Genomic DNA, 72,089 nt, shown 5'->3' on the forward strand with positions numbered 1-72,089 from the left:
CTCATAAGGACTTCTAGCGATGCCATCTGTTACTTGGACAGTTACGAAACCGTCTTCGAATTTCAAATCTTCCCGCCTGAGTCTATCTTCGACGCGTGGCAGTGTATTAAACAAACACTACGAAAAAACACGCTAAGTAGTAATACTTGAATATATTTACAAATTCGTCTAAGTCCCCGAAGACACATACTTTTCACTAGCTTTCAGTATTCATCATCTTCATAGTGAACTTAGAAATATTTACTCTCGAAGCATGACCATCAGTAGTCATTCTTTTATTTTTAAGGGATGGCCATCAGTAACCATCTTTCCTTCGATTTTCTACCTCTTCGAAGGATAAATACTTCAAAACGAAATCTTCAGCTAACACCTTCATATGCTTTCAAGTGCATTTCTATATCGAATAAACAAGATAGTACAATTGGTAAGGGGGTAAAAGCTTGCAAGTATGAGTTCTCATGTTCAAATCCTACGTTTTAACTTTTTTTCTCGTTACTAACGCTATAATGGGGTCATGACTTTGAATCCATGCCCCCTCATATTTATTTATTATTATTATTACTATCTTTTTATATTATTATTATTATTATAATTATTATTATTATTATTATTATTAATATTACCATTAGATTTTATATTTTTAGATTATGTTTAGTTTTAAACTTTATTTCTCAATTTTAATCTTAACAGTTATTTTAGATTTTATTTTTAGTTATATCAAATTTTATATTATTAAGTTATTATTATTATCGATGTAATCCGTTGTGTTAAGTTCAAAACATCAACCTTTTACCAAATCCCTATTTTCTATCTTCTAGGTCGTGATAGATATAAGGAAATATGCGATATGATTCAGTGTATCAGTCTCGAAGCAACAATGAATTATCTAAGCTTTTATTATTTATCCTTTAGGTTGTGATAGGTATACAATTCGTTGATGTAGCTTACTATGTTAGTTCCGAAGCTGGTTTAAAAATAACTTAAAACATAACTTAATGAGATGAATAAAATAAAATAAAAGGAATTTCCTTTTTAATATGATATTTTAAAGAAACGAATTACTCAAATATTTCTTAATAAGTAAAGTTGAATTATATAAGTTGCGGAATATGTTAATTTTATGCATCATCTTTCATAAATATTTTGTTTTACATTAAAGCATACAACAGAAATATGAAGCATCGTCTTATTACTATTTTCATGATCCTCTTATGGATACTTCCATACCCAAGTTCATGTGCTCGAAAGTTTTTTGAATCCTCTGTTATTGAAACACATCGAGAATGAATGATCAAGTATGGAATCAATTATGCAAATAGCTCAGAGATAGAGAATTAGTTACAAATATTCAAAGAGGGATTATAAGACACTGAATAGTTCAACAAGGCAGGTAACAAAAGTTATACAATTGGTTTAAATCAATCTTCCGATTTAACTATCGAAGAGTTTATTGCTTCATATACCGGATTCAAAGCTTCAAACAAAGATTCTTACTCCAACGCTAGATCAAATGCACTAGTATTCAACATCAGTGATGATGATCTTCCAACAAATTTAGATTGGAGAGAGAAAGGAGTTGTTAAAGAGGTTAAGCAGCAAAGAGGATGCGGTAATACAAGTATTAACCCTATTGCTTAAGATTTTTTTTTAGAAATTATTGTTTTAATTTAAACAATGTTTGTGTTGTAGGAGGTTAATGGGCATTTGTAACTGTGGCAGCTGTTGGTGGTTTTTGGAGTGTAACAAATGGCAGATTGCTGGACTTGTCAGAGCAATAAGTAATTGATTGTGATAGAGGTAGCAATGGATGTATAAGTGGTGATATTGTTAGTGGCTTGAATTCTCTAGTATTAAGCGATGGTATTCGTGAAGAATTTGAGTATCCATACAAAGAAGAAAGTGGGACATGCAAAAAAGATTATATGTTTGAAACTTAAGCTTTCATAACTTGTTACAAAATTATACAACCAAATTATGAACAAAATTTACTAAGAGGTGTGATAGAATAACCTGTGGGAGTTAATGTTGCTGCTGGGGATGAATTAAAGAAATACACAGGAGGGCTTTATTCAGGAACATGTGGAACCGAGATAAACCATTCAATTGTTATAGTTAGTTATGGTATTAGTCAGGAAGGGGTGAAATATTGGAGAATAAAAAATTCTTGGAGTAAAGCTTGGGGTGAGATTGGATACATGAAGATAAAAAGAGAAGGTGATGGACCTGAAGGTCATTGCAGCATTGCTACTAGGCCTTTTATTCCTTGTATTGATGGGTAACTTTAGTTTCTTTTTATGGCTTCTACTTGTTTTTTTGGTATTGAAATCCAAATATTGGTATTGGTTATTTGTTAAGTGATGACTGAATTAAATTCCAAATATTTGTATTGGTTGTTTGTTAAGTCATGAATCCAAGGTTATCAATTTCTAGTTTTTACCTTGACTCCTTTTGCCTAGGTAAAATCGAAACATAAAATTGAAGCATAAAATCATAGAATTTATCTCATGTTATAATAATATTAAATTTATATACACAATACACATACAAAATACACGCAAGCGCGTATGTAGGCAAACGCACTGCGCACACGCGCGCGCGCGCTCACACACACATATGTGTGTGTGTGTAATATTGTAAATGCATCAATAATTTAAAATTGTAATTTAATTATAAAGCAAAAATATAGTATATATGCATATAAGAAAGTTGTCATACCCTAAATATTTGTTTGACCTTCATATGCTTTCAAGTGCATTTCTATATCGAATAAACAAGATAGTACAATTGGTAAGGGGGTAAATGCTTGCAAGTATGAGTTCTCATGTTCAAATCCTACGTTTTAAAGTTTTTTCTCGTTACTAACGCTATATTGGGGGCATGACTTTGAATCCATGCCCCCTCATATTTATTTATTATTCTTATTACTATCTTTTTATATTATTATTATTATAATTATTATTATTAATTTTTAGTTTATTATTATTATTGTTAATATTACCATTAGATTTTCTATTTTTAAATTATGTTTAGTTTTAAACTTTATTTTTCAATTTTAATCTTAATAGTTATTTTAGATTTTATTTTTAGTTATATCAAGTTTTATATTATTAACTTATTATTATTATCGATGTAATCCGTTGTGTTAAGTTCAAAACATCAACCTTTTACCAAATCCCTATTATCTATCTTCTAGGTCGTTATAGATATAAGGAAATATGCGATATGATTCAGTGTATCAGTCTCGAAGCAACAATGAATTATCTAAGATTTTATTATTTATCCTTTAGGTTGTGATAGGTATACAATTCGATAATGTAGCTTACTATGTTAGTTCCGAAGCTTGTTTAAAAATAACTTAAAACATAACTTAATGAGATGAATAAAATAAAATAAAAGGAATTTCCTTTTTAATATGATATTTTAAAGAAACGAATTACTCAAATATTTCTTAATAAGTAAAGTTGAATTCTATAAGTTGCGGAATATGTTAATTTTATGCATCATCTTTCATAAATATTTTGTTTTACATTTAAGCATACAACAGAAATATGAAGCATCGTCTTATTACTATTTTCATGATCCTCTTATGGATACTTCCATACCCAAGTTCATGTGCTCGATAGTTTTTTGAATCCTCTGTTATTGAAGCACATCGAGAATGAATGATCAAGTATGGAATCAATTATGCAAATAGCTCAGAGATGGAGAATTAGTTACAAATATTCAAAGAGGGATTATAATACATTGATTAGTTCAACAAGGCGGGTAACAAGAGTTATACACTTGGTTTAAATCAATCTTCCGATTTAACTATCGAAGAGTTTATAGCTTCATATACCGGATTCAAAGCTTCAAACAAAGATTCTTACTCCAACGCCAGATGAAATGCACTAGTATTCAACATCAGTGATGATGATCTTCCAACAAATTTAGATTGGAGAGAGAAAGGAGTTATTAAGGAGGTTAACCAGCAAGGAGGATGCGGTAATACAAGTATTAACCATATTGCCTAAGATTTTTCTTAGAAATTATTATTTTAATTTAAACAATGTTTGTGTTGTAGGAGGTTACTGGGCATTTGTAACTGTGGCAGCTGTTGATGGTTTTTGGAGTTAAACAAATGGCAGATTGCTGGACTTGCCAGAGCAACAAGTAATTGATTGTGATAGAGGTAGCAATGAATGTATAAGTGGTGATATTGTTAGTGGCTTGAGTTCTCTAATATTAAGCGATGGTATTCGTGAAGAATTTGAGTATCCATACAAAGAAGAATGTGGGACATGTAAAAATGATTATATGTTTGAAACTGAAGCTTTCATAACTTGTTACAAAATTATACAACCAAATTATGAACAAAATTTACTAAGAGGTGTGATAGAATAACCTGTGGGAGTTAATGTTGCTGCTGGGGATGAATTAAAGAAATACACAGGAGGGCTTTATTCAGGAACATGTGGAACCGAGATAAACCGTTCAATTGTTATAGTTAGTTATGGTATTAGTCAGGAAGGGGTGAAATATTGGAGAATAAAAAGTTCTTAGAGTAAAGCTTGGGGTGAGATTGGATACATGAGGGTAAAAAGAGAAGGTGATGCACCTGAAGGTCATTGAAGCATTGCTACTAGGCCTTTTATTCCTTGTATTGATGGGTAACTTTAGTTTCTTTTTATGGCTTCTACTTGTTTTTTTTGGTATTGAAATCCAAATATTTGTATTGGTTGTTTGTTAAGTCATGAATCCAAGGTTATCAATTTCTAGTTTTTACCTTGACTCCTTTTGCCTAGGTAAAATCGAAACGTAAAATTGAAGCATAAAATCATATAATTTATCTCATGTTATAATAATATTAAATTTATATACACGATACACATACAAAATACACGCAAGCGCGTATGAAGGCAAACGCACGTGCGCGCACGCGCACGCGCGGGCGCACACACACACATATGTGTTTGTGTGTGTGTGTAATATTGTAAATGCATCAATAATTTAAAATTGTAATTTATTTATAAAGCAAAAATATAGTATATATGCATATAAGAAAGTTGTCATACCCTAAATATTTGTTTGACCTTCATATGCTTTCAAGTGCATTTCTATATCGAATAAACAAGATAGTACAATTGGTAAGGGGGTAAAAGCTTGCAAGTATGAGTTCTCATGTTCAAATCCTAATCCATGCCCCCTCATATTTATTTATTATTATTATTACTATCTCTTTATATTATTATTATTATTATAATTATTATTATTATTATTAATATTACCATTAGATTTTATATTTTTAAATTATGTTTAGTTTTAAACTTTATTTCTCAATTTTAATCTTAATAGTTATTTTAGATTTTATTTTTAGTTATATCAAGTTTTATATTATTAAGTTATTATTATTATCGATCTAATCCGTTGTGTTAAGTTCAAAACATCAACCTTTTACCAAATTCCTATTTCTATCTTCTAGGTCGTGATAGATATAAGGAAATATGCGATATGATTCAGTGTATCAGTCTCGAAGCAACAATGAATTATCTAAGCTTTTATTATTTATCCTTTAGGTTGTGATAGGTATACAATTCGATGATGTAGCTTACTATGTTAGTTCCGAAGCTTGTTTTAAAATAACTCAAAACATAACTTAATGAGATGAATAAAATAAAATAAAAGGAATTTTCTTTTTAATATGATATTTTAAAGAAACGAATTACTCAAATATTTCTTAATAAGTAAAGTTGAATTCTATAAGTTGCGGAATATGTTAATTTTATGCATCATCTTTCATAAATATTTTGTTTTACATTTAAGCATACAACAAAAATATGAAGCATCGTCTTATTACTATTTTCATGATCCTCTTATGGATACTTCCATACCCAAGTTCATGTGCTCGAAAGTTTTTTGAATCCTCTGTTATTGAAGCACATCGAGAATGAATGATCAAGTATGGAATCAATTATGCAAATAGCTCAGAGATGGAGAATTAGTTACAAATATTCAAAGAGGGATTATAATACATTGAATAGTTCAACAAGGCGGGTAACAAAAGTTATACAATTGGTTTAAATCAATCTTCCGATTTAACTATCGAAGAGTTTATAGCTTCACATACCGGATTCAAAGCTTCAAACAATGATTCTTACTCCAACGCCAGATCAAATGCACTAGTATTCAACATCAGTGTTGATGATCTTCCAACAAATTTAGATTGGAGAGAGAAAGGAGTTGTTAAGTAGGTTAGGCAGCAAGGAGGATGCGGTAATACAAGTATTAACCCTATTGCTTAAGATTTTTTTTAGAAATTATTATTTTAATTTAAACAATGTTTGTGTTGTAGGAGGTTACTAGGCATTTGTAACTGTGGCAGCTGTTGATGGTTTTTGGAGTTGAACAAATGGCAGATTGCTGGACTTGCCAGAGCAACAAGTAATTGATTGTGATAGAGGTAGCAATGAATGTATAAGTGGTGATATTGTTAGTGGCTTGAGTTCTCTAATATTAAGCGATGGTATTCGTGAAGAATTTGAGTATCCATACAAAGAAGAAAGTGGGACATGTAAAAATGATTATATGTTTGAAACTGAAGCTTTCATAACTTGTTACAAAATTATACAACCAAATTATGAACAAAATTTACTAAGAGGTGTGATAGAATAACCTGTGGGAGTTAATGTTGCTGTTGGGGATGAATTAAAGAAATACACAGGAGGCTTTATTCAGGAACATGTGGAACCAAGATAAACCATTCAATTGTTATAGTTAGTTATGGTATTAGTCAAGAAGGGGTGAAATATTGGAGAATAAAAAATTCTTGGAGTAAAGCTTGGGGTGAGATTGGATACATGAGGATAAAAAGAGAAGGTGATGGACCTGAAGGTCATTGCAGCATTGCTACTAGGCCTTTTATTCCTTGTATTGATGGGTAACTTTAGTTTCTTTTTATGGCTTCTACTTGTTTTTTTGGTATTGAAATCCAAATATTGGTATTGGTTATTTGTTAAGTGATGACTGAATTAAATTGCAAATATTTGTATTGGTTGTTTGTTAAGTCATGAATCCAAGGTTATCAATTTCTAGTTTTTACCTTGACTCCTTTTGCCTAGGTAAAATCGAAACGTAAAATTGAAGCATAAAATCATAGAATTTATCTCATGTTATAATAATATTAAATTTATATACACGATACACATACAAAATACACGCAAGCGCGTATGAAGGCAAACACACTGCGCACACGCGCGCGCGCGCTCACACACACACATATGTGTGTGTGTAATATTGTAAATGCATCAATAATTTAAAATTGTAATTTAATTATAAAGCAAAAATATAGTATATATGCATATAAGAAAGTTGTCATACCCTAAATATTTGTTTGACCTTCATATGCTTTCAAGTGCATTTCTATATCAAATAAACAAGATAGTACAATTGGTAAGGGGGTAAAAGCTTGCAAGTATGAGTTCTCATGTTCAAATCTTACATTTTAACTTTTTTTCTCGTTACTAACGCTATAATGGGGGAATGACTTTAAATCCATGCCCCCTCATATTTATTTATTATTATTATTACTATCTTTTTATATTATTATTATTATTATTATAATCATTATTATTATTATTAATTTTTAGTTTATTATTATTATTATTAATATTACCATTAGATTTTATATTTTTAAATAATGTTTAGTTTTAAACTTTATTTCTCAATTTTAATCTTAACAGTTATTTTAGATTTTATTTTTAGTTATATCGAGTTTTATATTATTAAGTTATTATTATTATCGATGTAATCCGTTGTGTTAAGTTCAAAACATCAACCTTTTACCAAATCCCTATTATCTATCTTCTAGGTCGTGATAGATATAAGGAAATATGCGATATGATTCAGTGTATCAGTCTCGAAGCAACAATGAATTATCTAAGGTTTTATTATTTATCCTTTAGGTTGTGATAGGTATACAATTCGATGATGTAGCTTATTATGTTAGTTCCGAAGCTTGTTAAAAAATAACTTAAAACATAACTTAATGAGATGAATAAAATAAAATAAAAGGAATTTCCTTTTTAATATGATATTTTAAAGAAACGAATTACTCAAACATTTCTTAATAAGTAAAGTTGAATTCTATAAGTTGCGGAATATGTTAATTTTATGCATCATCTATCATAAATATTTTGTTTTACATTAAAGCATACAACAGAAATATGAAGCATCGTCTTATTACTATTTTCATGATCCTCTTATGGATACTTCCATACCCAAGTTAATGTGCTCGAAAGTTTTTTGAATCCTCTGTTATTGAAGCACATCGAGAATGAATGATCAAGTATGGAATCAATTATGCAAATAGCTCAGAGATGGAGAATTAGTTACAAATATTCAAAGAGGATTATAATACATTGAATAGTTCAACAAGGCGGGTAACAAAAGTTATACAATTGGTTTAAATCAATCTTCCGATTTAACTATCGAAGAGTTTATAGCTTCATATACCGGATTCAAAGCTTCAAACAAAGATTCTTACTCCAACGCCAGATCAAATGCACTAGTATTCAACATCAGTGATGATGATCTTCCAACAAATTTAGATTGGAGAGAGAAAGGAGTTGTTAAGGAGGTTAAGCAGCAAGGAGGATGCGGTAATACAAGTATTAACCCTATTGCTTAAGATTTTTTTTTAGAAATTATTATTTTAATTTAAACAATGTTTGTGTTGTAGGAGGTTACTGGGCGTTTGTAACTGTGGCAGCTGTTGATGGTTTTTGGAGTGTAACAAATGGCAGATTACTGGACTTGTCAGAGCAACAAGTAATTGATTGTGATAGAGGTAGCAATGGATGTATAAGTGGTGATATTGTTAGTGGCTTGAGTTCTCTAATATTAAGCGATGGTATTCGTGAAGAATTTGAGTATCCATACAAAGAAGAAAGTGGGACATGTAAAAATGATTATATGTTTGGAACTTAAGCTTTCATAACTTGTTACAAAATTATACAACCAAATTATGAACAAAATTTACTAAGAGGTGTGATAGAATAACCTGTGGGAGTTAATGTTGCTGCTGGGGATGAATTAAAGAAATACACAGGAGGGCTTTATTCAGGAACATGTGGAACCGAGATAAACCATTCCATTGTTATAGTTAGTTATGGTATTAGTCAGGAAGGGGTGAAATATTGGAGAATAAAAAATTCTTGGAGTAAAGCTTGCGGTGAGATTGGATACATGAGGATAAAAAGAGAAGGTGATGGACCTGAAGGTCATTGCAGCATTGCTACTAGGCCTTTTATTCCTTGTATTGATGGGTAACTTTAGTTTCTTTTTATGGCTTCTACTTGTTTTTTTGGTATTGAAATCCAAATATTGGTATTGTTTATTTGTTAAGTGATGACTGAATTAAATTCCAAATATTTGTATTGGTTGTTTGTTAAGTCATGAATCCAAGGTTATCAATTTCTAGTTTTTACCTTGACTCCTTTTGCCTAGGTAAAATCGAAACGTAAAATTGAAGCATAAAATCATAGAATTTATCTCATATTTATAATAATATTAAATTTATATACACGATACACATACAAAATACACGCAAGCGCGTATGAAGGCAAATGCACGTGCGCGCACGCGCGCGCGGGCGCATACCCAAACACACATATGTGTGTGTGTAATATTGTAAATGCATCAATAATTTTAAATTGTAATTTAATTATAAAGCAAAAATATAGTATATATGCATATAAGAAAGTTGTCATACCCTAAATATTTGTTTGACCTTCATATGCTTTCAAGTGCATTTCTATATCGAATAAACAAGATAGTACAATTGGTAAGGGGGTAAAATCTTGCAAGTATGAGTTCTCATGTTCAAATCCTACGTTTTAACTTTTTTTCTCGTTACTAACGCTATAATGGGGGCATGACTTTTAATCCATGCCCCCTCATATTTATTTATTATTATTATTACTATCTTTTTATATTATTATTATTATTATTATTATTATTATTAATATTATTAATTTTTAGTTTATTATTATTATTATTAATATTACCATTAGATTTTATATTTTTAAATTATGTTTAGTTTTAAACTTTATTTCTCAATTTTAATCTTAATAGTTATTTTAGATTTTATTTTTGGTTATATCAAGTTTTATATTATTAAGTTATTATTATTATCGATGTAATCCGTTGTGTTAAGTTCAAAACATCAACCTTTTACCAAATCCCTATTATCTATCTTCTAGGTCGTGATAGATATAAGGAAATATGCGATATGATTCAGTGTATCAGTCTCGAAGCAACAATGAATTATCTAAGCTTGTATTATTTATCCTTTAGGTTGTGATAGGTATACAATTCGATGATGTAGCTTACTATGTTAGTTCCGAAGCTTGTATAAAAATAACTTAAAACATAACTTAATGAGATGAATAAAATAAAATAAAAGGAATTTCCTTTTTAATATGATATTTTAAAGAAACGAATTACTCAAATATTTCTTAATAAGTAAAGTTGAATTCTATAAGTTGCAGAATATGTTAATTTTATGCATCATCTTTCATAAATATTTTGTTTTACATTTAAGCATACAACAGAAATATGAAGCATCGTCTTATTACTATTTTCATGATCCTCTTATGGATACTTCCATACCCAAGTTCATGTGCTCGAAAGTTTTTTGAATCCTCTGTTATTGAAGCACATCGAGAATGAATGATCAAGTATGGAATCAATTATGCAAATAGCTCAGAGATGGAGAATTAGTTACAAATATTCAAAGAGGGATTATAATACATTGAATAGTTCAACAAGGCGGGTAACAAGAGTTATACAATTGGTTTAAATCAATCTTCCGATTTAACTATCGAAGAGTTTATAGCTTCATATACCGGATTCAAAGCTTCAAACAAAGATTCTTACTCCAACGCCAGATCAAATGCACTAGTATTCTTCATCAGTGATGATGATCTTCCAAAAAGTTTAGATTGGAGAGAGAAAGGAGTTGTTAAGGAGGTTAAGCAGCAAGGAGGATGCGGTAATACAAGTATTAACCGTATTGCCTAAGATTTTTTTTAGAAAATATTATTTTAATTTAAACAATGTTTGTGTTGTAGGAGGTTACTGGGCATTTGTAACTGTGGCAGCTGTTGATGGTTTTTGGAGTTGATTAAATGGCAGATTGCTGGACTTGTCAGAGCAACAAGTAATTGATTGTGATAGAGGTAGCAATGGATGTATAAGTGGTGATATTGTTAGTGGCTTGAGTTCTCTAATATTAAGCGATGGTATTCGTGAAGAATTTGAGTATCCATACAAAGAAGAAAGTGGGACATGTAAAAATGATTATATGTTTGAAACTGAAGCTTTCATAACTTTTTACAAAATTATACAACCAAATTATGAACAAAATTTACTAAAAGGTGTGATAGAATAACCTGTGGGAGTTAATGTTGCTGCTGGGGATGAATTAAAGAAATATACAGGAGGGCTTTATTCAGGAACATGTGGAACCGAGATAAACCATTCAATTGTTATAGTTAGTTATGGTATTAGTCAGGAAGGGTTGAAATATTGGAGAATAAAAAATTCTTGGAGTAAAGCTTGGGGTGAGATTGGATACATGAGGATAAAAAGAGAAGGTGATGGACCTGAAGGTCATTGCAGCATTGCTACTAGGCCTTTTATTCCTTGTATTGATGGGTAACTTTAGTTTCTTTTTATGGCTTCTACTTGTTTTTTTGGTATTGAAATCCAAATATTGGTATTGTTTATTTGTTAAGTGATGACTGAATTAAATTCCAAATATTTGTATTGGTTGTTTGTTAAGTCATGAATCCAAGGTTATCAATTTCTAGTTTTTACCTTGACTCCTTTTGCCTAGGTAAAATCGAAACGTAAAATTGAAGCATAAAATCATAGAATTTATCTCATATTTATAATAATATTAAATTTATATACACGATACACATACAAAATACACGCAAGCGCGTATGAAGGCAAATGCACGTGCGCGCACGCGCGCGCGGGCTCATACCCAAACACACATATGTGTGTGTGTAATATTGTAAATGCATCAATAATTTTAAATTGTAATTTAATTATAAAGCAAAAATATAGTATATATGCATATAAGAAAGTTGTCATACCCTAAATATTTGTTTGACCTTCATATGCTTTCAAGTGCATTTCTATATCGAATAAACAAGATAGTACAATTGGTAAGGGGGTAAAATCTTGCAAGTATGAGTTCTCATGTTCAAATCCTACGTTTTAACTTTTTTTCTCGTTACTAACGCTATAATGGGGGCATGACTTTTAATCCATGCCCCCTCATATTTATTTATTATTATTATTACTATCTTTTTATATTATTATTATTATTATTATTATTATTAATTTTTAGTTTATTATTATTATTATTAATATTACCATTTGATTTTATATTTTTAAATTATGTTTAGTTTTAAACTTTATTTCTCAATTTTAATCTTAATAGTTATTTTAGATTTTATTTTTGGTTATATCAAGTTTTATATTATTAAGTTATTATTATTATCGATGTAATCCGTTGTGTTAAGTTCAAAACATCAACCTTTTACCAAATCCCTATTATCTATCTTCTAGGTCGTGATAGATATAAGGAAATATGCGATATGATTCAGTGTATCAGTCTCGAAGCAACAATGAATTATCTAAGCTTGTATTATTTATCCTTTAGGTTGTGATAGGTATACAATTCGATGATGTAGCTTACTATGTTAGTTCCGAAGCTTGTATAAAAATAACTTAAAACATAACTTAATGAGATGAATAAAATAAAATAAAAGGAATTTCCTTTTTAATATGATATTTTAAAGAAACGAATTACTCAAATATTTCTTAATAAGTAAAGTTGAATTCTATAAGTTGCAGAATATGTTAATTTTATGCATCATCTTTCATAAATATTTTGTTTTACATTTAAGCATACAACAGAAATATGAAGCATCGTCTTATTACTATTTTCATGATCCTCTTATGGATACTTCCATACCCAAGTTCATGTGCTCGAAAGTTTTTTGAATCCTCTGTTATTGAAGCACATCGAGAATGAATGATCAAGTATGGAATCAATTATGCAAATAGCTCAGAGATGGAGAATTAGTTACAAATATTCAAAGAGGGATTATAATACATTGAATAGTTCAACAAGGCGGGTAACAAGAGTTATACAATTGGTTTAAATCAATCTTCCGATTTAACTATCGAAGAGTTTATAGCTTCATATACCGGATTCAAAGCTTCAAACAAAGATTCTTACTCCAACGCCAGATCAAATGCACTAGTATTCTTCATCAGTGATGATGATCTTCCAAAAAGTTTAGATTGGAGAGAGAAAGGAGTTGTTAAGGAGGTTAAGCAGCAAGGAGGATGCGGTAATACAAGTATTAACCGTATTGCCTAAGATTTTTTTTAGAAAATATTATTTTAATTTAAACAATGTTTGTGTTGTAGGAGGTTACTGGGCATTTGTAACTGTGGCAGCTGTTGATGGTTTTTGGAGTTGATTAAATGGCAGATTGCTGGACTTGTCAGAGCAACAAGTAATTGATTGTGATAGAGGTAGCAATGGATGTATAAGTGGTGATATTGTTAGTGGCTTGAGTTCTCTAATATTAAGCGATGGTATTCGTGAAGAATTTGAGTATCCATACAAAGAAGAAAGTGGGACATGTAAAAATGATTATATGTTTGAAACTGAAGCTTTCATAACTTTTTACAAAATTATACAACCAAATTATGAACAAAATTTACTAAAAGGTGTGATAGAATAACCTGTGGGAGTTAATGTTGCTGCTGGGGATGAATTAAAGAAATATACAGGAGGGCTTTATTCAGGAACATGTGGAACCGAGATAAACCATTCAATTGTTATAGTTAGTTATGGTATTAGTCAGGAAGGGTTGAAATATTGGAGAATAAAAAATTCTTGGCGTAAAGCTTGGGGTGAGATTGGATACATGAGGATAAAAAGAGAAGGTGATGGACCTGAAGGTCATTGCAGCATTGCTACTAGGCCTTTTATTCCTTGTATTGATGGGTAACTTTAGTTTCTTTTTATGGCTTCTACTTGTTTTTTTGGTATTGAAATCCAAATATTGGTATTGGTTATTTGTTAAGTGATGACTGAATTAAATTCCAAATATTTGTATTGGTTGTTTGTTAAGTCATGAATCCAAGGTTATCAATTTCTAGTTTTTACCTTGATTCGTTTTGCTTAGGTAAAATCGAAACGTAAAATTGAAGCATAAAATCATAGAATTTATCTCATGTTATAATAATATTAAATTTAAATACACGATACACATACAAAATACACGCAAGCGCGTATGAAGGCAAATGCACGTGCGCGCACGCGCGCGCGTGGGCGCATACACATACACACACATATGTGTGTGTGTGTAATATTGTAAATGCATCAATAATTTTAAATTGTAATTTAATTATAAAGCAAAAATATAGTATATATGCATATAAGAAAGTTGTCATACCCTAAATATTTGTTTGACCTTCATATGCTTTCAAGTGCATTTCTATATCGAATAAACAAGATAGTACAATTGGTAAGGGGGTAAAAGCTTGCAAGTATGAGTTCTCATGTTCAAATCCTACGTTTTAACTTTTTTTCTCGTTACTAACGCTATAATGGGGGGGCATGACTTTGAATCCATGCCCCCTCATATTTATTTATTATTATTATTACTATCTTTTTATATTATTATTATTATTATAATTATTATTATTATTAATTTTTAGTTTATTATTATTATTATTATTATTATTATTAATATTACCATTAGATTTTATATTTTTAAATTATGTTTAGTTTTAAACTTTATTTCTCAATTTTAATCATAACAGATATTTTAGATTTTATTTTTAGTTATATCAAGTTTTATATTATTAAGTTATTATTATTATCGATGTTATCCGTTGTGTTAAGTTCAAAACATCAACCTTTTACCAAATCCCTATTATCTATCTTCTAGGTCGTCATAGATATAAGGAAATATTCGATATGATTCAGTGTATCAGTCTCGAAGCAACAATGAATTATCTAAGCTTGTATTATTTATCCTTTAGGTTGTGATAGGTATACAATTCGTTGATGTAGCTTACTATGTTAGTTGCGAAGCTTGTATAAAAATAACTTAATACATAACTTAATGAGATGAATAAAATAAAATAAAAGGAATTTCCTTTTTAATATGATATTTTAAAGAAACGAATTACTCAAATATTTCTTTATAAGTAAAGTTGAATTCTATAAGTTGTGGAATATGTTAATTTTATGCATCATCTTTCATAAATATTTTGTTTTACATTAAAGCATACAACAGAAATATGAAGCATCGTCTTATTACTATTTTCATGATCCTCTTATGAATACTTCCATACCCAAGTTCATGTGCTCGAAAGTTTTTTGAATCCTCAATTATTGAAGCACATCGAGAATGAATGATCAAGTATGGAATCAATTATGCAAATAGCTCAGAGATGGAGAATTAGTTACAAATATTCAAAGAGGGATTATAATACATTGAATAGTTCAACAAGGCGGGTAACAAAAGTTATACAATTGGTTTAAATCAATCTTCCGATTTAACTATCGAAGAGTTTATAGCTTCATATACCGGATTCAAAGCTTCAAACAAAGATTCTTACTCCAACGCTAGATCAAATGCACTAGTATTCAACATCAGTGATGATGATCTTCCAACAAATTTAGATTGGAGAGAGAAATGAGTTGTTAAGGAGGTTAAGCAGCAAGGAGTATGCGGTAATACAAGTATTAACCCTATTGCTTAAGATTTTTTTTAGAAATTATTATTTTAATTTAAACAACGTTTGTGTTGTAGGAGGTTACTGGGCATTTGCAGTTGTGGTAGCTGTTGATGGTTTTTGGAGTATAACCAATGGCAGATTAATGGACTTGTCAGAGCAACAAGTAATTGATTGTGATAGAGGTAGCAATGGATGAATAAGTGGTGATATTGTTAGTGGCTTGAGTTCTCTAATATTAAGCGATGGTATTCGTGAAGAATTTGAGTATCCATACAAAGAAGAAAGTGGGACATGTAAAAATGATTATATGTTTGAAACTGAAGCTTTCATAACTTGTTACAAAATTATACAACCAAATTATGAATAAAATTTACTAAGAGGTGTGATAGAATAACCTGTGGGAGTTAATGTTGCTGCTGGGGATGAATTAAAGAAATACACAGGAGGGCTTTATTCAGCAACATGTGAAACTGAGATAAACCATTTAGTTGTTATAGTTGGTTATGGTGTTAGTCAAGAAGGGGTGAAATATTGGATAATTAAAAATTCTTGAAGTAAAGCTTGAGGTGAGATTGGATACATGAGGATAAAAAGAGAAGTTGATGGACCTGAAGGTCATTGCAGCATTGCTACTAGGCCTGTTATTCCTTGTATTGATGGGTAATTTTAGATTCTTTTTATGGATTCTACTTGTTTGTTTGGTATTGAAAGCCAAATGTTGGTATTGGTTATTTGTTAAGTGATGACTGAATTGAAATCCGAATATTTGTATTGGTTGTTTGATAAGTCATGAATCCAAGGTTATCGAAATTTAGTTTTTACCGTGACTCGTTTTGACTAGGTAAAATCAAAGAATAAAATCATAGAAATTATCTCATGTTATAATAATTTTAAATTTATATACATGACACACATACAAAATATACGCAAGTGCCTATGCAGGAACACGAACGTGCGCGCGCGCGCGTACACACACACACACACACACACACACACATATATATATATATATATATATATATATATATATATATATATATATATATGTGTGTGTGTGTGTGTGTGTGTGTGTGTGTGTGTGTGTGTGTGTGTGTGTGTGTGTATTGTAAATGCATCAATAATTTAAAATTATAATTTAATTACAAAGCAAAAATATAGTATATTACTATAATAAAGTTGTCATACCCCAAATATTTGTTTGACCTTCATATGCTTTCAAGTGCATTTCTATATTGAATAAACAAGATAGTACAATTGGTAAGGGGGTAAAAGCTTGCAAGTATGAGTTCTCATGTTCAAATCCTACGTTTTAACTTTTTTTCTCATTACGCTTAACAGTTGTTTTAGATTTTATTTTTAGTTATATCAAGTTTTATATTATTAAGTTATTATTATCGATGTAATCCATTTTGTTAAGCTCAAAACATCAACCATTTACCAAATCCCTATTATCTATCCTCTATGTTGTGATAGATATAAGGAAATCTGCAATATAATTCAGTGTATCAGTCTCAAAGCAACAATGAATTATCTAAGCTTGTATTATTTATCCTCTAGGTTGCTTTAGGTATACAATTAGACGATTTTGCTTACTATGTTAGTTCCGAAGCTCGTATAAAAATAACTTAAAACGTAATTTAATGAGATGAATCAAATAAAATAAAAGGAATTTTGTAACACCCCGTACATATACTTCTAGAATAATATGTAGTGATGCTAAAATGATACTAGAAACATACATAAGCAGAAAAATAACAAGAATTAAAAGTCACAATTAGTTGCATTCTTCAACAAAATGTATACAATACACTTGTCCATAACACTGCACAACTGAAAGACAATGTCTGATGAGGTCATCCTGCCATCTACTCGTCCACCGTCTTCAATAAGGGTCATCTAGCAATTCTTCTACTTCTAACTTGTTCCTGAAAAATAATAAGAGGATTGGGATGAGATTACTAAATCTCAGCGAGTTCCCCTATCTTACGGGTTCACTCGGTTCTAGAAGATGCATGCAATCAAACGGATCCACCGTGGATCCGGGGTTTTCCTCACGGCTAGGTACAAGTACAAACAAGGTAACACCGCCATTGGAAATCCTATAACTATCCAATGAGGCAACAACAACAAGCACAAGCCAAGTACAAACAAATATGCAGACCCGTACCCATGTACGAGGAATCCAGGAGTAAGTTTACTTGCTTGCTACATAGACTATGTGTAATACGGTGAACTGACTTTAAAGAAATGTCACGGAAAGCAAGAGTCGCCATCGACTTTTATTTTATCCAATTTAAAGAAAGGCTAAAAGAACAGAAAAAGACCTTTTAAAAAGATTTTGAGTTCGGGGGGTAAGTTATACAAAGGGAAGGTTTAAAGCACCCTTTGTATCCATGGTTATCCATGGGCTCTTAATAGCTTAGCTCATTTGTTTGTTTGAATTGTTTGGAAAGTGTCGTGTGTGAATAGTAAAAACTTTGAAGAAGAACTTTAGCTTGTAAATAAGCGTAGTCCTTTTGAACTAATTTGAAAAAAGAGTGGAAAAGAGTTTTGAATTTGAATTGAGCAAGCATTTAAGAACAATTACCCTTAAGTTAAAAAAAATGTTCTTTTAGCTTTTCGGGCGAAAGGGTCTATCCGTACCATGAGAGGGCAGGAAGTCTTTCAATTAGATGTTAAGGGTCATCGAGAAAAGTATCGTTCGCCATAAGACTGTCCCTTGCCATAAAGAGGGCAGGTAGTCTAAGGGAAGGATATAATAGTCATTAATCTTTGTAGGCATCATGCGAGGATACCTTAGCAATCGGGACAATCATCTTTTACCGAGGCAACTTCGAGGGACTAGATGATTTTCAATCTCTTTAGGCAACCTTGCTTTAGGTATCCTCGGAATCGAGGGACTTGACTATTATTTAGTACAATTAGAGGCAACAGAATCATAAGACAACAGGCAACAAAGGCAACAAGAGGAATTACCCTAAAGATGGGTGGGTGCAACAATCACGTGATTAAGTTCAATTATTTATCCTGTAATTAGTTATCCTAATTCAGTTCAAGGCTTGCACTCCCTAAGATTACTAACCACGCAGTTTAAAATTGCAGAAATTAAAGGCAGAAAAATATAAAGTCCTACACTATTACAATAAACACCTGCGGGGAAGGGGAAATAAAAGGCAGAAAATAAGAGGGAACAATAATTAGTATAAACATCTTTGAATGCCTTGATCTTCCTCGAACCCTCGATTGACTATGAAAATTAAAAGGAAAATAATAGGGGTGAGTGTAGGAGAGATTCATTGACTATTGATGCAAACCCTATTTTAGGCAAAGAGGCAAAATAAAAATAAAAATTATATTTAAACAAAGAAAGAGTTAGAAACTTAGCTTTTTGATCTGATGGCGCGTGGCTAAAGGATCTTGGTTAATCCTGAAAATTAGCCACGGAGAAGAAAAAATGTTAGTGCATTAAAGACCTCAATAGTTATAACGTGACAGATCAAAAATTAAAATGGTAATAATTTAGGTAGCCAAAAGACAAGGCAAAAGGCAAACCCTGAATGGGCTAAAAGTTAATTATGGTTAATAGAAGAAACAGGTAAAAAACTTAAACTAGGGTTAATGGACAACACCTACCAGTAACAGTGATTGATGAAAAATAGCTAAAATAAAATCAGGGTTTAAAGCAACTGGTTTAAACATGAAAAGTGAATAATTTAATATATTTGAGAATTTAAGAAAATCGAAAGTTCGATTAAATAAATTAAAAGAGTCATGAAAATATTTATTTAATAAAGGGTTAATACCTATTTTTCCCCCTGCCATATAGGCGACATTTGAAAAACCCCCCTGCAAAAAAAAAAGTTGCAAGAATTCCCCTAACATTTGAAGATTCTCTCATTTTAAACCTTCGTCAGATCCAGTCATCCAAAATGCTTACGTGGCATGTATTTTTTTGATTTTTTTAATTTTTTTTGTTGACTGGATAGCCCATGTGGCTTTTTATATTATTTATTTATTATTTTTATTGCCAAGTAAGCATTTTTTATTATATAAATTCTTAGTTTATATTAGAAAGCATATTAATGCCCAAAAATTTGTCTTTGGTGGGAGTTGAACCCACACCATCAATATACCAACACAAGGCTGAAACCACTAGGCCACTTGATTTAACTTGTCTTTTTAATGCTTCGAATAAATCTTATAATATTCTCTTACAGTAATTTAAATATTCATGTTATGTTTTCTAACAATTTTTTTTCATTTTTTCATTTTTCTGTTTTTTTATTTATTTTTTCTGTAATCTTTTTACTATTTAACTTAATTTTTTTATTTTTTTAAAATATTTATTTTTATTTCAATTATTTATTATTTTCATTTTTAATTATTACAAAAATGTATTTTTTTTAATATTTATTATTTGATTTTAATATTTACAACAATATTTTTTTTTTAATTATAGTTTTAAATTGTATTCGTTTAAATTTGTAAATAAATAATTAAAACGTATTAAATTAAATAAAATGTATTTAAATATTAAATAAAAACACACGTTTTAATTATTAAATAAAAATGTATTAAAATATTTTTTATTTAATATTTAAAGTTATTAAACAAATACAATTAAAATGTATTAAATTAAATAAAATGTATTTAAATATTAAATAAAAACATACGTTTTAATTATTAAATAAAAATGTTTTGTTCACTAAGCCATTGGTCTATTTTGTTCATTGAATATTTTGAATGGTATTAGTAGCATACTGCATTTTAATTTAAATAGGTTTTACTAGTTTTAATTTAACTATATTAATATAATTAATTTAGTTTAGTTTTAATTTGGTTTATTTTTAATTACATAAATTAGTTTAAATATTAATCTTAGTACATTAATATTTAAAACGTTATTATAATTAAATAACTAGTTTTAATTAAATTTAGTTATTATATTTAAAACGTTATTATATTTATAACGTTATTAAATAGCATACTGCATTTATATTATATAGCATAGTGCAGTTATATTATATTTAAAACATTATTATATTTATAACTAATTAAATAGCATACTGCATTTATATTTTAACTAGTTTTAATTTAACTAGATTAATTAAACTAGTTTTATAATTAATATAATTAATTTAGTTTATACTAACTAAACCATATAAAAATATTTTTATGTTTTATATAATAATTAATAATTTAGTTTATACTAACTGAACCATATAAAAGTATCTATTATTAATTATGATTCTTTGGTTTATAATAACGTTTTAAATAGCAATTAACTATGATTCTTTGGTTTATAATAACGTTTTCAGAATCTATTAAGTATTAGCAAAGGCAAATAAATGACAAGAACAAAGCTGCAGCTGAGTGGTAACGTTGTGCTTTTAGTAAGTTTGGTGTCATGGGTTCAACTCCCATTGAGACCATGTTTTTTAGCTTTAATATTTAGCATTTTAACAACTTGACAATAAAATAATAATAATAATTGCCACATGGAATTAAAATTAATAAATAAATAAAATAAAAAAGCCACCTGGGCTATCCAGTCAACGAAAAAAATTAAAAAAATCAAAAAAATACATGCCACGTAAGCATTTTGGATGACTGGATCTGACGAAGGTTTAAAATGAGAGAATCTTAAAATGTTAGGGGAATTCTTGCAACTTTTTTTTTTGCAGGGGGGTTTTTCAAATGTCGCCTATATGGCAGGGGGGAAAATAGGTATTAACCCTTTAATAAATAAATAACATGTTTAAAAATAATTTTTAAAATAATAATAAGAAAAATAGAGAAAAGAAAATAGATAAAAAGATTTAGAAATAAAATAAAATAAAATAAAGAAACTTAGCTCTGGATCTTGTGTTGCATGCTGGTGAAGGTTCATGGTGGTCCTTCGTATCCAGGTACGTTAGATCCATTGAGAAGCTGATCAGATGGCTGCTGTAGTGAGGGTGCACCATGAAGGAGTATAGCTTCATCGAATCAGTCAGCCAGTTAATTCAAAATAAATGCTAAAAATAATTGGGGTTCTAGGGATCGAACCCCTGTCTCAATAGCCACAATTCGCTTTTCAACACCAGCTGGGCTATAAGCGTTAGTTGTCAATAAACCAACGGTGATTAATAAAACTAATAATAATACAAATGATTATAAAATTCAATCGAGTCAACTGTGAGACCCAGCCGTTGCACGCGCGGACCAATGAGACGGAAAGAGGAAAGCTTTGACCATCTGATTAACCAATAAGGGCAAGAGAGAGAGAGAGAATCAACTGTTTGACTAACCAACCAAAACGTTCCACGCGAGGCCCAATGTTAATGGGCACTATTCATCTTCTTCCTTGATTTTTGGCTACGACTTTGCTTCCAACCTACTGCGATTCCTGCAACACAAAAGTCCTAGCGAATTCTGCAACTTTGTAAACCTGCAAAAAACGAGTTAAACGCAAACGCAAACAACATAGATCGACTGGAAATCTTTCCCTGAACTCGAATTGTAATAGTCCATATTGTCTAAGCATGTATATTTATATACTATGAAGGACTAAAGAGAATTAGTGGAATCTATGGGCTTAGTAAGAATTGAACTAAATGGCAAGTTGGTAAATACCACTTAGTTAAAGGGCAAGTTGGTCCAAAGGAAAAGTAAAACATAAGGGGTTGTTTGGTTCATTCTAAATCATATTTTTATAGTGGAAGTAGAGTAAGAGAAGGAAGAGAAGTTTATGTTCTTATTCATCATTTCCATTTTCGCACCTATGGGACAGCCTCCACCAAAAAGGTAATAACTTTCTACTCACAACTCCGATGGAGATGATTCTGGTCTTGTTGGAAAGCTTACGAATTTCTCTACAATTTGCATATATGGATCACCTCTTGCATGTTCTTTATCATGGAGAAAAACGCGTTTGAAGATGAGGGGCTGATGCTGATTTTTAGGGAAGTCATGCATGCGCGTTTGACAACATTGGAGGTAGAGTTTTGATCAAAGGAGAACCTTGAGAACACCATTATCACCCTCTCAACCTCTTCAATTCAGAATCTTCAAAGATTGAGGTGATTTCCATTAGATAGAACTTGGGTAGGAAGTTTGGGAACTATTGCATGTCAGGTTGGATTGAGTTTGATGCTTGCATGCTTAATCATTAGATATGAATGTGTTTTATGATGCTTCCATATGCTTTGGATGATTAGTATAAGCCTTGGGTCGTCATTGTATGTTAGGGTTTGATTTGGGATGGATTGAGATGCAAAGAATGGATGTTAGAACTCAAAATTTGTGTTATGCACTGTCAGGTTCGCTACAACGAACTCTGTGTTCGCTGCAGCGAATGCCTGCAGACTGCATAATTGTGTTTTCACTAAAACGGCCATAACTTGAGTTCTACAACTCGAAACGGAGCACCGTCAGAAGCGTTGGAAAGGTCTTTCAGTGTTCTATGTGATATTGCTTAGATAACATGCTTTTGATGCAGATATAAATTATGGTACATGATTAGGTGTTGCTTGGTATTAGAATAAGCACAATTAGCCTCGAGTTTATGTCAATAAGATGTTATTCTTGTGTTGAACTTAGAGCAGGACGTTACCCTAACTATTAGGTTGTATAATGTTATCCTAAATGAGTATTGAACTCTTGGTCGTATTTTAGGAGTTTAGATGTGCTATCGAAAGTTCTGGTTTTTCCTTTGTTAAGAACTTTCGCTTAGCAAACTTTGACTCGTTGTAGCGAATGCTCGCTGTAGCGAACGAGTAGCGAATAAGTCTGGTAGTTGAGTTGATTTACTCGCTACTGATCACTGTAGCGAATCGGGGCTTCGCTGGCAGTTCGCGTAGCGAACTAGCCTGATGCAGAATTTATACTTTTCCCTATTGAATGCAGTTTCGTTCCGGATTGGGAACCGAAAGCCTCTTGTTTTGGATTGAGAATTATCATGGAATTGTTTGAGTAAATATGTGTTTCTATGATGATTAAATGCATGATTACACTATGGTTATGACATTGATATGCATGTTGGATGAGTTATAAATCACATGTAATGTTATGTATAATTATGCATTGTTTTCCGTTTGTTCCGGTTGAACATTCGGATGTGATTGCCTGTGTGATGGCTGATATTATGCTGTGTGATCTTGGTGATGTGTGTATGCTTGAATCGGAGTAAGCTTAAGCTACTAGGTGGTAAGGCCTGTTTATGGACTTAGTTCCATCATTTACCATTGCGATGTGCTGGTGAGGGTCTTGAATGGCGTTTCCCACCTTGATGTAACACATCAGCGTGCTCGGTATGTATTTGTGCACCTGAGCTACCATTGCGATATGCTGGTGAGGGTCTCTAAAAGGCGTTTCCCACCTTGATGTAACATATCGGCGTGCTTGGTAGGGTGGGGTCGTGATGCCACGTAGGCTACATCACTTCAGACTCACCTCTAGTGATGTCAAGTAGATAATCACTAGGCTTTCGCCCGGTGGGCTTGTACTGTCATGAAGGCGTTTTCGCATTTGGATAACCACCTGCATATATACATGATTGATGGGGTAGTGACACCACTTAGGAAGTCACTACAGTAACTCATCACAGATGAGATTGTGTAGCCAAGTAGGTGTAATTCACATGGGATTCATCTGAATCATAGTGCGGTGGTCTTGTGCGAGTCTCTTGACGCGATGTACAGGAGTAACTCATCGATGGTGTGGTTTGGCAGCCTAGGTAGACGGGCAAATTCTACTCCTGGATTCCTCGTACATGGGTACGGGTCTGCATACTTGTTTGTGATGGCGTTGAGCCTGTTGTTGTTTTTACCTCATTGGATAGTTATGGGACTTCCATTGATGGTGTACCCTTGTTTGTATTTGCACCTGGCCGTGAGGAAAACCCGGATTCTCGGCGGATCCGTTTGATTGCATGCACCTTGTAGAACCGAGTGAACCCATAAGATAGGGGAACTCACTGAGATTTAGTAATCTCACCCCAATCCTCTTAATATTTTCAGGAACAGGTTAGAAGTAGTCTGATTGTTTGAAGGATTGCTTTGAAGACTGTGGAAAAGCAAATGGCAGGAAGACCTCGTCAGACGTTATCTTTCCGCTGTGCATTGTTGAAGACAAGCCGATTATATACCTTTTAATTGGAAACTTGAATTATATATGGATTTTTATTTCTTGTCTTTAACGCTTATGTATGTTTCTTGTACCATTTATAGCATCACTACATATTATTCTAGACATATATGTATGGGGTGTTACACGAATATGATGTTAGTTTAGCCTATAGACCTCTGTAAATACGAAACCGACGAGAAGCTTTCCATTGCCCTAGCAATGGTGTCTTTGCATTTGCGCGTGGGAGCTTTGATTCTACGGTTCAGATCCCTCAGAAATATGATTGGATGTTTGGTTGACGTTGCATGAGGCTACAAGTGTGAATACGAAGCTTCAAGTTCTCTTGATATTTTTGGGATTTTTAGTGGGGCTCTTGGAGGCTAGGTTTTCTTTCTCTTCACCAAATTTTGTCCTCCCCTAATGCCGAATGAACTTGAATATATAGAGGATCACTTTAGGGTTAGCACCTTGAAAAATAATCAATCAATTAGTAATATGGAAATTGAAAAAGATTTTGTATAAAATCTTTCTAATTTTGAACACCATGCTAATTCATGCATATTTCCATTTAATCTTGACCATTGGATTGAATTTGGATTGATTGAATGAATGGAGATTGGATCATAAAATTTATTTCATTTAAATGTGATTTTATTTGATTTAATTTGAATTTAAATGAATAAATCAAATATAAATAAAATAGAATCATGAAATAAAATTTATATGATAAATGGGCCTATCTTGAGCTTAGAATTTCGTGCATAGTCCAAAATTATAGGCCCATTACTCAAAAATTGGAATTTTGTTAATTAGGGTTTCACCCTCTTCTTCAAAATTGACCAACTTATGCAAGCCATAACTCATTCAATTTTTATCATATGGAGATGACCTATGACTTTTTGGAAAGCCCAAGGTGTCCTCTACAAGCCACTTTGGAAGCTTATTTCCATTTGAAGAATTTATCTTGATGATATGGCTCCTGACAAAAAATAGCTTTTTGCAATCTTCTAGAAGGACCTGTAATGTTTTGGCTTATATCTCTTATGCGAAAGCATTTCTTGACCTTGAGCCCAATATCAAAGTTTTAGATAATCAAATTTCCTTGAGAATGAGCTTTGGTTGAGGAATTTCTGAGAAAGTATGAGAGAGATATGGCTGGTCAAAGTTGGGTTGACTTTCTCCTTAAAAACCCTAATTTAGAAACTTAGGGTTTTGATAACTTTCGAGCTTTTCTTGATGAATCATGATCAAACCTTGATCATATGATGAATCTAACATTAAAATGTTGATGTTGACCAAAAATCAGGAATTTTTACTGTGGTTTGACCATAGTTTGAGTTTTAGGTCAACTAGTCGATTATTGATCGTTTGGGCCATTGAGTGAGCAATCTTTGGAGTCAGGGCTTGATTCTTGGCATGAGGATACTTTGAATCATATGAGAGACCATGGAATCCACTTGATATCAGAAGTTCAAATTCCTTGATCAAATCAGAAACCCTAATTTTGGATCTTGTGCTTAAGAGAAGAGTGAGCTTACACTGTCTTGAGCAATTGCAAGTCAAGTGAGTAAAAACATCTTGGAATATGACGGGCAAATTTTAGGGTATGACACTATGAATTCACACCCTCGGTGAGTGACACCCATGTCTAGTTGTCAAGAGACTTGTACATGCACATCGTAAGTGAACCGGGTAAGTCCTACGTGGTTTATCTGTGACGAGTTACAGCGGTGACTTGCCTACATGGCTTCACGGCCCCGTCAATCACTATACGCCAATGTGATCACCACAATGTACAAAAACTCCATCAAGACTACATGAGCCCACCGGGCGAAAGCCTAGTGATTATCTACGTGACATCACTAGAGTTGAGTTTTCCTGACATGATATTGCCTACGTAGAATCATATCCCCATCATACCAAGCACGCAGATGTTTACCTGCTAGAGGAAACGCCATAAAGACCCTCTGAGCGCATCACAATGGTAGCTCAGGTGTGTAAGACATACCCAGATCACAAAGCAAGGTATCCAAGATCACAAAGCAAGGCACGCACTAAAGATCACAAAGCAATAGTTGTGGTCTTAAGCGCTTTACCATCTATTATCCAGGCCTACTCCGATTCAAGCATATATCACAACGATCACACAGAACGGCACAAGCCATCACACAAGCAACACATCCGAGTGTTCAACCGGATCAAACGAAAACAAATAGGATCATCACATAGCATATCAATATAATGCATCGATCAATAATCCGCATATTGTGAATTCAACCCATCCATGATCATATACAACATAGCATGTTCAAATACCAGTTAAATAAGTCTCAGACGACTAAGGAGGCATTTGGTTCCCTATACGGAACGAAACTGCTCTCCGGGGAAATAGTAACATAAAACTCCATTCACAACATTTTGTTTAAATGGACGTCAAATATATCGAAAAACGATATTTTAACATCGGGGGTAATTTTCCTAGATAATACATCTTATTAGCTTTCTAACGATATAAACTTCACGTCAAACGGATAAATGATGTGAAAGTTATGAATTTCCGAAGTTTCAAAAAAGATGCCCAAACAGTGATGTAACTAGTTACATGAATCATGTAACGGGTTACATGACCAAAAACCTGTGTTTTTCCCACTTTTCACCCATGTAACCGGTTACATGAATCATGTAACGGATTACATTGCTGACAGTCCCCAAAATCTGCATTTTTATGGTTCTAACTCCAATTCTTTTCAATCCCAAACATTTCCAACATATCAACAACATTCTAACTCATGTATTACCAATTCTTAGCTGAGTTTAACAGGGACACAAACATATTATCAACATGCAACATCAATTTCTCATCGAAAATGAATAAAAGCATCAAGAGAACATAGTTTCCATTATTGAAACAAACATATAACATCTTGATCACACTAACCCTTATCATGAAATCTTCCCTACCAAATTCCTACCAATGTTCCTATCTATGGAACTCACCTTGTATCAATGGAGGTATAATTGATAGCCATGCTGCACTTAAGCTTTCATTTTGATCAAAGTTTCACTTTCAACAAGGTCAAACCCGTAGCCCCATTTCTCACACTTTCGGCAAGGATCACCCAACTTCAATCGTGTTTTTCTCCTACATCCAAAACATCTAGGTCACAAAATTTATACGCAAATTCAAGAGAATTTTGTGAGCTTTCCGAAAAGTCCAGAATCGATTCAATCGAAGTTACGAGTAAGAAGTTATGACCTTATTAGTGTGAGCTGCTCTTGGAGTGCGAAATTAGAGATGATGACATGAGTTCTTTCTCCTACTTGCTTCAATAGCTCCCTCTTCTTTCTTTCTTTCATAAAATTCTGATATGAAGAATATAATGTCCATAGCAACTAGCTTTAGGTTCATACAACAAAGACTAAAGTCTATTTTTCCCTCCAACTAAATGGTATTCACAATATTTCCATTTGGTTAGTTTCTCACAAATATCTTTCCATCCCAACTAACCTTTTCTTAATTTAGAATTAATCCATAATTCCTTCTTAGCACTTCATATATATGTATATGTAATCATGCTTAGGAAAATAGGGATGCTACAAATTTCCATTTTAATATGATATCTTAAAGAAACAATTTCTCAAATATTTCTTAATAAGTAAAGTTGAATTCTATAAGTTGCGGAATATGTTAATTTTATGCATCATCTTTCATAAATATTTTGTTTTACATTTAAGCATACAACAGAAATATGAAGCATCTTTTTATTACTATTTTCATGATCCTCTTATGGATACTTCCATACCCAAGTTCATGTGCTCGAAAGTTGTTTGAATCCTCTATTATTGAAGCACATCAAGAATGAATGATCAAGTATGGAATCCATTATGCAAATAGCTCAGAGATGGAGAATCAGTTGCAAATACTCAAAGAGGGATTAGAATACATTGAGAAGTTCAACAAGGTTGGTAACAAGAGTTATACAATTAGTTTAAATCAATCTTCCGATTTAACTATCGAAGAGTTTATAGCTTCATATACCGGATTCAAAGCTTCACACAAAGATTCTTATTCCAACGCCATATCAAATGCAGTAGTCTTCAACATCAGTGATGATGATCTTCCAACCAATTTAGATTAGAGAGAGAAAGGAGTTGTTAAGAAGGTTAAGCAGCAAGGAGGATGCGGTAATACATGTATTAAGCCTATTGCTTAATATTTTTTTATAAATTACTATTTTAATTTAATCAATGTTTGTGTTGTAGGAGGTTGCCGGGCATTTGCAGCTGTGGCAGCTGTTGAAGGTTTTTGGAGTATAACAAATGGCAGATTGCTGGACTTGTCAGAGCAATAAGTAATTGATTGTGATAGGGGTAGCAATGGATGTATAAGTGGTGATATTGTTAGTGACTTGAGTTCTATAATATTAAGCGATGGTATTTGTGAAGAATTTGAGTATCCATACTAAGAAGAAAGTGGGACATGCAAAAATGATTATATGTTTGAAACTTAAGCTTTCATAACTTGTTACGAATTTCTACAACCAAATTATGAACAAAATTTACTAAGAGGTGTGATAGAACAACCTGTGGCAGTTAATGTTGTTGCTGGGGATGAATTTAAGAAATACACAAGAGGGCTTTATAAAGGAACATGTGGAACCGAGATAAACCATTCAATTGTTATAGGTTGTTATGGTGTTAGTCAAGAAGGGGTGAAATGTTGGATAATTAAAAATTCTTGGAGTAAAGCTTGGGGTGAGATTGGATACATAAGGATAAAAAGAGAAGGTGATGGACCTGAAGGTCATTGCAACATTGCTACTAGGCTTGTTATTCCTTGTATTGATGGGTAATTTTATTTTCTTTTTATGGATTCTACTTGTTTGTTTGGTATTGAAATCCAAATATTGGTATTGGTTATTTGTTAAGTGATGACATAATTGAAATCCAAAAATTTGTATTGGTTGTTTGTTAAGTCATGAATCCAAGGTTATCGAAATCTAGTTTTTACCTTGACTCGTTTTGCCTAGGTAAAATCGAAACTTAAAATCGAAGCATAAAATCATAGAATTTATCTCATGTTATAATAATATTAAATTTATATACACAACACACATACAAAATACACGCATGCGCGCATGCAGGCACACGCACATGTTACTAGTAGAAGACCCGTGCGTCCGCACGGGTAAATCAAATCTTAAGATGAATAATGTATTAAAAACGCAAAAAAATAATTTTAAAAATTCGAATAAGAAATGTTGATTTAAGATTCACAAAACATAATAAAGATGAAGTGAATCTATATATAGTAGGTATGTAATATTTAAAAAGAAATATTTATCAAATCATCAACATAATAAATTTAATATGTCTAATAACCATAAATATTTACAAGTATGACTAATAACTATAAATATTTACAAATATCACTGATATTTATAAATAATTATAATATTTTGTTGTTTAAATAAAAAAGGTATTGTGGTGATAGTGTCTCGTGAAAATAGTGAGTTTATGCTAATTATAAATATTTATAATGTTTTATTGATTAAAATAAAAAAGGTATTGTGGTGATAGTGTCTCGTAAAAATTTCTTAGATGAATAGTTTTCAATTTTAATTGGTATAACAAAAATTTATTAACACAAATCTTCAAATGTCACAGATATATATTAGATCATTTGTAAGTTTAAGCATTAGTTAGTCAAACATTAGTTAGAAACGTAATGGGTGTTGCACCCCAAAATTTGCCCACTTATTTATCCCCCAACTGGCCTTCACATTACATTCATGTGCATACCTCATATAGGCCATTCATCCATTACATTCATTCATATCACGGTTACTATCCAGAATTGATAAGAAAAGAGCTCCGGCAGAAGAAATTCCTGATAAAAAATAAAGGAAGATTTGAAGTTTGATCGCATGGTATTATTTCCCTTGAAGTCCTCTTGAAAAAAGGTTTCATCCTTTCCAATTCAAAGCTTGACTAAAAGATACAATCCTCAGATTTATCAGGGCTTTCAAATTAGGGTTTGACCAAAGTCAATCCTGTTGACTTTTGGGTCAAGATTTAATCAGGAAATGTTTGTGGATGCGAAAATACGGTTGCCTTGAAGAAATATCATTCATGGGAGTTTCTTTGGTTGTAAGGTGATTAAGAATTAGATCAGAAACAGATTAATCGGGAAATTCATCTGAAATCAGAAAAATCAGGAAATGTTGACTTTTAGGTCAAAGTCAAGGTCAACCGTCAAATATTGACTTTTTGGGGAAAATTGGTCAAAGAATTAAATAAAATCAAGAAATAATCAAAACTTTCCAAATTTGGAAGGTAGTTGAAATGGGAAATGCCAAAAGAGGAAAGTTATGATACTTAGAGAAAATTTTGAGGAGTTTGTAAATGGCTGAGCAGTCCACTTTAGCATCAATTTACACGTGGCAGATGGAATAATTTCAAGACAAGCTCAACATAGAAAATGTTCATCTCATGGTCCTCTACAACTTTGTAGTTGGACACTTTTCCATTTGAGGCTTGGTTGAAGAGATATGAAAGGATAAAGTTTGAAGATTCCACTTGAGTCATGGCAATTTGCTGGGCAAGTTCCTGGGCATAACACAGGCATTTCAACAAACACGTGGTGTGCAATGTTGGAGGCCAGTTTTAGATCACCACAAGAGCCCTACAAATTCAAACAAGGTATCATTCACTTCTCCTTCATTCCCTCTACCAAACAAACAAAGAATAATGGCAATTGGTTGCACATTGAATAAATTAGAGAGATCCAAAGTGGTGACCACGCAAAGGCAGTTCTGGGCATATGGCTAGGCTAGAATTCCAGGTCACGAGAAGGCATTTCTACGAACATGTGGCGTGTCATTTTCAAAGCCGATTCCAGAGACTTTTATGCATTCCATTGAATTAAGTTTGGTATCAGAATGTTCTCCTCCATGCCTTCTATCCAATGGTCCAAGAATTACATCATTTGGATTTGGGGTTGTCGAGATACAAAGCCCCAAAGTCAGGGACACAAAACTGTGCATGTGTTGGTGTCTAGCAAGCCACACGCGCGGGCAAATTGCAGCTATGGATCACTAAGTTACGAGTTGAATTTAAAGGAGTTACAAACAGCATCTCAACAAATCTTTAACACCAAATGGACTCTACTATAGATCCTCTTTGCATGGACACTAAAATCGTGATCACTGGTTGTGTGGTTGTCAAGTTATGATGTGTCAAAGTGGAGCATCTGAAAATAAAAACTGAGCCGGTATTGGGCAAGAGTTCACATGCATAAGGTTGCATCAAGCACACACAGGGCCCAATGTAGCTTCACGTCAATTCTCAGCCATGTTAAAGCATGCACAATCCTGAACACACAAAAGCATATGAAATGCTTACCATAAACAATACACTAGTTCATTAAGTTTACAAGAAATAATCCTCTACACTTCACTCCACCATAAGACTCCATGAGCACATCCCATATAAAAAAAAACTCTTCACAAATTAAACCCACGCTTCATTTTCTTCTTTTAGTTTCAGAAACCACTCATCCTTTCTCTCTACACATGACTCCCTCATTCTTCTCTCTTCCCCCCATCCTCACCCTCTCAGCAACCTAACAAATTTCTAACCACCGTAACAAACTCTCACTGCACCTCTTACCTCCATCATCACCGCCGTAACAGCCTCCCTCAACCAACTTCTCCGATCAAAAGAACACCGCTGCTCCTCCTTCAGTAGTCACCAACCACCACCACAACAACACACAATCACCATCATATTCACTAGTGAAGTTGTCAAGATCTAAGCTTCAACAAATCTGAGTTTATTTCTCGGATAGACATACATCTTGAAGTTCTTCGCATTCACCTTCTTCAAAGAACAAAGAAAGCACTCGGATTTCTCCTCAAATCTTGGTCAATATCTCTCCAAGTAAGTGATTCTTTCCATGGCATTAGAAGCATGTATAGGCCTGGAACCCGTCATCAGGGATTGGGTTAGGATTTAGACCACCATGTTTTCATTGAATGTGTTGCATTTGGTGCATGATTAGTTGCCTATGAATATGAATTCGGTTTGCGTGTGAAACTTGTTGTTTGAATGGATGAATCGTCTTTTTGAACTCTGTGAATGGATAGAAATTGATTGATGTGCTTAGCTTGTTCTTTGGTGAGTTTGCTATGAAGCTAGGGTTTTAGATTTGTATTCGGATAGGGGGATAGAATAGAGTTCAAGAGAAACTAATTGCAGATCCATAATCAGTGCGAAAAAACGAGTCGGAAGGTGGTGCCTTTTCACGTTTCTGCAGAAAGCGGTCTATCGCCGCCGGGGAAAGCACCGGGGAAGACGACCGGAGCTCCGTCTCCGGCGTCCATGCCCCTCTCACGTTTTCTTTCCGTGGCGCTGACGTGGCGCCTTTTGTTTGGTCCGTGATACCTTTATTTTGTTGCTTTGGCTTTATTCATATGATTAATTGATGAGATGGCGCCGCATGATTGGTCCTTGACTTGTTTTGTCTTTATCTCACTTAAATAAATTTGACCCATTGATACTATGTGTTTATGTGTGTCACGTTTTCTTCAATAAAAACCATAGTATAATTGTAATATGCATGCTGGCAATTAACATGAGATGAGAATATAATGAAATAGAAAAAAGGGGCTTGGGTCGTCATTGCCTTAGGCCCAGAGTAATTCGTTTCTACACCCTTGAATCACTAATGTTAACACACTTCTGACTAGCTGGGCCTAGCGCTTTGATGTTCACACCCCCTGGATCCAGGCCCATGCACTTTGTAAACAGTTTTCAGTTCATGTTCTTTTTGCTAATACACCCCTATGCTAAGGCAGATTTTAGTGTTACTCTAATTTTGTTTTCTCTCCAACTTGTAATTCAATTCCCAGTGAAATAAAAAATGAATAAAAATATGTTTTAGATAGTTCAATGTATGTAGATAATTGTGGTATTTTTTGTATATTTTTAGATTTTGTTCTTCTATTTTTGAAAAATCCTTTCCTTCAACATGTTCATTTCCTTTTTAAGTTTGATATGTTTTGCAAATTAATTTGGCTAAAGGCCTTAGGGATAGAATTTAATTGCCATTTTTTGTGTGATATCAGTAGACTCAGATACCATATTGTGTGTAAAAAATGAAAGTCCAATTCCGTGTTTTGGTTAGGTTTTCATTAGGTTTTCTATACCCGGTAAATGTGCGTTCCTAAACGGATAACCATGTGAATTTGACCTATAATTTGCTTTGCATTTATGCAATAGCCTTAGATCCTTTTTGTACATATAATTAGGGATGTTTAGAGGTCCTAAGACCTGGAATTAGATTTTTAAATCGTTTCTTCTCTTTTTTACTTGAATTTTCCTTTCTTACGTGTAAATAACTTGCTTTTGATTAACGATTGTATCATAACTTGTCCAAATGACCTATAATTTTGTATGAGACTTCTTGACTTGGTTCCATGATTGTTTAGACACCTATTAGAGGTTAGTAGCTACTGACTTCCATCATTTGATTGCATTTTTCTAACTTCATTCACAATTTGAATTTACTAACTAGTTTTGACCTAGTTTTGTCTAGTTTTTGTTAGAACTTTGTGTTGCTTCAAGATAATTGACTAACATAGATTGGCATAATGCCTTAGACCTATAAATACCATAACATGCTACTGACCTCAAGTTTAGCTCTTGTTTTCATTCGCTTTTTGTTTTGACTAATTGATACATGTTTGCTAATTGTTAAGTAACGATTCATGCGATACTTTGGTAATTTCTTGTGAATATTTTCGTGTGATGCCATGATGCTTCTGTGTTTGATTTAGGACACTAATTTCCTTGGTTTGCTACTGCCCTAGGGCTTTCTTCCCTCTTTCTCATGCTTTGCCTCTTATACACTTTGATTGTTGTTAGTTTAAGAGGTGACGATTGTTTGTTCTTCCTCCACCTTTTGTGGATTGTTTTCTCTTGGGATTCATTGTGTGTAGTCTCTCTTAGGAGTAGACTTGGTTAGGGACTTCATTAAGTCACCTACCTTGATTGTTTCTTTTTCTTATCTCTTACTATATGCTTACCATGTTCCCTTAGGGCGGTGACTTCAATCTTCATTAAGATTAGTCACATAGAACAACTTAGGTTGTAGTCTATGCATGATAACATAGGTAGAGATCCCTTATCCTTGACCTTAGGGCCACTTGTAGAATAGAATAACTTAGATTAGAGAATAGGTTAGTTCCCCTTTGTTCATTCCTTTTCTTTTCAACTTTAAAACACTAATAAATAAAGAGGCGAATCACATTAAGAAAGTGATAGAGAAATGAGTGGGATTCATTCCCTAATCTGTTTCTCAATCACTTAGTGGCATAGAAATGAGTGGGATTCATTCCCTAATCTGTTTCTCGGTCACTACTTAATGGGAGAGAAATGAGTGGGATTCATTCCATAATCTGTTTCTCAAACATTAATTAATGGAATGGAAATGAGTGGGATTCGTTCCCTAATCTGTTTCTTGAACATTATATAATGGGATAGAAGTGAGTGGGATCCATTCCCTAATCTGCTTCTCAATCATTATACATTTTTATGTGATTCGAATCGCAAAGTAAATTCCCTTAAAAAATACCCAACCAAAAACATTTAAAACACCTAATAAAGGCTCGAATTAAAACAAAAGTGACGAAGTGGTGCGAAACCTTGTATTGGGTTTTGTTCATCATGTAGTTACATAAAAAACACAAACCCAAGTTCATTTTTTCTGCTGCTAAGAACAAGTTAAGTCCATTCCAAACTTAGGCGTATAAGTCTCCAAAGGTCGAGCATCGTGGATTGCGACCTTAACCTCTGTTCAACTAAAAAACACAAAACAAATGGAAATTATGGAGCCGAACTACGGTCGCTCTGATTCCTGAAAAGGATACGTAGGCATTGGGTCGCGGGGCCTAAGCGAGCACACTTGTAAATAATTCCTTCTTTTCCCCGTATTTCTTTTGCATTCATTCGCATTTAGGTTTAGACATAGACACACCCTTTAGATAGAAACAAACATAGGTGGATACCATCGAGTACGATGGGCGTGAGTGGTGCTAGCACCTTCCCCTTGCGTAACCGACTCCCGTACCCTATTCTCTGGTCGAAAGACCTTGTTCTTGTTCTGAGTTAGGTTTCCTGGTATTCCTTTCCCTTATGGGATAAATATATTAGTGGCGACTCTGACTCCATTTTTCGCGGTAGCGACAATGGGTAATTTTGTAGTCTATTAAATTATATGATACTGTTTATTATTATTATTATTATCAAAAGGTGACCTCCTTTATTCCTATATGGCAACACCGTTTTTTATTAACTAATGAGTAATTTTTTGTCTATTAACAACATATTTTCTTTTGCGTAAGAATTAAATATATTGAGACATTCTTTTTAAAAGGTGAGTTTTTTTATAAATTTGTTTATATATATGAGACTGGAAGGAGGTTGATACACAAAGAATGAATTAAATAATAAGAAATGAACAGCAAAATTCATGACATAGTCATGTTAGTTAATAAAAATAGATAATATCGTACATTTGGTTGTTTAGAAATAAAAATTAGAGTGAAGACCCATTTTGGTCCCTCACAAATATTACACGAGTCAAATTAGTCCCTCACAAAAAAATTGACCCAACTTAATCCCTTACAAAATTTAACCGGATCATATTAGTCCTTCTGCTAATATTTTTCTCAAATCGGTTTTTTTTCTAGTTTTAAACTGCGACTGAACTGCCACGTTGGATTTTATTTATTTTTTATTTTTTAATACTAAACTGATTTTTATTTTTAATTTCATTTTTAAACAATTATAAATTAATAATATAAAAAAGTCAAAATTGTTTCTTATAAGGAGTTGAACTCAGACCCATGTGGTTAATCTTAAACAATTCTAAATTTAAAATAAAAAATACAAAATTTGTATCAATATGGTCTCGAACCTAAGTCTCTTCAGATTAAAAGACAGTCAATTTAATACAATAGAAATTGATTTGTCTATTTGTAAATGATAGTCACTTTACTAACATTAGAAATTAATTTGTCTAGTTGTTATTGATAGTCATTTTACTAACCGTAGAAATTGATTTGTCTAGTTGTAACTGATAATCACTTTATTAACAATAGAAATTGATTTATCTAGTTGTAAATGATAGTCACTTTACTAACAATTGAAATTGATTTGTCTTGTTGTAAATAATAGTCGCTTTACAAACAATAGAAATTGATTTTTCTAGTTGTAAATGATAGTCACTTTATTAACGATAGAAATTGATTTGTCTAGTTGTAAAGTGAAAATCATTTAACTTGAAGGGACTTGGATTTGAGACCTCATAGGTAAAAATTTATGTATAGAATTTATCAATATTAGTAGAAATCATGGAAATTACTTTTTTAAAAATTACTTTATAAGAAATAATTTTGGCTTTTTTGATATTATTCATTGATAACTGTTTAAAAATGAAATTAAAAATAAAAATTAATTTAGTATTTTAAAAAAAAATCTAACGTGTCAGTCCAGTCACGGTTTAAAAGTATGAAAAGAACCGGTTTAGAGGTAGAAAAAAACCGATTTGAGAAAAATATTAGCAGAAGGACTAATATGATCCGGTTAAATTTTGTAAGGGATTAAATTGGGTCAATTTTTTTGTAAGGAACTAATTTGACTCGTGAAATATTTGTGAGAGACCAAAATGGGTCTTCACTCTAAAAATTATAAGTAATTTAGCATGGTAGTTAAATGATTTATATTAAATTACATGACACAATTTTATAAATAACATTAACTGATTACAAATTAACTGATTACTTTAAGTGTTGTAGTCCTAAAAAAAGTATTGTAGTCCTAACGAAAATGCAAATGAGAAAGACCCTGCATATACAAATGAGAAAGACCAATTTTAACTGAAACTGATATACTGATGTATGAATCATGGTATTCAACTAATAAATCAAATATATAGAGATTTTAATAAAACATGATTTTATATTAGAATAATATATTGATGAATAAATATCAATAATTTATTAATAAATTTATTAAAAATAATATAAAAATTAATTGATTATTTTATGATTAAACAGAAGTCTTACTTGTGAAAAATCATCTCTTCTTTTTTTCAAATATATATATATATATATATATATATATATATATATATATATATATATATATATATATATAGAGTTAAAAGGTAGTGCACTGACAGTGTAAAATTATTTTACACTGTCATCCAATAGGGAGTGATGAATGTGCCATGTCATTAAAGTTTTTTTTAAATAAAAGAATGTTTTAATTGGATGCATGGTGGTGATTGGTTAACAGTGTAAAAATATTTTACACTGTCAGTGCATGACCCCTTTTCTCATGTGTGTGTGTGTGTGTGTGTGTGTGTGTGTGTGTGTGTGTGTGTGTGTGTGTGTGTGTGTGTGTGTGTGTGTGTGTGTGTGTGTGTGTGTGTGTGTGTGTGTGTGTGTGTGTGTGTGTGTGTGTGTGTGTGTGTGTGTGTGTGTGTGTGTGTGTGTGTGTGTGTGTGTGTGTGTGTGTGTGTGTGTGTGTGTGTGTGTGTGTGTGTGTGTGTGTGTGTGTGTGTGTGTGTGTGTGTGTGTGTGTGTGTGTGTGTGTGTGTGTGTGTGTGTGTGTGTGTGTGTGTGTGTGTGTGTGTGTGTGTGTGTGTGTGTGTGTGTGTGTGTGTGTGTGTGTGTGTGTGTGTGTGTGTGTGTGTGTGTGTGTGTGTGTGTGTGTGTGTGTGTGTGTGTGTGTGTGTGTGTGTGTGTGTGTGTGTGTGTGTGTGTGTGTGTGTGTGTGTGTCAATTTAATAAAATATATTTTGAATTTTCTTTAATTAAAAAATTTCTAATTTAGATATTATAATAAATAGAATTATTATTCGATCAGAAATTAACAGAAATAGTCAACTTTTTATAACTTATTTGTTAATGCGTTTAAAATAAACAGTTATGTGATTTTCTGTTTTGTTTGCAAGTTGTAATCTATATTCAATGAAAAAAATAAGTGCATTATCTTATATCTCATTATATCTCATTAAGTTAAAACAAAATATGGATATTGACTTGGTTTTTTAACTTAATCCCTATTCAATATTCACCACTGTTAGTATGCTATTACTAAGAAAGTAAACAAATGGTCATTGGCTTGTGCTTTTTACATTTCCATGTTGTTCAATTTATATTAGTTGTGATAGATTATTATAGACTTAAGCATGTGATTTATCATGTATGTTTCATTCAGGGCCGGCCCTGTGCATGTGCAGGAAGTGCTACAGCACAGGACCCCAAATTTTGGGAGGCCCCAAATTTTTAAAAATTCATTTTTTTTCATAAATATTATTCAAAATAAATAAAATGTGATAATAAAAATTCAATAAAAAAAATACTATGATAAAAATTCAATACATACAAAAATTAGGATAGATGAAAACTCAATAATTATAATTAAATATATTATTGATTAATACATAATTGTATTTTTATGTGTCTTTTTAATTATTATAATTGAATTTATATTTTAAACTTGGACCCATTTTTAAAATTAGAACGGGGCCTCTACGTTGGTTGGGCCGGCCCTGGTTTCATTTCAAGTACATGTCTAACTATGGTTTGGTATTTACGGTATCTATAAAATAAGAAAATAGAAGTACCTGGCTAATACTTATTTGCCCTTTTGTTAAAAATTTACACCTATTATTTTGGGGGTTAAAATGTGTCCAAAATTTACTTTTGGTGACTAAATTCTGACTTTGGCCAAGATCTAATTGTTAGTTGCTTATTTTGCTCTTTCTATTGGTCAACTTCTGTACAATTTGTCCTTATGCTTCTACTCTAACCGAACCGGGTAAAGCAATTTGCTCCTCTAAACACAATCTGCACCCTTTTTCATGTTTTCCTTACTCCCAATGTTGCTTTCCAATCACAATCCCATTTGCAATCTTGGAGACTTTCTCCCTCTTCCTCTTCTGTCACTCACCGTTCTCTCAACCTCCACCTTTCAAACCCTAAAAACCATTGAAAAACTTCTTCTGCCACCGAAACTGTAGCCAACCATTGTTTGAACCCTAAGTTGAGGCAAGAAGATGGCACGACCGTTGGAAAAGATATCTGATGTTAACGATGAAAAGGAACTTTGGAAAGTTGCTGTTAAGATACATCACAAGTGGAGTGTCATCTCTAACAACAAGGAACATTTCGAAATGGTTGTTTATGATTCTGAGGTTAGTTTCAACATATTTACAAAAAGCCATCATTTTTCGTTGTTTTCGTCTAAACGGTTCGTGGGTTGCTATATCATTGGTTTTGGAAAGGTTGATATTGGGTTATTGGGAAGCGTTAATGTCGAATATTTTGTATTCCTCTTTTGTTTTGTGGAAACCGTGTGTCTTTGTTCTAAAAGGTTTATATTTGTTTGCATGGAGGTGTTAAAGAGTGTATTTTTGGTGTTTTTTGTCGCGTCCTGTAGGCAACATTCTTATGGTTTATTGTATATTGATGGATTATTTTTCTTTTGTTTTATATAGGGAAGTGATATCCATGTTATCGTACCTCCCGTTTACAGGCAGAATTTTGATTCGGTGTTTGTTGTTAATGATACTTACACTATTGCGAACTTCCAAGTTCAGCTGAATGATCTGCTGTTCAAACCTTCTGCTCACAAGTACCTCCTTAAATTTACTGGTGGGACAAAAGTTGGGGATAGAAATGTGCATCAGATTCAGGAAAAGGCTTGCAGACTCACTCCTTTTCTTGATATTTTAACTGGGAAATGGAATAAGGATCAACTTTTAGGTTAAACTCTATTTACTTTTTGGGAGTCACTCATCATCTATGTATAACTCTGCATCTCACGTTTGGTTTAACCTGATCCACGTTTTCCCAATGACTTGTACAGATGTTATCGGAGTGGTTGATGAAATTGGGTACACACAGGTCCAGGTTGGAAGTAAAAAGCAACAGGTCAACTTTGTCATTCGCGACTTGAGGTTTAAAGTTTGTTTGTTACCTTTCATGCAAGATTATGGTAGCCATTTATATCTTATATGTTTACTGATGGCGTCATTTATATGTGCATTTCTGTAGCAACAACACTATCACGGTTACGTTATGGGAGGCGTAAGCGGTGCAGTTTATGAACTACGTTGAACAGCAGGTCGATACTGCAATTCCTGTTGTGGTTATGATTCAATATGCAAAAGTCAAAGAAGCTTTTGGTATAAAATACTCCCGTACTGTTTCCTACGGTTCATAAAGTGTGTTTTATGTTTTCAAGTACATAATGTTATTCACTTATTTTGTCTTTTCAGGCAAATATCCTCTATCTGTTACCAACACTTACAATGTCACCAAATTGACTATTAATGAAGACGTGGAGACAATCAAACAATTTGCCAAAATGTACTGATTTAATTTACTACAATTTCCTGCACTTTGTATCATCCTTCGTTGTTAAATCTGACAATGTTTTTTTCGTCTTCAGGCTTACACAGGATACTATAGTGGCTGTCTCAGGCCTTCTCAGTCATCAGTCTCAGGGAAGGTCGCAAAACTCATACAGTTCTCGCCAATCACCTACCCAAAAGTTGTTGTCTAATGCTGTTCTTCTTCCACTTGAGCAGATAGTTAAACTCAAAGACGTAGTAATCTGTCTTTTTTTTTTCATATAGAGTCTAACTTTTATTATATTTGATTTTCTGTTTACCGCACTGTTGTAAATACAGACTACTTTTTGTGCCACGGTTGCTACAATTGCAAAAATTGTTGCTTCAAAATATGGGTGGTACTACCAGGCATGCCATGAGTGCCCAAATAAAGTCACTGGTGATAGCCCTCCCTACAAGTGTGTCAAGGGACATGAGACTGAAACTGCCATTTTCAGGTATAAACACCAAAATATTGTTTCATCAACTGCTTTTCACAACATCTTAGTCTGTTTATGGTTAACTTACAATTGTAACGCTTCAAACTTAGGTATAAAATAGAGGTGGGTGTTCTTCATGCTGGTACAAAATGCAAGTTTGTTTTATGGGACAAGGAGAGTGAAGACCTATTGGAAGTGTCGGCTGCTCATATGCGCGAAACAATGTTTCAGGTACCAACTTCTTTTTGGCACATGATTTTAATAGCATACCGGTACAACAAGGGTGTATAATTACTGCATATAATTGCTCACGATGCATTTTTTCATTGTTATGTAGGCTGGAATATTTGATCCCCTTGATTATCCCCTGACACTCGACAAGCTCCTTAATCAGGAACTTGCCTTCAAGGTCAAGTGGCAACCAAATTGGTCTAATTGCTCGGTCATCATGTTAGTGAAAGATAAACCTGTTGTGGATCAACTAAAATCTGAATGGGTGGAGGCGACTACAGTTAATTCACAACAGCTTTCCGCCCCAGTGAACCATGTAACGTTTGTCTTGCTCTGCATCTAATATTGTCTTCTAATTTAGTTGAATACATCTCGACTTTTATTTATGAATTTCTTTTATTTGTGATTTTTTAGATAAAAGAGAGTGTTGATGAGGCTGTTCCTATTGATGATTCCGACATTGTTACGGTGTGGTTTTGAGTCCTACACAAATGCCACTTATTAACCGCCATCAGTTTACTTCATTCTCACTAATTTTTAACTGCAGGATCCTGAGATAACTTCCAAATTGCACGGTGAACCGGTCACACCTACGGCAAAAAGACAGAGCCCCGATCCATCCATTGAATCTACAAGTCATGCGACACACAACGAAGGAGATTTGTCTTCCACTAAACTTAAGAAACCAGCCAGAATCACCAGGAAATTAGTGAAGATTGAAAAATAGTTGAAAATATTATCTTGCCTGCTATTATTTTGGGTCATCTTATGTAAGGATTATATTTTGAAACTACTTATTTTGTTGTAATGTTACATTAATTTTCGACTACCTATTATTTTGGGTCTTTTTAAGTAACGATTGTATTTGGAAACTGCATATTTTGCCGTAATATTAAGTTATTAATCGACTTCTCTTCGATCAATATAAAGATTGTTACGGTATCATACAAATGTGAATCCGATGTAACGGATGGTTTCAGTATTACTCTACTGTCTGATCATTTAACAGCATTACTCGACTGCATTATAGGGAAGTTATTTCATGAATCAGTGCTGCATATGTTTGTTTCAATGAGACTGTTAATTTCCGAACTTTGTAGCTTTAATAAATAGCTATTATAAATGGTATCTCACTAACCTAAAGAAGTACTTAAACAGCCTCGCAAAGAGCTTATTTACCTCTGCCTTAAAAAATACAGGAAACTACAGTTGGCATATGCTACACTCTAACTTAACATGGATTATTAAATGAGGATACGTACATGTATATTCAATTACTATTACTGTTGCTTTTGTATCAAGTAGTACAACTTACTTATTTAAATAATAATTGATTAGACACTTACTTGAGTTAATTGGTTTGCTTTTTGCTTTTGTAGAAGGGCAGCCCCCTTTCATGTCACAGTTCCATCCTAATGCTCTACACCTGCACAAAGATACCATAATATATTATAAAGTACAGCCTGCTGCTGCCTGTAGTCTGGTGCTACGTTTTTAAAAAAAAAAAAATTGCCTTCTTTGTTTTCTTATGTGGGGGATACTCTGAAATCTTTTATATTATTATTCAAATTAAGCCTGATTTCAAATTTGAAATTCTCCCAGCTTTTTCAAAAATGTAATTCTGTTTCCCTCTCTTTTTATTTAGGTTAAGGAACAAATAGTTCCCTCCTTTGTTCAAATCATTTAGAATAATAAGTTTTTCTGTAGTTAATCATATTAGACTCAATCACTTTGTTGGTTTAAAAAACACTTCATACAATCAACTACTTCATTTCAAATAACTCACTTTCAATGGATGGTAGCCCCTTTAATGCCAATGATTCGATTACAACTCTTGCAAGAAAAAGGAGGAGGATTTTGTTGTCACAAAAGCAACTATCTAAAAATGGCCCTAACAAAGAAAACGAACCAAAAACAACACCTACTGCTGGGACTTTCGCCGCCTCTTCCAGGGACACTTCTACAAGATATCCTCTCCAGCCCACTGTCTCAAACCATTCCCACACTCTACCATCTCAACACCATTTAGACATTTTGCAAACCAAAAAAAGATCAAGGATTCTTGCTGCCAATGGAGTGAATCTGTTTAACCGTTTCAACAATGCCGCCATATCTCCGTCGTTCCATGTAGGAGAATCATCAAACACCAGGAAGCGGCCTAAATTCACCCAAACACAGCTACTCATTACAACCCCTACTGCTCTTAACAATTCCCACACTTCTCCTAATATATCAAATCCACATTGTGTATCTTTTCCTAATCCTAATGTAGGTAGAACGGATTATTCCTCCGATGATACCAATGGAGATTCTGAAGATTGCGACTCATTCGGACACAACTCTGATTCTGATGACTCCATGGATCCTCATGATATTCGTGATCAACATAACCAGTGTAAGTTGCTATTTAACTTCTATTGACACAATATCCGGTTAAATTGCTACCCGTTTGATAAGAAAATGAATTTTTCTTCCTGCAGCTTATTCTGACATTGGTGACCCGGTGTGGGAATGTTTAATTTGCCAAGCTTGCATGTGGTATGCAGAACGCAAAAATAAGAGAAAAAATACCACTGTTCCTAAATTCGAATTGTGTTGCAGGAGCGGTAAAATTGTCTTACCCTACATGAAACAGCCACCGTTACTGTTAGAAAAGCTACTTCATCACAAAACTGATCCTGAGAGCAAGAACTTTCAGGCCAACATAAGAACGTACAATGCAATGTTTTCATTTACATCTCCTGGGATGAAATTTGACACCAACATTCCCAACGGAGGAGGTCCTCCTACAATGCGCCTACACGGTCAAACATGTCACCGGATAGGCAGTCTTGTACCACCACTTGGTGCGCTGCCACAATATGCCCAATTGTACATTTACGACACTGACCACGAGATTACAAATAGAATGCGTTGTTTCAAGTAATGAGCTTACCAATCCATCTTTTACCTAAGTGTTTATACGAGGGCTTAAACATATAACACCGTGTTTGCTATTATTTTTTTCAGGGACAATACGTCTATTGAAACATCTATCGTAGCAAAGTTAAAGACTATGTTAGATGAAGTTAATGTTCTTGCAAAAGCATTCAGAATGGCACGTGATATGTTTAAGGCCAATCCTTACGTTGAATTAAGGCTGAAACTTATCAGTGATAGACATGACGATGGTCGTGTCTATAATATGCCAACTGTTGCGGAGGTTGCTGCCCTTATTGTAGGAGATGTTGACACTGGTGAGACAAGAGACCTTGTGGTCCAATACCGGAGTGGTAAATTACAAAGAATTGATGAGTTCAATCCAAGTTATCTTTCATATCAGTACCCTTTGATTTTTTGCTATGGTGAAGACGGTTACCGGGATAATATCCTTCACAAGTATCAAGATGAGACAACTTTTACAAGAAAGAATAGGCAATCTATCAAGGATTGGCTGTGTTTTCGTCTCCAAGAACGCACAGATGAACCTAAAACATTATTGTACTCTAGGAAACTTTTCCAACAATTTTTGGTTGATGGTTACGCTATGATGGAATCAGAACGTCTCAATTGGTTGCGAAAAAATCAATCAAAGTTGAGGGTCGGAAAATACAATAATCTGCAACAACGGTCTGAGCAAGGAGACCAGATTCCAGGTAACAAACAAGGTAAACGTGTTGTTCTACCGTCTTCTTTTGTGGGAAGCAAACGATACATGGATCAACTTTACTTCGACGGTATGGCCATTTCAAGCAGATTGGGATTCCCAGATTTGTTTATCACGTTCACATGCAACCCAAATTGGCCTGAGATTACACGGTTGCTGAACCCGAAAAACTTAAAGCCCCATGATAGGCCTGACATTGTTGCCAAAGTTTTCAACATCAAGTTTAAAGAGCTTATGGTTGACCTGACAAAAAAACATATTCTTGGGAAAGTTATGGCGTGTAAGTTTTCCCCACCATTATGTTTCTAAATCTTATCTGTCATCTATTATTCACAATAACAAGTTCTTTGTGACTTATTTATGCAGTTATGTATACAATTGAGTTTCAAAAGCGAGGCTTACCCCATGCTCACATTTTGATCTTCTTGCACCCCCAAAGCAAGTATCCAACTCCGTCCGACATTGATAACATCATTTGTGCAGAGATTCCTGATCCTGAACTACATCCTGCTTTGTACGCACTGGTGAAATCCCATATGATACATGGACCGTGCGGTCTTTCGCGGCCTAATTCACGATGTATGAAAAATCGGCAATGTTCTAAATATTATCCAAAAAAATTCATCGAAGATACGGTTGTAAATGCCGAAGGTTACCCATTATATAGAAGAAGATCAGCCACCCATGTAATTACAAAAAATAATATCAGGTTTGATAATAGATATGTTGTCCCCTATAACACTCAGTTATTGTTGAAATATCAAGCACATATTAATATGGAATGGTGTAACCAATGCACTTCTATCAAATATCTATTCAAATACATTCACAAAGGATATGACAGAATTGGTGCAAGTGTGGTTGGTTCTAAGTCAAACACCGGACTACAACACGAATGTGTGGATGAGATCAAACAATATCTCGATTGTAGGTATGTTTCTCCAAGTGAGGCGTGTTGGCGAATATTTTCGTACAAGGTTCATGGAAGGAAACCTGCTGTTGAGCGAATGTTTTTCCATCTCATTGGTGAAAAGGCTGTCTATTATAAAGATTGTGAACAAATGGAGCATGTATTAGAAAGTGCAAGCGTAACAGAATCTATGTTCACGTCTTGGCTTGTAGCAAATGCAACATATGCTGAAGCTCGGTCTTTGACATATGGTGAATTTGTTACAAAGTTTGTTTATGTAAAGAGAAACAGAATGTGGAAGCCACGTAAAAGAGGGTTCACTATCGGACGTTTGGTGTGGGTTCCACCAACAACCGGTGAACTTTTCTATTTGAGGATGATGTTGACGGTGGCAAAGGGCCCAACTAGCTATGAAGATATCAGGAGGGTCGGTGAGACACAATATGACACCTTTAGAGAGGCATGTTTTGCTATGGGATTCTTAGATGATGATCGAGAATACATATGTGCTTTAAAGGAGGCAAGCGCTTGGGGGACAGGTCATTATCTTAGAAAGCTGTTTGTTATTATGCTCTTATCAGGTGCTGTAAACCGTCCAGCCCATGTATGGAAGGAATCATGGATTCTGTTGGCCGATGGTATCCTGTACGAACAAAGACAAATTGCCAACAATCCAGGTGCACTACTTTGACAACGCATGCTATTTATATTCTTAACTACCACGTAATGTATCATGTTGTTGTGATCTTATTACAACGTAACGCTGCCTTCTTGCTACAAACCACAGATTTAACATTACCGGATGATGCAATCCAGCAGCTGTCATTAATAGAGATTGAAAAAATGCTACAACTGAACCATCGCACCCTGCATGATTTCAAGCCCATTCCTTATCTGAATGACTATGTTATTCAACAACTGGGAAACCGGCTTATTTACGATGAAAGACAGTACAATATCCAGGACATGAAGGCGGAATTTGATAACCTATTCAAGTGTCTGACTGGTAATAAAATCAAAGATTCACATATTTCTTATTACTATATTACATGCTTAGGTCATAATATGTCTACAAGTATCTAATTATAAACTGTTTCTTATAATGGTCTTTACAAGACGAACAGAGGAAGATTTTTGACCAGATCATGGATGCCGTCAACAAACAACAAGGTGGTGTCTTCTTCCTGCACGGTTACGGCGGAACTGGTAAGACATACATGTGGAGAACACTTGCAAGTGCACTGAGATCTAAGCATGACATATGTCTAACTGTTGCAACAAGTGGGATAGCATCTCTTTTGTTGCCAGGGGGTCGTACAGCTCATTCAAAGTTCAAGTTGCCAGTTCCATGTCTTGAGAAATCAACTTGCAAAATTAATTTCAATGACCCTAGCGCAGGTCTTCTAAGGGAGGCAAAGCTGATTATATGGGACGAGGCCCCGATGGCACACAAATATTGTTTTGAAACGCTCGACGGGACTTTGAAGGATGTCATGAGTAATTACGGTAACTCTGAAACTATTTTCGGAGGTAAGGTTGTGATTTTTGGTGGGGATTTTCGTCAGATATTACCCGTTGTACCTGGAGGAAGTCGTTCTTACATTGTCCATTCAACAATTAATGGTTCTTACATATGGCATTATGTTAAAGTCATGAATTTGACCAAAAACATGCGTCTATCCTCCGGACCATCTGAGCAAGATAAAAAGGAAATTGCGGAATTCTCTGATTGGCTTTTAAAGATAGGAGAGGGACGAATTTCTGAGCCTAACGACGGTTATGCGAACATTGACATACCACCCGAACTTTTAATTCCAGACTTCGATGACCCTATTCAAGCTATAGTGGAGAGTACGTATCCTGATTTCTTAAATTGTTACCAATCGACTGATTATCTAAAAAATAGGGCCATTCTTGCTTCCACTTTGGACATTGTTGACAATATCAATGACCATATCATTGCCATTATGCCAGGTATAGCTCTGATTTACTTATATACACGATCTTGCTTCCACTTTATATTGTTATGTCTTTCCTAATGGATACTTTTATAGGGGAAATAAGAGATTACTACAGCTTAAACTCGGTTGATCGATCAGAGATCCATGACAGCAACATTCTTCAGGTCCTTAGCCCAGAATTCCTCAGCTCCTTAAGAACTTCTGGCCTACCCAACCATCACTTAAAGTTAAAGGTTGGAACACCAATCATGCTTATGCGAAACATTGATCAATCCCAAGGTCTGTGTAATGGAACAAGGCTTATTATAACTAATATGGCTGCTCATGTGCTTGAGGCCAAATTGATGGGTGATAACAATAATGGGAAAGTTATATACATCCCGCGAATGGATATGTCCCCGTCTCAATCTCCTTGGCCATTCAAGTTATCGAGACGACAATTTCCTGTTATTGTAGCCTACGCCATGACCATTAACAAATCTCAAGGCCAATCGTTGGATTGGGTTGGACTCTATATACCTCGGGATGTTTTCACGCATGGGCAGATTTATGTTGCCGTTTCACGAGTTACAACTAAAAGAGGTATCAAGATATTGATTCATGATGATAAAAACATCCCAAAGCTTTCAACATGTAATGTTGTATATAAGGAGGTTTTTAACAACATATAGACGGTACGTATATCTCTTTTTTCCAGCAGATAGTTCTCACTATTTGTTGATAAATTTTCCTAACCTTTACCAACTGTCGTTTTTATATCCTCTACATGTCCTTATTATGCTTTCTAATAAAACATACCTTCCTGTGCAGATCAAACGAAGTTCAGAGGAACCCATCCGACGTTAAAACCAACACTTAACTATTTAATTTTGTCTGTCACACTACCGTAGCAAACATTATTGTATCACTTATCTTTATTTGCAGTAAAATACTTAATTACTCCTAATATTGTAAGCCTGCCTAAACCTACAAAGATGAAACATAAAGTGTAATTCTTAACTATGCAACTACAATCAATATCCATTTTATATTCACACAAACCAACCCATCAGAATCACAACAATATGAATGTTTTACCTGAGGATGCAATATCATTTTTAATGTTTCACGCCATAGCAATGCTTTAGCCTGCATCTTAGCCGAAATCCATATTGCTTTTTTCCCATTCTCTGGACACCAGTTCTTTTGTGTTCTGTTTTATTCCACTTGTGTGTAGAATCCGTTTTCTTCTTTAACATAGGGATTTCAATAATGCATCATTTGTTTGTTCCGATATTTACTTTCATGTGGGACTCTACTTTGGCATCACATGGTCACGTCCGGTTGGAATATATTCTCCCATCAACTTTTTTCCTTTTCTGTACAGCAACTTCTAGGCAAAGAGGCCCACCACATATCACATGCTAATAGAATATATTCCTTATCTCCTGCATATCAGGTCCTACCACTTTCCACATGCAATGGGTTGCAGTATGTTTTCATTATTAGGGTCCCATGCACTATTTTATATGGAATCCTATGCACTATATTTAACAATACTAAGGGGTACTATTCATATTTGGTATCCTATGCTTTTCCGTATATATATGGTCCCTCAACTTCTGAACATAAATCAAATACAGCAGAGTCTCATTTTGTAAACCCAACAACAAACAGAAGAAATTTCATATGGCTTCGATGGGAAAACTTTCTCACTTTGATTTGGAATACTCCTTCACGATAGCAAAGTTATCTGAACAGGTTTCAAGTTATGTTTATTTTAGTGCTTTTGCAATAATTAATAACTTCCTAAGACAACTATTTTTGCATTCTTTAATAACTTCTATTTTTATTGGTAGAAATATGCAGAAATTGATCCCAAATTTATATGTCGTTTTGGCAACAACATAACTAAAACATGGACCATCCTCAACAACCAAGGAGTGCATCACGTCCTAATTTATAACAAAGACGAAATTCATCCACTTATAATTAGTGGATGGAAAGACGCTGAAGATTTTTATAATTGCCCCGTCAATGCCGTTCTTGAGGTGGGTTACTATATGGATGACAATTTTAGCATTCTCAACATAAAAAATATAGTGGATATCGAGCAATTGCCGGTTCACCATAGCAGGTTTTGGGGAGCAGACAACATTATGGTTTTCGACCTGGGTCTAACAAATGTCGAACTATGTCAAAACAAATTGGTAAAAACAATTTGTTTGTTAAAGTTACTTACAACTTTTATTCTACTAATGCTCTGATTTTTTTTGTTCCTGCTGTCTACAGAGATTGGATGAAGACTTTGCTGCACTTTTAAAAGATTACAACTACAACTGTCTCAACTTGTGCTGTGATAATGGTAAGAGGACAATCCTGAATTTGGCATACATAAACACTACGTACCCGACAAAGTTAGGACCCAACTGGGAAGAATTCTGTCAAACCAATATGTTTAAAGTTGGTGACACTATTAGGTTTAGATTTGATGTCAGATGTCCAAATAAAAAATGTCATGTATATAAAATCCATTGATTAATCGTATTTGTGTTAATTCCATTCTCATTTGACCTTAACATTATTATAATCGCATACTATTATGTTCTATTGGGTTTTACTAATTAATACTAAATATATACTCTAAATATTAAATATCCCAATTTACAGATTTATGGCAGAATCATTCTATTAAATTTATTTCTATACATTGTTATTTTTACTAATTACTCCTTAAAATAAAAAAATTTCTTACCCGTACAAGTAAAAAAATGACAAAATAATAACTACAACAGGGTATATAAAGTTATAACACGTAAAACTTCCAGTAGGTTTTGATTCAATGTAAATTACAAAACAGGCAGCAATACTACAAATACCATAATTAACACACATCAAATTTCTTAAATGCTTCTATTACTTAGACAAAAAAGGTTCAGCAACAACCTATGCAAGACACAGCCTTCTTTAGTCTTGCACACCAAAATGACTTTTAAACATGCGGACTCATGATAACCGAACACAACTTTCAACGATTCACAACAGTAACCACTATTCTTGATGCACGAGGACTACGAACGGCAAAAACCACCTTGTCTCCTTTTTTAAGTTCCCTCTCATTGGCAAACTCATACCACCCACGTCCTATGAACCTAACAACCTTATTCTTCTTCTCAGCAAGGTGGACTTCACAAGCATAGTGTTTTCCTGTATCAACATCATGAATCTGTAGCACCTGATCATCCTTCAATAAATCCATCCCAACAACTTTGTCAGGGATTTCCTGCAGAATAAAACATAATTGTAACTCAGTCATTTCATGGCAAAACTCTTTCTTAGTACTAATGTGTGATATTTTTCTAAAATAACCAACTCACCAACAGATGTTTTCTAACTGTTTCCCCACACTTTACTTTCAGTTTCCATACGTGGTATGTTGTGGTCCTTCCAACTACTTTTTCTTTCAACTCATCTTCATCTTCCGAACTGTTAGGAAAATACAGTTACATAAGCAGCTATTCTTTCCATACTATAACCTTTTATCATGTATAGGATTAATGAAAAAAATTAAACAAAACCTGTCACTGTCTGAGGATATGGAAATACATGCTGACCCACTACCTATCACACTTTTCATTTTCTTCGAAACCCTATCTTCTTTTGAAAACTCAGTCCGACCACCAATCACACTTTTCATTTTCTTCGAAACCCGATCTTCTTTTGGGAACTCACCCTGCTCAATCGCACTCACCTTTGCATCCTCGGCATCAACTACACAGTCAGTCCACTCACATTCTTTTTTCACAGTCTTCGTGTTCTCGACTGAGTTACCCACTTCATTTCTCCTTTTCGTACCAGAAGAACCAACAACCCTGTTACCCAGTTCCGATGCCATTTCCTTTTCACTTTCAGCCGACCTGTTCTGGACGAACAACTCCATCTCTTTATCGATCTTCATTCTTCTCCATCTAGCCTCCGCCTCAAGTGAACGAAGTGACCTACATTATTATTTTTTTGTTTAGAACCGGTTAATTATGCAACCAGTTTTTTTGCTGAACTTTTCCGACAAATATGACCTAACATTTATTATACAGAAAAACTATAAACAACCAATTTATTACTCACCTTTCTGGTTGTCGACCGTAAAATGGGTTCCCGTAACCATTACTGGCCATTTTTCTACTGCTTGCTGAACACTAAATGTGCAAGAGTCAAAATGTAAAAGGTTTTACAATAATGGCAGCCGAAAACAATGTTTTGCCCCTAATTTGCATTTTATATTTATTCATCATACATAATTTGCGGATAATTGTTTAATACCATGGACCTAAAGCCCATCCGACTCCTAAGCCCAATTTTTTTCTTGGAACAATGCCATACTCTTATTTCCGACTCCTAAGCCCAATTTTTAACTTGGAACAATGCCATACCCTTATTTTTTTATGCTATAACTTATTGTCTGTATTGTCTCTATTACAACACTAACCATTAAGGAACTATAATTTGTATGGGTTGAAACATTACCGACTTTTAACTTTTTTTGACAAAACACCTTTTTTTGTATTGGCATTTATGCACTCTTTTACCAGAAATTATTATTATTTAATCATTAACCTATGTCAATTTTGTGAAAGGACCCTTTGGAATAATCAAATTTGTTTATTCAATTCGAAACGTGTGGGTAATGTAACTCCCATTCACAACCTATTAGTCAACTTTCAACACTATAACAATAAATGTATAATTCTCCTGTTGTTACAATTGCAGTTTAAAACCTGCTATATATATTTATATACATACATATATATATATATATATATATATATATATATATATATATATATATATATATATATATATATATATATATATATATATATATACATATATATATATATATATATATATATATATGAATTTAATAGACACACGCTTAAAACTATTTTAAAGCCTACTGAACAAATTTTATCCAAAATCCCACGCAATGTGAAGTATTGCAGGAATAGCATAACTTAAGTTCAATTGACAAAAAATAAACTTGGAAAATAAAAACTTACTATAAAATCACCAATACAAAATAACAAACTGTCAGGTTCTTAGGTCATAAACAGCAAACACAACAAAACATTGTTTGTTAGTTAAGAGTATAATTCCACTGCCTTAACAAAGGCATTGAAAACTCCTGATTAAAATTCACCAAAAGTTACACCGAACCACAACGCTCAACATGAACCATTATTTCATCCACTGGTGGGTATCGGATGACAAAGTGCAGTTTGTCACCTACTTTCAGTTCTGATTCCTTTGCAAAATCGTACCATCCACCTATCAAGTACATCTCCTTCTTCTTAGCCCTCTTCTTAATCTCGCAGTAATACGGCACTTCCTTATCTACATCGTAGATAACTATTCTCCCTTTTCTTCCACGAAGACAACTTTTGATTACATGTGCCGGAAATTGCTGAACAAAGGACACAAATTATACACATTTATCTATATGATACTGCCTACGCTGGATAAACAAATTCACATAAATGATTCACTTACCAAAACATTGGTACACATCTTCTTTGCATCCATGACTTCGCGTATCCAGTACTCTTCTTCCTCTTCCTCATAAATGGGAGTGTACATTCTGTAATTTACCTACATTAGTGGGGAATCATTTACTTTGGAAACCAATTTTAATACTACAAAACAATAAATGATTACCCTTCTGTGTGCAATCTTTCACTCTCAGATAAGGAAGTAAAGTATTCTTTCCCAGCCGGAATTCCACCAACAGGTCTAGGATACGTCTCTTCAACCTTGCCCTTCTTTTTGTCCTTGCTTCCAGGTCCACCTTGACCACATCTGACACTGTTACGATTTACCATATTACACTTCCCCTTACCATGCAAGATTTCTTTCGACAAACCGACTGCCGCCTTGCGTTTTCTCATTGATGGGTTCTTCTTGACAGATTCATTTACAGCCTTATGATCTTTGCTATGCTTGCAAGAAGCCACTCGGTTCGGTTCAACATCAATCCTTCATGAAAAAACATAAAGCCTATCAAATTAACGAACATGAATTGTAACCATGATTAAATCTGTTAAAAAACAAAACCTAACCATATACTACACATAATTTTTAAAGTTATATAATACCTCGCAGTATGTACACATGTTTATAACACAATTACCTATCGGTCGCACCACCTGCACTTCCTGAGTATACAACTTTCCCCTTTCCTTTCTTCTCCGACCTTGCGGATGATTCGCAATTACCAACCGGTGCAGTCTTTCCATGTATATTTGCCAATGCTGTGCCACCTTTATTACTCCTGCATAAGTACACATACATAACAATATCATATTATTTCCTGATTGATACATGTTGAGCCAGAAATTAACAAATACTTTTCATGTTTATTGTAGTTAATCAATTAAACTGAAACCTTCTGGATAAATATCTGCGATAAAGAGTGGCATGATACATGTTTCCGTCAGAACTAACGCCACATCCGGCTACATTTCCTATTCTCTTTCCTTTATGCAAACCTCCTATTCCTTCTTGACCCAACTGTCCACCTGTACACTTCTCAACAGCAGGTTCATCCTCACTTCCAGGATCAGTTTTCACCTTCGATCCGGTGATCTCCTCCATTGCATCTTTCCTCTCCTTCTTTGCACGTTCTAATTCCTCCAACATAGCTTTGAGAGTGGTACTCCGCGTACGTTTCCCAGAAGGTTGCATTATACGGCAACCATCTTCAGTTCTGCATAAAAAAACACCTTAAGTACCAATCGCTATGGCGATTACTGTGTCAAAAACAATCTTACCATATACTATACTTTAATAAACAATTTATACAGCCTGCGTGGACGGTGTACGATAGAAATCTAAACAAACCAAACTAAAAATCACAACATGCAATCAACCTGTAAAACCTAACACATGAAATCAACCGTCTTTTCTGTAACAATGATGTGTTACGACACTAACACACTTAAACAGTGTCTTTGGGAAGAAGCCTCATGTAAACAATAGCTTGACGGTGCGACACGACGGTGCATGCAGTGGGGATTGTAGTATCAAGTTCGGTAACGCATAACTACATAAACATACCTTGAATTCGTAGTCTTCGCTGTTGCCGGCGTTAGATTTTGTGCGTCTCCTTCCATTTGGGACACTGTAGATGGTTGGTCTAAGGAAAGAAGAAAAGTAACTTGAATGGATGGTTAGAGATAAATGTAATTAATGTCATGGAACAATTCCCTTTATATTTCACCTTTTCATTTCCTTACGGTTATTTTTTTTTTATTTCTTTTTTATCCCTGTATTGCAGATGTAAAACATATAACTACTCTTTCTGATCAGCATTGTTTTAGATATTTTGATATCTATTATCTAATTAAATTCATATATAATTTCATTTTATATTATTTTAGTTTAATAAATTAATCAATATTCCAATAATTTCATTATTCTTATTTGTAAATGTGTTTTATATTCTATGTAAATTACATTCATAAGTGTTAACCACACGATTTATTTTTCCTATATTCTTATATTTTCCACCCTATCTAAATATTTCTTAATACAAACCTTATATATTTACCTTATACATCTCATTTAATTCGTGCTATAAACTAATTTCTAAAAATTATTTTTAAAATATTCTTTCAAATATAATTTACGAATAAAATATTCTGTCATGTTTTTTTTTTACCAAAATTTCAACACCCTTTTAATAAGAACTTTTACGTTCCTTCCAAATTTTTAGTGAAAAGAAATATAATTACTTACATAACCACATTCCATATATGTAGATATAGCAAACCAAATACCAGAAAGAAGATGTAACCAACACAGAATACAACAAAAGTTAATTACATCACCATATTCCATTGTACAAACACATTCAATGTTAGGTTGTCCAGCAAAATATTACAACAACATAAATTATGACACTCCAGGTCACACCACTTAATACAAAATCTGCAATGACAAAACACAACTAACAGGCATCACAATCTTAACTGATTGCCACGGCAAACAGAGACAACAATTTTTTCCACAGGAGGGTAACTGATGGTGAACTGCAAAATATCACCTTTGTTGAAGGTTTGGCTTCTGGCATACTCATACCAACCCCTGCACAGAAACATTTCAGTCTTCCCATCTCTCTTCTTGAGAACACAATTATAGCCCTTATCTGTGTCCCTGTCATACAACATGATGCTGGTCTTGCCTTTCAGTTGACAACCAGTTATTACTTCAGCAGGAATTTGCTGCAATTATTTATACATTGCTCCAGTTAGAATTTGCTGCAGGATCAACTCACAAGAACTGTCTAAACAATGTCATGCAGATTTGGAGTTTTAATATATCACTTACCATAACCTGAGTCCCCATTGTTGCAGGCTTGGTGACCTCCACGATCCAGCTTTTTTCATTTTGTATGGCAGCAAACTCATCATCATGCCTGAATGTAATTGTAGGCATTTAAAACTATTCTATAATTAACTACACCCTATTACTAAAACATAACAGGTTTTCAAAATCTACGTTGTAATACCTTCTATGATTTATAGAATCAATAAAAACTTTTAAGTTCTCACTTTGGTCCTGGGTTACATTCTAAATATTTAACAGAAATTGATATATCTACCTTGGCTCATCAGTTGAAATAGATACGTGGTCCTCCTCAACCTCTCCCATTACTTCTTTTCCTTTCCACTCACAGCTCCTTTCTTTCACACTGCCACTTGGTCCACATTGCTTCTTCCTTCTGTTATCAACCTTTTTGCATCCTGTGCTGACAGTCCCTTCCCTACAACAACAACAATCAAATTTAGGCAGTCTTCCTAATTATATGACATTAGGCAGATTATTATTATACTTTTGATTTGTAACTACCAAATACTTAGTATAACTTATACCTTCCTTCAACTGTTGTGCTTTGTCCTTCCTTACTCATTTGCCTCTTCTTACGGTTATCAAATTCTTTACAATGCTGTTCTTCCCTACATCCAAAAGATCACCAAAAACATCTTCTATCAAAACATATTTACAATTCTCACAACAATATTACCCTTATTTAATACCTAATTAAGCTAATCTTTTTACTTAGATACATCCAACAGTTACATTTCTTCATCTGGACTATTACATAACTATAATAACTATCACCTCGAATCATAGCTTCTAAGTAACATATATAGTGTCAAGGTTTTACCTTTCAGAGTCAGAAGATAATACAATTACATTACATTCGGCCTCTCTTCGGGACTTCCTTTTCCTACCGCCAGAACCAAAAACGACCTCATCTATGGCAATGCCTTCAGCTTTTCCGGATTGAGCCTTTTGCCATCCTGCCTTCCATTTTATTGAAGTAATGCGTTTGTCCAGAATCGCCATTACACGCCTAAAGTGACTCTCGCGTTTCCACATGCAACCCACCCACTTCCTTCGGTTGACTGTCTCCCAACCTCTCCTCCATTTACCCACGACACTTATCAGCTCCACGATCCCGCGAATCTCAGTCTCCCTCTTCAACCTTTCCCAGCTGTCCTCCATTCGAAGTTGTTCTTTGGTCCTTATATTTCAACAAGATATGGAAACATTAAAACGACGAAGATGAACATTGGATTCATAAGAACATAAACCCATGAAAGCTGCTTACATTTTTGCAAAATCTCCATAACTAATACAATATAAGAACAGTATAAATACATGCAACTAACCGTTGGGGGATGTCATTTGGTCCGGAATCCGACATTGAACCGCGATTATCCACTGTTGCTCCGACGACAGACTACCGCTCACCGTCCAGAAACCCTAACACTTCGGGAAAATATCTATCTCAAAATCTGTAACCAAGTCTTATATGTGCTTCTGTTGCATGTGTAAGTCTTGGGCCCATTAATACTATATTTAGCCTAATGTCTTTATGCTGGCCCATTAAAGGTAGTACAATTTTTGTCCTTTTTAACAAAAACAACATTGTTCCAACTATTATGTCACAGAGATTACTAATTGGGAACATTTGTCTTTAGTACTTTGTGATGTCAACTATATTTTTTATAAACTCAATTATTGATTTTTTTTATTGCCCTTTTTGTATTTCACTTATATTCCTAAATTTTGACATATTGGTCCCACTATTTCTAACTACATAAAGATTTTAAATATTTTTTCCTCTCTTTAAATATTTTTAACACAATATTTAAAAACTCATCCCATTATTTTAATTTCTACAACTTTTTAATATCAGCCCATGCTTTTTCCATTCTCATATCTACAAATAACCCTATTTTTTTTTTCAAATTTGCTATATTTATTTAAAAACAAATTCATTTGCATTTCCTACTTTTTTTTATCGATTATATTTTTATTTTCATTTTTTTTTCTTGACAAAATGATACACAAACCGACACCAGAACCCGTGCGGACGCACGGGTTTCACACTAGTTTCTATTGAAAGAATGATCTTCAATCTTCAAGGTTAACACAAGTTCTATTACCATGTCACTCAATAATTGTCACAGAGCATTAATCACTATTAAAGGACATTAAAAAATAACTTTAGTTAAAATAAAGTTCTTGAAAAAGGTATCATCTCTTTGCACTTGTAACAGTTAAATTGCTTTTTTTTGGATTGTTTAACATAGAATGACAAGTTCATCGATACAGTAGGTGTCAGGAGAAAAGGATAGCAGAAAAAGTATATGATACAATAGGTGTCAGGAGAAAAGGATAGCAGAAAAATACATTATAGTCTCAAAGTTCCATTCATCGATATTGAAAAGACATGTTCAAGAAAGATAAATTTTCAATGTTAACCACCTTATTGAAGTTTGGAGACTAAACATGATCCAACTTAATCTCATAATGGCTTTTATTACCATCACCAAGCTAGTAAAATGTGCAATAGCATTTCCAAGAAGTTCATGGTTAACCCAAACAGATTTCAAAATCCATTAACTCATAGACATTCCAATTTGCATCAAGTTAGCTTTATGACAAAACCTCAATTTCATAGGAAGCAAATCATATTGATTCAAACAATCAATATGATTCAATTACCATATTCTATAAATATTGAACTCAGAATGATCAAGTAATGGGAGTAGAAACAGTTCTTAATTGATAACCTCATTAAATCGAATTAAGAAACAATAGACATAACTTATTGGAAAGATTTTATTTATTGCAGTGTACTTGTCCATATCTAGACAGAGATTGCAAACATCACAAATTATTCATCTTTTATGTATTTTCATACTTGTCATGTTGCAAGCAATCTTTTCCATCTTGGCCAAAAAAATGCTTCAAGAGACAACCATTTTCTACTGGAATTTTTACGCCGAGGCATCGTCTGTCTCTGTCGCTAGCCCCTTGTCTGTTTTGTGATCTCATCAAGGTCATAACTTTCTTGAACTCTTCCTTGTCTATTTCTCTGTCTACAAAACAACAGACAAAGCTCAATGAACATTCTATCAACAAAATCGAATGCCAAAACATTATTTAACTATAGCTTATGATATTTTCAGAAGTAAAGAGGATTCCTTGTCAATAACTACTGGCTTGATGCCTTTCTCATTATTATCTCTTCTATATATAAAGGTTACAAGGCTATATAGGTAATTACACTAAATTATTACATTTAATGAGCATCAATTTGCTAACAAGAAACTGATGACGTAGACGCGGAACAGCCTTAGTAAGAATATCTGCAATCTGCAATTGAGTACTGACATGAGGAAGTGATATTATGCGGTCATCATAAGCGTCCCGGATTGAGTGACAATCAACTTCAATATGTTTGGTGCGTTCATGAAAAACAGGATTCGCAACAATTTGGATGGCACTCGTATTGTCCGCATAAAGTGAAGTTGGCTCTAATTGAGGAAATCCAAGCTCAGCCAAAAGACCACGAAGCCAAATTATTTCAGAACAAGCAGCAGACATGGCGCGATACTCAGATTCAGCAGACGATTTAGAGACTCTCGCTTATTTCTTACTTTTCCATGATATCAATGAAGAGCCAAGAAACATGCACCAACCAGTGACAGATCATCGAGTATCAGGACACCCTGCCCAATCGGCATCACTATAAGCACTCAATTTAGGAGTAACGCCAGTAGGAAAAAATAAACCACGATGAGAGCTTCCCTTCAAGTAACGAATTATACGACGAACTGCTGCCAAGTGAAGGTGGCGAGGAGAGTGCATGAATTGACTTACTTGTTGAACAGCAAACGATATGTCAGGGCGAGTAATAGTCAAGTAATTAAGGCTACCCACGAGTTGACGATACAATAAGGGATCAGGCAACAGATCACCATCATCACGATGATATTTAACATTAACCTCAAGAGGAGTATCCACTGGAGTAGCCGATTGGAGACCAGCCATAGAAATTAAATCTGTGGCATACTTGTGTTGATGGAGGAATATACCCTTGGATGTAGAGTGAACCTCAAGACCAAGAAAATAATGCAAATGACCAAGATCTTTCATATGAAACGATGCTTGTAACTTCTGTTTAAGGCTTTGAATCGAAGCATTATCAGAACCAGTAATAATCATATCATCAACATACAGAAGAAGTAGGACAATTCCAGTAGACGTTCGATGAATAAATAGAGAAGAATCATACTGACTCTGAGTAAAGGAAAACCCAAGTAGAGTGGAGCGAAATTTTTCATACCATGCTCTAGGCGCTTGTTTCAAACCATATAGGGAGCGTTTAAGCTTGCACACACCTTTAGACGAAGAGAATAAGCCTTGAGGAGGAGTCATATAGATATCTTCCGTCAGGTCACCATGAAGAAAGGCATTTTTCACATCCATTTGATGAAGAGACCACTAGGGATGTCAATGGGGCGGGGCGGGGACGGGGGATACATTCGCATCACAATCCCCGCCCTCGAATCTATTCCCCATCCCCACTTCGGGTCCCTGCTACGGGGAGATTTTGTCCCCCATCCCCATCCCCGCGGATCCCCACGGGTCCCCACGGATCCCCATGGTTCATGCGGAGATTCATAAACATGATTTTTTATTTATTATTTTAAATCAAATTAAAAGTAAAAGCATAAAAAACTAACCATAAGAAATTTAGAAATTATTCTTTTATGACAAATATATTGTTTTAACAATATTTAATATATAATATTGAGTGTCATGACCACCAAAATTTCAAATTAAAAAAATTGAAATAATCATTTATATCTCACTCTTTTACTAACAATACATATATATTTTAAATTTGTGTATAAGATTAATTATATGAAATGACAAATAAACTTCCACAATAATTTAAAATTATATAAAACTTAAGGACATTATGTTACTTTAGGCGGGGCGGGGACTCCACGGGGCGAGGGATATTTACGCCACCCCCGTCCCCGAAGTGCCTTCGGGGAGACTTTGTTCCCCATTCCCGTCTCCGCGGGGAAAAAAATCCCCGTCTTTGGGGCCTCAAACGGGGAATCCCCACGGGGATCCCTGCTAATGGAGGCAAGTTGACATCCCTAGACACCACCCATTAGAAGCGGCGATAGAGAGTATCGTACGAACATATGTCATTTTGGCAACCGGTGCAAATGTCTCATCATAATCAATTCCATATTCCTGCTTATTTCCTAAGGCAACCAATCGAGCCTTGAAACGGTTGAGAGACCCATCAGCATTTAGTTTCACAGAATACACCCATTTGCAACCTATGGGTTTGATATCAGGGGGACAAGAGACAATATCCCATGTAAAATTCTCTTGAAGGGCCTGAAGTTCCTCATTCATTGCTTTTATCCAGCGTAAGTCTTTAACAGCATGTGCATAACAAGTAGGAATAGATATGCTAGACAATGAGGCAGACAGAGAAGTATGTGAGGAATCATACCTGTCTGGTGAATATCTATCCGGTGCTTTAGATATTCGACCAGAACGTCGTGGTTCGACCGGTTCAGGATCAGGTGGCGGATCTGTGTCGGGAGGGGCAGTGGGAACCTGTTTTCTGCGTTGTCTGGCATATGTGATTCCTGGTTTGTAACGTTCTATAGATCGAGGCATAACAGAAAAATTAGGAAGAATAACAATATCATTTGTGGCAGGAGAAAGAGAATGAAACATATATTGATTATCAAAAAATGTAACATTCCGAAAAACTCGAAAACGGTGATTAGAAACATCATAACACAAAAAACCTTTATGAGAGTTGCTATACCCCCTAAATGCACATTGAATAGATTGTGCTCCAAGCTTATTTCGCTCAAACGGAGGTAAGTGAACAAAACACACCCATCCAAAAGTATGTAAGTCACTATAATCAGGCTGAATTTTAAAAAGAGGAAAGAAAGGAGAATCAAAATCAAAAACCGTAGAAGGAAGACGATTGATCAGGAATACGGCTGTGGAAAGAGCCTCGACCCAAAATCGGGATGGTACAGAAGCTTGAAGAAGCAAGGTGCGCGTGACATCAAGCAAATGACGATTCTTTCGCTCCGCCATCCCGTTTTGTTGGGGGGTATTGGGACAAGACCGTTGAGACAAGATCCCTTTTTGTTGTAGGTATCCCTGAAATTCATGAGACATATACTCACCTCCCGAGTCAGATCGAAAAATTTTAACACTTGCTTGAAATTGATTTTCAACATATGTAAAAAATTTATGAAACATAGAAAACACTTCAGACTTAGATCTGAGAAAATATATCCAAGTAAAGCGACTGTAATCATCAATAAATGTGACAAAATATTTATAGTGAGCATGAGATGTTGTAGGAGACATTCCCCACACATCACTATGAATCATCTCAAAACAAGTAGAAGCACGATGAGCACCTGACGGAAAAGGAAGTGTTTTACTTTTGGTCAATTTACAAACGGAACATAAAATAGAAGCAGGACAATCATGTTTATTTCCCAACAAACCAGTTTTAAATAAATGAGACAAAACAACGGAATTTGGATGGCCCAATTTTCTATGCCAATCCTCATAAGAGTTCAAAATAGTATTGCATGCAAAAGATAAATGACTAGAACTAAATTGAAGCGGAAACAATCTTCCCACTTTAGGCCCCATCGCGATCACCTTTACCGACACCTGCTCCTGCACAAGACAACCAACACGAGAAAAATTAACATTACAGTTGTTATCCACCAATTGACCAACCGACAATAAGTTAGAAACAAGTCCGGGTGATACAAGCACGTCACGAAAGTTAGAGTTTATGTCACCAACATCAGTGATAGAAAGTTTATTACCATCAGCAACTTGAATTTGTTGATTACCATTATAAGAATGTAAATTTTGCAAGTATTCAGAGGAACCCGTCATGTGATTGGATGCACCAGAATCAAGAAACCATGGTTGAGAAGCATTAGAAGACTTACCCTGAATTCCCAAGGCTGAAAGAGCAGAAAGTACCATTTGTTGAATCATTTCAGGTTGTAGAACACTGTCAGTAGATGCACCATTACTGAGAGGACCAACTGCAGAGTTGGTAGTGGCATGAAATGCTTGAGTTAGACGTTGCGTTGGTCGGGGAGGACGTGTGGGACAGTCAGAGATGATATGACCCTCTTGTTTGCATTAATTGCAAAACTTCTTACTACAGTTGCGAGCAACATGTCCAAATTGTTTGCAAGAAAAACATTGGACTTGTCGCATATCACGACCCTTTCCTCTACTTTGAGCAGCATATGCAATTGCCACAGGTTCATAACTGACAGCATCATGAGACATGGTTCCTTGAGTAAGTAGACGTTGTTCCTCCCTTAGAAGTTCGCCGACACAAGTATCTAAAGAAGGAACAGGGTTCCTATTGAGCAAAGCACCTCTAACAACCTCAAATTCTGGACGAAGTTTCATGAGAAATTGATCTCGCCTACTTGTGTTGTATACCTCTTGAACAGCCGCAAGAGAGGTTTTGGGAACATTAGCATGTATAATAGCAGAGTGTTCTGTCCAGAGATTCAAAAAACCAGAATAGTATTCTTGAATAGACAAATCACCTTGTTTGTAGTTGGCTATGTCTAGCTCCAACTGAAAACGTTTTGCCGAATTGTCCTGGTTGTAAATGCGCTTCAGATAATTCCATATTTCTTGAGCAGTTGAAAAGGAGCGCAAATTGTTTATCATCTGAGGATCAATACTGTTGAGAATCCAAGTGATGATTTGAGCATCTTTAATGTCCCACGCATCTAAATCTGTTTTATCCGTTGGTGCCTTAGAAACACCATCTAGATGATCCCCTAATCCTTTTCCTTTAACATACATCTTGAACTGAAATTCCCATGCAGAATAATTCTTGTCGGTGAAACGGACACAAAAGTTCTCTCTTTCTTGTTCATAAGCCATTTGAAATTTGTGCTACTAGATACAATTCACCAATTATTTTATTATTATAATAATTAATTATAATAATTAATAATAATAATAATAATAATAATAATAACCAAAGCAAGGAAACAATCCCAATTAAAATTAAACTCACGGCGACCAACACTTTGGAAACAGTAAACCACGAAAGCCAAAGAGGAAAATTCCACACGCAAGAATACGACAATCTCACACGCAAGAATACGGCAAACCCTCTGAACACACCGAAAATCCAACACCAAAAGACACGAGCGGAATAACAATCAAGACGAACCGCAAAACCAAGAAATCAAGAATCACGATTGGATCGCAAAGGAAAATGCAGCCCTAAATCTAAAGGATAATTATGATGGCAACGATACGAATAGGCAGGAAACAAATTTCACTGTCGATCAGGACCCAGAAATGGTGAACAACAAAACACGAGTGACAGGATGTTGTGGCGAAAACAACAACCACGATCAAAACCAAAAAATCACAGGTTTGGACGACGAGGCTGATACCATGTCAATAACTACTGGCTTGATGCCTTTCTCATTATTACCTCTTCTATATATAAAGGTTACAAGGCTATATAGGTAATTACACTAAATTATTACATTTAATGAGAACAAACCCTAATTCTAGGAACAAACTAATTCTTATTCACATTCCTATCCATTACTGTCAATATCAAACATTTTAAACGCGACCGGAAAAGCTGGATTCTGGTATGCTGAGAAGAGACAAAAAATATGTACCTAGTATCTAGAAACACAAGTTTTTTTAATCAAAAGTTATTTTCACATATAGCATAATGCTATTGAACTCTTAATAGAGAATACAAATCTCTCCACCTGTTGTTCGAATTGACGCAAAATACTCGTATACCTGAAATCAAACAACATGTCAGAAAATGAAACATTCAATGCTAACATTTTCTTGGTTTTAAGCTAATATGTTTAAACTCTAAAAAGATTTATTACCTTTTCTGATGGACTCTGCAAGGGAATCGATTTTTCATAATTGAAGAACACTCTTCTCCTAAAACCATTTGTGTCAAAACATAAACACATAAATCTTAAGTCTTTCCAGCCAATCATATATAACAGATTGAAAATATTCATTCATTTAAATTGTAAAGAGTTGTATAAGGATTTACAAAGGAGTTGAACTAAGAGAAAGATAGTTCAGATGGAACTAAGGATTAGACACTACCATCCTATGTCTATTGTAGTAGGTACTGAACTATGTCTAGTATAGCAGGAAATTTTTTAGTGAGATACACAAGCATTACTCTATATAGTGATGTATGGTTGTACTTTCGAGTAGGTAGTGTTTGTAAAGTTAAAAATGTATTAGATAGGCATAATAGCATAGTTGCATAGGCATAAGAAAACATGAATAGCTGGAGCATGAAAGAGAAAGAACAGAACACATGATTCAAGGAAAATTAGTAGGTTTTGATGTAGGCTTATTTCTGCAGCAAATGTTGAACCAAGGAAAAATAGAAAGAGAAATTTATCACCTGTACATAAAGCTTTCTTTGCAGTCACTTCCAAATGCACATAAAACTTTAGCATTATAAGCTAGAAATAGTACTCAAAGTTCAGACATGGCCCTGGTAAAGATAAGATGGAAATGTGAAAAGAAAGTACAGTCATTGTAACTATTTTTTAGAAAAGATAGCAAACCACAATAAAAGATAGCAAACCAAAGCAAGTACAGTCAAATGTCAAATGATATTTTTCCTTGTGTCTAACATCATGAAGAAAAATAAGTCTTTATGAACAATAAAAAAAGTACAGTATGAAGCAAAAGATTTTCAAACCAAAGGAAGTCATAAAATGAATCTGTTATACCCCAAAATTTGCCCACATATTTTTCAAGAAAACTCCAATCTGAAAATTAAGGGTCTCATATAATCATGGATTTTTATTTCAACAAATGTCCTAACATATGAAACACTTAGTTTTTAGAATTTTTCGTATACGGTAATTTGGCCTGCAGTTGAATTTATTCTTACGCAAACGCCAAATACTGTTTATTACTTCACACATGCTATTTATTTATTTACAGATAAATAGTACTGACACAATTGGTACAGAGTTAAATCTTTTTGCAGGCGCAGAATCAGGAAACTCAGACTGTACTGGTAACAATTAGATTATTATTATCTTTTGTTTCCCACTAATTTTTGTACTATATTCCATTATTTGCAAAAATCTTTTCAAATCTCTTTTTCAAAAATCAAATCTCTCCTTTTTCCAACACTATCATACTCTTTCTTTCAAATCTTACTTCCACTCAAATTTTCCTTTTGTACGGAATCACATCATTCCCCAACGTCTCTTTCCTTCTTTCCATTCTATAAATACCTCTCATTTTCTTCCATAAAATCTCACATCAAATTCCAATTCATCATTCAAATTCCTATCTCATATCTATTTTCTCTTCTTCCCTAACAAGAATGGCAAAGTGGATAGAGACACTGTTTCTTACAGTCATCACCATTGCTACGGTGATCATGACTTTCTTCTGCCTGCATAGTCCTGAGGAGTGTGGACCTGCAATAGTTGCACTCCCAATCATCTACATGTTATTGTTCATAGCATGGGTCATTAATCGTCATTCTTAAAATTTGCCGTATTTCTTATTTCTTAAATGTACCGTTTATTCGTCGTACTGTTCAATATAGTATATTTGTACTGTCAGTATTAAATGTTGTACTATTTGTCATAATATTGCTTAATTACTAAGATAATATTTTGTGTGTTTTCTGCCAGTCAAATATTCCCATTTCTGTGCATTAAATGATTTTCAGGGTTATTATCGGTAATTTTGCCCGCATACCGTAAATATTAGTTATTTATTATGTCTGTGTTTTTCTAACAAGTCATGTAAATAAACTTTCATCTTTCTCATAAAACATAAAACAAAAACAACAAAAAAGAAAATTAACTTTGACTGTTGATTTTTCACTCTAACTGCTACGTCAATACCTGAACAGTCAGTCGACAGCCAAACTACTGGCAGTACAATTCTCAGTGTTTTGTACCATCAATCAAATCAATCTTTCACAATTCAAAATTCCAAGATCTTTGTGCTAGAAGTCTTCTGAATATCACGCGATTAGCAGAAACTCAACACTGCACAAAAATCAGGTACGCTTAACTGTCTCCTACACAAACAGTCCCTAATCAGGGTTTTTCTTGTTTTTACAGGGGCAACAAGTTTTGAGAGCTCAAATGGATTTCATACACATCCATATATCTCAAAGTACCATCATTCAAATTTTCAAACTTCAATTCACTCAGACGCACCGTCAGCAGCTCAAACAGTCAACAGACGACCCGTTTGACCAAAAAAGTCAACAGACAGTCAAAAATGAAATTTTTTGTCAAAGTCCATATTTTGTCAAAGGATTCATCATTTGATCATTGGATGATCATAATTCATCAAGGAAAGATCAAAAATCAACAAAACCCTAAGATTCAAAATTAGGGTTTTTGCCTGAAAAGTCAACTCAACTTTGACTGATCATAACTCTCTCATCCTTCATCCAAAAAATTCAAACCAAAGCTTGTTTTGAAGGAAATTCAATTATCTTTCAAATGCCATTGATCCCATGATCATTGGATTCACCATTTGAAAAATATGACCAAAGACATTACAGGTCATTTTCAAAGTCAACAAAAAGACACTTTTTTCAAAAGGACACACAAGGAGCTTCAAAAATCATTTTGACATGAGACCAAAGACATTGGTTAGAGGACTCTTTGAGGTTTCCAAAAAGTGAAAGATCTCCTTCATATGACAAAAATTGAAGGATTTACACCTTGTTGAAGTTGGCTAAATTTTGGTAAAATGCATGAAATCAACATTGCTCAAAAATGTATTTTTTCCAAATGGGGCCAAGTTTTCAGCATTCAAACATCATTTCCATGTTACTATGGGCCTCCCACGACCAAGACTAAGCCCATACCTTTTTTTATCCATTTTTGCATGATTTTATCTTACTTTAAGATTAAAATTAAAAGGAAAATGCATGGATAAAGGTTAGCTTACAAATCAAGCATGACTCACCTCAAAGAATCTTCATCTTTCTGCAGAGAATTGAAGGGCAAGGCAGGTGCATTGAAGGCAAGATGACTTGGTCAAGAATTCAAGCTTTTTATATTAAAAAATGCAAAGTTTCAACAAAGGCAACTAAGACACGTCTTAGCTTCATTTCTAAGCACACATAGCTTATAAATAAGCTATCTTAGTTCAGCAAAGAAGAGGACACGAATTCAGAAGCATAGCATAGCATATAACACTTGTAATCACTTCAAAAAATTCAAAGAAAAACTCAGATTCGAATTTGTAATTTCAGTCCATTTCAATACAAACTAAGCATTCATATACCTTCCTTAAACATCACTGAAACTATCTCAATCAATTACAAGCCTTGAAGCTCACTGAATCGAGCTACACAGGTCAAAAATTTTTCAAACTAAAATCAATTCGTATCTGGTTATTCACACATGTTTAACAAGATGTAGACATACTATTGAGTTTGGTTTGAGGTGTAGATCATTTCTGGAAACTTAATTGAAGTTTGGACACGTATAAACGAAACTACCATTTTAGGGTTCATAGCTTCAAATTTAGGGCTTTCCAAATTAGGCAAAATTAGAAGTTCTGATTAGCACCATTAGATTCGCATGAACAAGACGAAACGAATGGAACCATCGCGCCAAACTTCTTTGCATGTTTACCCCTATTCGCTATTTTGCAGGTTTGAGGTTCACTTACTATAGCGCTTTTTTCATAAAAACGCTGTAAAAGGCCCTGGCGAGAGGTTGAAGATGATGAGGTGTCCCCACCTCATTGGTTCAGACGCGCGCGTTTTTTTTTAAATTGTCCTCTGATTCTGTGCTTTGCAGGTGTAGCTTTTACCACGTGCCTCACCATCTGGACCACATGATCTCATTTAATGAATGATCCAACGTGCCAGATCAAACCATCCTTATCATGGACTCTCAATCCAACCACACAGGATCAGTATCCTTTATTTCTATTTTATTTTCTATTTTTATTTTAATTTCTTTGTTAAATTAATTAAAAATAGTTTTAAAAATCCAAAAAATACACAAAAAATATTTTTAGACTTCTAAAATAATATACTATTTTCTGAAATAAAAATATTTTATTTTCTTCAAAAATTTAATATTTTGCATAATTAATTAGTATATATTTATATATTTGCTTTTTAATTATTCTAACCAATCAAAAAATCATAAAAAAAAAATTGTTCTTTGTGATAAATATTGTTTATATATTATAAACTAATTTTGTACATATTTTGAATAATTTTCTTTTTAATTTTTAATTATTTGTATAATTATTTGCATAATTATGTTTTAATTAACTTAAATCAATTTCAAATCAATTTCCAAAAATTCCAAAAAAATTAGTTTTGTTTTAAAATTAATTAACAAATATTTTGTACATATTTTAAACTTATTTCTAGGTTTAAATCTATTTTCATCTTTTTTCTTTATTTTAATTTAATTAATTATGCATTAATTTTAAATTAAAATCAATCATAAAAAATCCAAAAACATGCCTTTTATTTTTCTTGCAATTTAAATTCCTAGATAAATGTATAGGATGTCAAATTCATGTAAATAGGCTAGTTTACATTTCCCGCACAATCGATGTAATAGCGTAGATTTACTTTCCGCACTTTACATTTCCGCATTTTAATTTCCAGCAAATATAAACTGCGTGTATGTCAAAGATAAAATTGAACCGTTAGATCACTAACTTCAAAGATAAATATCTGAATCCAATCACAAGCACACTTGCACCTCTTCAGGTAATCCCTTTTTCATTCTTTCAAAATCAAAGTCAAATTCTACTGTTTTGAGTACAAAATCGAACCTTGCTTTTATATCCGATAAAAGGATAGATTTTTAAAGGAAATAGGATAAAGACCTTACAACTCAGGGTAGACCTCCTAGTTTGCTTGCTCAAATCAAAACAAACAAAATTCTCATACACTGTTGATTTTTCAAAACTTTCAAAAAAACAATACTTTGTACACATCCAAACACGGGTTATTACAAAGTTAACGTTCTTTTCAAAACATCTTTCGAAAGATAAACAAGCATTTTGTATACATCCACACACGGATCATTACAAAATTCAATTTACAAAGGTATTTGAAACCACATATGAGCAATTTCAGAGCAATTGAAAAGTGATCGAAAAACAAGTGAGCTAAGCAAACTTAAGAGCCCATGGATAACCATGGATACAAAGGGTGCTAACACCTTCCCTTTGTATAACCTACCCCCTTACCCAGAATTTCTTAAAGGTCTTTTTTCTGTGTCTTTTATAAACCTTTCCTTAATTGGATAAAATAAAAGGTCGGTGGCGACTCTGTGAATTTTCAAAAAAATGCGAAAGCATTAAGCGACAAAAAAGAGTCAGTTCACGTATCTCTACAGATCAGAGGTATGGCCCGGTATTAAAAAAAATCGGAGGTCCACAGAACTGGCGACTCTGCTGGGGAGATACTTTCAAAAACAAAATGTTTTCAAAAGGGGTTACCTTAAGAGAATAGATCACTTCGATGTTTTCAATTGATTGACTTGATTGCTCTATTTTTCAAAGGCTTGCTTGGGTATTTTGCTTGTGTGAAAGATTCTAACCCGAATCTCGAGATACCTTAAGTATATGACAATAGACCAAGGAAACTGTACGGCATGTACCGATACGGTTGATCTGGTAGTCATCATTAGTGCGATACTTTGGTTCATACTGATGTCCCTTGAAAACGATCAAGGAGTATATTAGGCTTCCGAAGTGCCATTAAACACTAATTTGTCTTAGAACCTTTTTAGTTGAACTTGACTTGTGGCCTTTTAAGTGGCTAGCTTTGAAATAGATCGAAGTTAGTTATCCTCGAGGAATATTTTGATCGGCCGCTCGAGCGCCGCATTGAGATGTTACTTCCAAGGATCGTAGAACCCGAATACTCTTCTAGGACAGGTTTTAACCAACTCAACTTCAGTGGGGAGGGTATCACCTATCAGCTCCATGCAAGCCTTTAAACCTAAGGCTATTGTTTGATTTGTCTTTGTGTGCCACATGTTTGCATCATAAGCATATCATTTTTTGCACC

General features: G+C 33.8%; 4 protein-coding genes across 4 annotated transcripts; all 4 read left to right on the plus strand.

Moving 5' to 3' along the window:
* The first annotated feature begins 28,829 nt into the window (after positions 1-28,829).
* LOC131595998 (fruit bromelain-like) lies at positions 28,830-29,780 on the plus strand. Its single transcript, XM_058868541.1, has 3 exons — positions 28,830-29,034; positions 29,191-29,229; positions 29,440-29,780. The coding sequence occupies exons 1-3, from the start codon at positions 28,830-28,832 to the stop codon at positions 29,778-29,780; spliced, it is 585 nt and encodes a 194-aa protein (XP_058724524.1).
* A 10,277-nt stretch (positions 29,781-40,057) lies between these two features.
* LOC131596005 (uncharacterized) lies at positions 40,058-42,793 on the plus strand. Its single transcript, XM_058868553.1, has 11 exons — positions 40,058-40,195; positions 40,499-40,766; positions 40,870-40,967; positions 41,058-41,115; positions 41,282-41,372; positions 41,455-41,611; positions 41,696-41,853; positions 41,946-42,066; positions 42,173-42,382; positions 42,481-42,534; positions 42,614-42,793. The coding sequence occupies exons 1-11, from the start codon at positions 40,058-40,060 to the stop codon at positions 42,791-42,793; spliced, it is 1,533 nt and encodes a 510-aa protein (XP_058724536.1).
* Positions 42,794-43,857: 1,064 nt separating this feature from the next.
* LOC131596014 (uncharacterized) lies at positions 43,858-49,254 on the plus strand. Its single transcript, XM_058868563.1, has 8 exons — positions 43,858-44,461; positions 44,547-44,604; positions 44,668-44,988; positions 45,076-45,992; positions 46,079-47,299; positions 47,410-47,628; positions 47,739-48,596; positions 48,677-49,254. Exons 1-8 carry the CDS (start codon positions 43,858-43,860, stop codon positions 49,252-49,254), a joined length of 4,776 nt encoding a protein of 1,591 aa, XP_058724546.1.
* Positions 49,255-50,251: 997 nt separating this feature from the next.
* LOC131596022 (uncharacterized) lies at positions 50,252-51,104 on the plus strand. Its single transcript, XM_058868575.1, has 4 exons — positions 50,252-50,323; positions 50,422-50,772; positions 50,855-50,927; positions 51,043-51,104. Exons 1-4 carry the CDS (start codon positions 50,252-50,254, stop codon positions 51,102-51,104), a joined length of 558 nt encoding a protein of 185 aa, XP_058724558.1.
* The last annotated feature ends 20,985 nt before the right edge of the window (positions 51,105-72,089 follow it).

The sequence above is a fragment of the Vicia villosa genome, linkage group LG1 (assembly GCF_029867415.1).
Source record: "Vicia villosa cultivar HV-30 ecotype Madison, WI linkage group LG1, Vvil1.0, whole genome shotgun sequence".
Lineage (NCBI taxonomy): Eukaryota > Viridiplantae > Streptophyta > Magnoliopsida > Fabales > Fabaceae > Vicia > Vicia villosa.

What these genes read in the sequence shown, in the direction of transcription:
- LOC131596005 (XM_058868553.1), top strand. Translation starts at nt 40,058, where the DNA reads ATGGCACGACCGTTGGAAAAGATATCTGATGTTAACGATGAAAAGGAA. An exon ending in TTCGCGACTTGAGGTTTAAA is followed by an intron (nt 40,968 to 41,057) that starts GTTTGTTTGTTA and finishes GCATTTCTGTAG; the next exon opens with CAACAACACTATCACGGTTA. An exon ending in CGGTGCAGTTTATGAACTAC is followed by an intron (nt 41,116 to 41,281) that starts GTTGAACAGCAG and finishes TTGTCTTTTCAG; the next exon opens with GCAAATATCCTCTATCTGTT.
- LOC131596014 (XM_058868563.1), top strand. Translation starts at nt 43,858, where the DNA reads ATGGATGGTAGCCCCTTTAATGCCAATGATTCGATTACAACTCTTGCA. An exon ending in ATTTGCCAAGCTTGCATGTG is followed by an intron (nt 44,605 to 44,667) that starts GTATGCAGAACG and finishes ATTGTGTTGCAG; the next exon opens with GAGCGGTAAAATTGTCTTAC. An exon ending in ACAAATTGCCAACAATCCAG is followed by an intron (nt 47,300 to 47,409) that starts GTGCACTACTTT and finishes TACAAACCACAG; the next exon opens with ATTTAACATTACCGGATGAT.
- LOC131596022 (XM_058868575.1), top strand. Translation starts at nt 50,252, where the DNA reads ATGGCTTCGATGGGAAAACTTTCTCACTTTGATTTGGAATACTCCTTC. An exon ending in AACTATGTCAAAACAAATTG is followed by an intron (nt 50,773 to 50,854) that starts GTAAAAACAATT and finishes TGCTGTCTACAG; the next exon opens with AGATTGGATGAAGACTTTGC. An exon ending in CAACTTGTGCTGTGATAATG is followed by an intron (nt 50,928 to 51,042) that starts GTAAGAGGACAA and finishes TGACACTATTAG; the next exon opens with GTTTAGATTTGATGTCAGAT.
- LOC131595998 (XM_058868541.1), top strand. Translation starts at nt 28,830, where the DNA reads ATGGAGAATCAGTTGCAAATACTCAAAGAGGGATTAGAATACATTGAG. An exon ending in TGCAGTAGTCTTCAACATCA is followed by an intron (nt 29,035 to 29,190) that starts GTGATGATGATC and finishes TTTGTGTTGTAG; the next exon opens with GAGGTTGCCGGGCATTTGCA. An exon ending in AGCTGTGGCAGCTGTTGAAG is followed by an intron (nt 29,230 to 29,439) that starts GTTTTTGGAGTA and finishes TTGAAACTTAAG; the next exon opens with CTTTCATAACTTGTTACGAA.